We start from the raw sequence: 72,089 nt of genomic DNA on the forward strand, positions 1-72,089 counted from the left end.
CGCAAGCCGGTCTGGCTCCCCACAGGCTGAGACCGGTGCTCCAGATCAACTGGTGTTGGTCGAACAGATGTGTGGCAGTCTTGCGTTTCAGGAGCTGCTACCGACAAACCAGCAAAAAAAAACGAAAAGTGTGTCATCTGTGACACTTGTGAGTTTATCTCAAACACACTCCATCAGTCTTGATGCCGTTGAACAACAAAATGTTTAAAAATGTCGCGAGTTTACCTGGTGATATCCTCATGCGCGACGCGATCGCGAAAACAGCAAACAATTAACACCATGCCGGTGTTGTTCACAGGACAGGAAGAGTAAACGATCGGGGGACTCTTGTCGTCGTTATCGTCCCCCTCGCACGTTTTATTTCTCCGGTTTCAGCGTTTTTGCTTCACAACTAAAGCGAGCAGTTTACTTTGTGTGCACTAACACGGACTCGAGTCAACCAGCGCCACCTGTGCCCAAGTGCCACAGCCTACAGCCAGATCAACTTGTGACACACATCTGCACCACGTTTGAATTCGTTTCATGCACAACACATTTGTACCTTTCAATTGTGTGTTTGTTCGTCATGCAAATAAACCTTTGAAAAGAATGAAATGATAGCATATATTTATTATTGGCCTACATTTGTACAAAATTCCAAATTATATACACAAAGTCATAGAAATCACCACTCCAATTGGTCATCATGATTTTAATATTCTCTTTTTCCATCACAATGAAATACGCCTTGGACAAATATGACACATCAATAGTTCATTAGTGTTGTCACATCACATCCTGTAAGCATCTTCTGTCTGTGTCTTTTCTCTGGAAATGAATATTTCCAGCCAATATAGGCAATCCATCAACATGGCTGGAGAGTTGGTAGTTACAGTCTGTATAAGTGTGGTTAATCTAATGAACATTTGTAAGGAGATGGCAGTTACTGTGAATGTACAGCAGGTGATTAGTAATAAACAGTCAGACAATGACCCTGACAATCTCATTCAGTCTTGCAGACTGAATGCACCTTCTGAAAGTGGTACCACACAGTGTGTGTGGACTTCCCTGTGCAGAAGGCGACTACAAATGTTTCGGTGCTAAATAAACAGAAAAAATTGATCCCTGTTGTCTTTGCTTACTGATTGTTTTTAGTGTTGACAATCCACATTGCTGGGATTGCATCTTTCAACATGTTTGTGGGTAGATTTGGATGTACCAGGGTTAAGTGCAGCCACTCAGCCTCTACTCAATGTGATCATAGCAGCAGGTGCAGATGTGTCACAAGTTAATCTAGTAGTAGGCTATGGTACTTGGCCACAGGTGGCAGCAGTGGACTGACCTCCATTGGAGACCGCTCCAGCTGCTATGTGATAGTGGATCTGCTACAAATTGAAGATCATATGCAAGTTTTGGAAATTAACCCTTGTATTATGTTGAAAAACAAAAAAATGACATTGATTTTGTTGCGGGTCATTTTGACCCGTACTGTGTAAATCCACTCAGAATTGTCAAGAAACTGCAATAAGACAATAGCAACTTTATTTTCCATTAGATAAACATGTAGAACACAGACATACAACAGTTAGACTTTCCATAACTATTTTAGGAACAATTTGGTAAAGGTTTTTCGTTCTTACAAACACATTTCTTTTGAACTTGCCTAACGTTCTCAGTTTTTCAATGTTCAACATTTTCAATTTTGTCCACATGATGGACAGAATGTAACTGTGTGCTTTCTGCAGATGTACTTCTTGCATTTCTCACAAAAAGTGCTTGTTTTAAAACAGGAATCTTCCTAACTTGGATTTAAAACAAGATTTCTACGTCTCCTCCAGACTCAAAAACAGATGACAAACCAATCGACACACCTGAGTCACTGACTTTCTTCAATCCACTCACTCTCACTGGCTCTGTTTATTACTAATCACTGTGTAACTGCTGTAAATTCACAGTAACTGTCATCTCCTTACAAATGTTCATTAGATTAACCACACTTATACAGACTGTATAAAACTACCAACTCTCCATCCATGTTGATGGATTGCCTATATTGGCTGGAAATATTCCTTCCCAGAGAAAAGACACAGGCAGACTCTGCTTACAGGATGTGATGTGACAACACTAATGAACTATTGATGTGTCATATTTGTCCAAGGCGTATTTCATTGTTATGGAAAAAGAGAATATTAAAATCATGATGACCAACTGGAGTGGTGATTTCTATGACTTTGTGTATATAATTTGGAATTTTGTACAAATGTAGGCCACAATAAATATATGATGTCTCTGATAAACAATTAATGACCTCTTACAAAAGTAGAATGAATCAAATTGTGAAATTTACATTAGACATATGGCATACAGTAATAGAAAAACATCAGTTTAAAGAACAATTATTTTTGCTGAGATGGTTTAGACATGATAAAAAATTTATACCGGGACAATTGGACCAAACATTCAAACGGTGGGAGTTAAAAGGGATTACAGCAGTTTGTACGCTAATGAAAAATGGAACACTAATGAGTTTCCAACAATTAGAAAATGAATACAAATTGGAAAATAGAGATTTGTTTAGATATCTGCAAGTTAGACTTTATTTGTTTTATGCAATAATCCCTGACTGGTTTGAAAAATCATTGGGTGTTATTGGAATAGTAAAAAATTGCTATGAACATAAACAATTCAAAGCCATTTCCACTTTCTATAGATCATTAGAAGAAGATAGACAACCTTTTACCTTAAAAAGAAATGGGAAGCTGAACTGGCCATAACTATAACAGAAGGAATGGGTCAATATGTGTGAAATACAACACAGCACAACGAATTCGCCGTTGTGGAGGGAATTTTGTTGGAAAAATTTAACACGTTTTTACATTACACTCAAAATTAAAAGTAAACAGAGCTCAAGTCCACAGAAATGTTGGAGACTGTGTGGAGAAACAGAAGCAGATCATTCACATATATTCTGGAAGTGCATAAAAATTAAAAAGTATTGGGAAGACCTTAAAATGACCATGGATAATATTTTGGGTTATGCACTTCCAAACACCTGCCAAGTGATGTATCTTGGAAACATAAAAGAACAGATACAAAAGGAGGACTTATATCTAGTAAAAATAATTCTAGCCACAACCAAAAAAAGCAATCACAAAAGAAGTGGTTACATCCAGACCCTCCCACTCCACGAGATTGGATTAGTATTGTAGAGGGTATCTCAGAGATGGAAAAAATAACATTCAATATTAGATTGATGGGATGCAAATATGATAGACAATGGAGGAAGTGGAAAGCATTCCGAAGTGGCACCAAAACCACAACATAACAAGAAATTTGCATGTGGCAGATGGAAAAAGAAATGTAAACTCCAGAATGTTTTGTGTGTTTGTTTGTAATTTTCTTTACTTTATTGTATGGTCTTCAATGTTAACTTAAACTAATAAAAATTAAAGTTGGGGAAAAAAAAAAAAAAAAAAAAAAAAAAAAAAAAAGACTGACGGAGTGTGTTTGAGATAACCTCACAAGTGTCACAGATGACACATTTGGCGTTTTTTTGCTGGTTTGTCGGTAGCAGCTCCTGAAACGCAAGACTGCCACACATCTGTTCGACCAACGCCAGTTGATCTAAACGCCAGTTGATCTGGAACACCGGCAACTGAGGCGATTTAAAGTTCCAAGCACGACACTCGGGCAGAGGATCACTTCAGCCCGATCACAGAAGCGTGGGTACTATGGAGGACCACAAGAGCCACGCGCATCGAAATAAAAATTTCTGTGCTTTAATAATGAATTGTAGAATAAATTCTGCAATTGTAAATTCATTTTTGAATTCCAATTTAATAAACTGCATTTCAAAATCCTTTTTCCAATTACATTTCAAAATCCTTTTTGCAATTGCACTTTAATAAACTGCATTTTAAAATCCTTTTTTCAGTTGCAATTTAATAAACTGCAGTTCAAAATCCTTTTTCCACTTGCAATTTAATAAACTGCAGTTCAAAATCCTTTTCCACTTGCAATTTAATAAACTGCAGTTCAAAATCCTTTTTCCACTTGCAATTTAATAAACTGCAGTTCAAAATCCTTTTTCCACTTGCAATTTAATAAACTGCAGTTCAAAATCCTTTTTCCACCTGCAATTTAATAAACTGCAGTTCAAAATCCTTTTTCCACCTGCAATTTAATAAACTGCAGTTCAAAATCCTTTTTCCACTTGCAATTTAATAAACTGCAGTTCAAAATCCATTTTCCACCTGCAATTTAATAAACTGCAGTTCAAAATCCTTTTCCACTTGCAATTTAATAAACTGCAGTTCAAAATCCTTTTCCACCTGCAATTTAATAAACTGCAGTTCAAAATCCATTTTCCACCTGCAATTTAATAAACTGCAGTTCAAAATCCTTTTCCACCTGCAATTTAATAAACTGCAGTTCAAAATCCATTTCCCTTTCCTGTTCGCTCGGGGATTAGCTGCTGGATTAGCTTCTGGATTAGCTGCTGGATTAGCTCTTCGATTAACAACTTGCTGGAGGCTATTCAAATGAGCCACACCGTGGGATGTAAGGAGCTCTCTGATTGGTCAGAGAGCTGCCCGCTTTATTCACTGTTACGCGCACACTTTAGGCGCCACATTGCACAATGCTTTAGAAAATTAACGGTGCTTGTGCTTGTGCCAGGGCGTTTGCCTGGTCCGTCTGTAACCTGAAAATGTCCAGCATATCACGCATATTGAGGGACATTGCCAGTGAGATGGAGCGGAGGGCAGAGACTGTTTAAATCGACAGAAGAACTCTCATCATCATCCGTGCCGTCAAGACACCCTGTTGACGGTAACAAATGTTCCATACAGTCATGTTTATTTAGGCTAATGGTAAAATGCTAATCCATTGTTAAAACTTCACTGAAGTTTGTAAACTTAGGCTTGTGCTGGCTCATTAAAATCTATACTAGAAGCGCTAGCTAGCTATCGATCCAGCAAATATACCAGGTCAGAACTAGTCACGGCACAACTTCAAAATAAACTGTAAAAAGGACAATGTACATGCTATTTCTGCATATATTATAGCTCTTGTCATTTTATTAAAAGTGAGGGGTTAGGGTTAGGGGTTAGGGATTATGACATGTGTTTTGAACACAAGAGTGTCACAGTTGAATTTTATGCCTTTTGTAAAATTATGTCCTAGCGTTTATGGTTAAAGCTACATTTAGTACTGTTGGTGTTCTCTGTTTTAGTATTTAGTTTTGTCTCTTTAGGTTCCTCCCATGTCTGTGTTTCCCCACTACGTTGTCTATAGTGCCATGTCCCTTGTTTTAAGTCTCTGTCACCCTTTGTGTGTTTCATTGATGTCTTTCTCTGCCTTGTTGTTGCTCTAGTTTCTTCTCTGTCAGGTATCTGCTCCTCCTCTGTCCTTCTCTTTCTAGCCTCATTTTGATTACATGCTTCTTGTATCAGTCATGGTTGTTCTCCCTAACCGTCAGGGTCTCTGTGCTTGTTTCTTAGTTATGTCCATGCTCCATCTCCCATTTCAATTTCCCTAATGCCTGTGCTTCATTTTTCATTGTGACAGTCTAGCATCCCATGTTTAGTGTGCTTCCTCCTGTCTTCTTATTATGTTGTTTTGTCCCAGCTATGTACCCTTTGTGTTTTGTTTTCCTCGTCACCCTCATGTGTTTTTAGGTCTGCTGTCATTCATTGTCAGGTTGTCTGTTATGTTCACACCACGTCTCCATGTTTCCACGCATCCATGCCAGGTTTTTATGTTTAAGGTTGTCACATTTATTTTCCTTGTTTCCCAGTTTATGTTTAGCTTTGTGTCAAATTGTTTTCCCTAGCCCTTAGTTTTTTATTCTTCATCAGTTTCTTAAGCTACCTAGACTAGTATTATTGGGGCCTACTGTTTTAACCAATTATTAAACTTGCCAGTCTCAAGATTTAATTTAAACAATTAAAGTACATCATACCATTTTGTCTGTACTTTGTCATATCAATCATTTGTTTTTGATCACAGCAAACAAAAGCAATATTCAGTAACTCTGAAACTTTCATAGGAATTTAAATAATAATTGAAATTACCAAAGAACTTTGCACAGTACATTTGAAATACATTAACATATCTTTTGTTCTTTTTCCAGCTGAAGTGTGCAGAATATTTGCCTCATATGGTAACAGGGTCCCTGGCAACCCTTCCATTGCTGCACGACGTCGATCTACATACACAAGAGCCTATTTCTGTTTGTCCAAGATTGATCAGACTATAGCACCGACTAGAGAAGAAAAAGAATTTCTTAGTGCTGCTGGCCTAGGGGAGCAGAGAATTACTTTTTTTGGTAAGGGTTATATAATATGGAGGACCACAAGAGCCACGCGCATCGAAATAAAAATTTCTGTGCTTTAATAATGAATTGTAGAATAAATTCTGCAATTGTAAATTCATTTTTGAATTCCAATTTAATAAACTGCATTTCAAAATCCTTTTTCCACTTGCATTTCAAAAACTTTTCCAATTGCACTTTAATAAACTGCATTTTAAAATCCTTTTTTCAGTTGCAATTTAATAAACTGCAGTTCAAAATCCTTTTTCCACTTGCAATTTAATAAACTGCAGTTCAAAATCCCTTTTCCACTTGCAATTTAATAAACTGCAGTTCAAAATCCTTTTTCCACTTGCAATTTAATAAACTGCAGTTCAAAATCCTTTTTCCACTTGCAATTTAATAAACTGCAGGTCAAAATCCTTTTTTCCACTTGCAATTTAATAAACTGCAGTTCAAAATCCTTTTTCCACTTGCAATTTAATAAACTGCAGGTCAAAATCCTTTTTCCACCTGCAATTTAATAAACTGCAGTTGAAAATCCATTTCCCTTTCCTGTTCGCTCCTGGATTAGCTGCTGGATTAGCTCCTGGATTAGCTGCTGGATTAGCTCTTCGATTAACAACTTGCTGGAGGCTATTCAAATTAGCCACACCGTGGGATGTAAGGAGCTCTCTGATTGGTTGGTCAGACACAGGCTGTCTGCCAGCCTGGATTTTTCTAGCTCATAGCTTCGCCCTGCTAGGAAGCGTGTGTTCTTGTACAAAGGCCGTTCAGCGTCGGGATTTACACTCGGCTCGACACGGATATGTGAAGAATGAAGGGACCCTGCAGCGAAACGGAGAGCCAACCTCTGACTGAGTGCCTGTCAACACAGTCTGACCACCTGTTGAAGGTAAGGTGCTAACGTGGCTAACGCTAGCATCACCGCACGTAGCCCCGTTATTTTAAGATCATCTTAGCTAATGAAAGTTTTACGTCGCAGCTGTACGAGCTCGCTACGTGTTTTGTAAGCTGCTGTGCTCTTCACAGATAAAGCTGGAAGCAGCTCAGACTGTTAGAACCAGCACTGAGCCCTGTTACATTTATACAGTGTTAGAGCAACGGCTGCAACCTACAGCCTTTAAACTAGCGATTAAAATGCTGACAGTAAACTCGTCAGTCCAGATGTTACCACATTACTCTGTGGTACTTAGAGTTAAAACAACTGAGACAGGCTGATTAAAATAACAGCTGTCATTTCTCTCATTCCTTATATCAAGACTGGAGATCACACTACTGATTTCAGTTCATTTAATATGTGAGTGCACAGATTCATTCTCAACTGGACATAAATGATGATCAAAGGTTGTATACATGATGAATTCATCAAATCCCAGCCTCTAACACAGTGCGCTAAATCTTAGCTTTGAATGTCCAGTATATTCTAATCAGTGCAATGTAAGCATTCACTGAACCTACAGTATCTACACCTGTGTGGTAAAGGTACAGATAATGAAATTTAATTATTAATACAATATACATCATGAAAAATGAAAGCTGAAATTGATTCAGTTTAGTACTTTTCTCTGTATGCTCTGTGATTATAAAGGCCTTAAATTCTGTGATATATACTGTAAATGATGTTCACAGAGGTCTTAAAGTACTTAAATCACTGCTGATAGTCTGGTTGTTTACATTTTCACATGTTTTTGTGTCTGTAGGGCTGTTTGATGACGATTTGGACTCCTCTGGGAGATGAGGACACACCCACATCTGTTCCATACTGCAGCCATGGATGGTGTTACAGCTCTCAGTCAGCTTTGGGCCATCAGACGCACACACTGGAAAACCAGCACCTGGACTTCATGCAGGAGAGACGGCCTTAGTGATGGACTCTGCATCCTCTACTTTACCTCTAATCTCTTTCTCTTTAACACACAATTAAAATCAATCCAAAAGAGTGTAAACTTACTGAGGAAGTCTCTAACTTGTACACATTTGTACTTTTACTTGTTTTATGAGTTATTTTTAAGAAGAGTAAAGTTATTCACATAAAGTTGTTATTGTTCTGTATTTATTCTTTTGTATCATGTACCACAGTCATACTGAACTTTACAGACCTGGTGAATTGGAGAAAAAAAGATCACACACACACACATACATACACACATATATATATATATATATATATATATATATATATACATATATATCATTCAGCTTCAGCAGTATTTCTATTCATCTTATGAATTCCAGTCTAATGTCAATTCACTGAGTTCAGTTTTGGTCTTAAACTCCAGAGAATACCACCTGGTTCAACAATGTTTTTTTTATCTGATTATTGGCAAAATGTTTTCTTCTTTCAGAAGAAAACATTCTTCTGAAAGAAGAAATTGGGCTCAATTTCAGCCTCAGGCAAAATTGAGCCCAAAGAAACAACAACAAAGTTTAGTTCCTCTGGATTTTCCATGGAAAATTTTTTATCACTCATCCAGGTGACTTCTCCAGTGTCACGGATGAGTGATGAATGTATCTCCACTGGAAACCATTGTGTCCAGTTAAAGTCAATCGACTTTTTTTTAAGGAGAGTTGTTAGATGCTGTGCTCATGAGGACAATGGGTTTTAACTTGCAGCACAACACAAAGCTGCCATACTGGATCAACGATCAAAACACTTAATTGAGCAGAATTAAGGCAAAATGTAATATCCTCATATGATGACACATCACACATGATCCAGCATTGTTCTAAGAATGCAAACTTTCTTATTGGAAGTTTCCACAGCTGCCAGAAAGGGACAGATTTCTGTATGGTCTTAATGAGTGGTCGTTGCTCTCTCGTTGTCTCTGGAATTGCTGCACAGAGGATGTAACACCCATGATAAGCACTGAGGTTTGTGTCCTTGTCAGAAATCAGCAATACTCCGCTTCCAGGTAAGGAAAAGTGGAACCAGAAGATATTCAAATGCATCTCTCCACAGCTGCTGATGAATTCTACGAAAAACAAAGTTAGTTAAAACATTTGCAGGTGAATCACCACTGATTTATCAGTGACATCCATTTACTCAAAAATTACTGACAAGTGGATAACTAGGAGATAGAGAGATTATATATATATATATATATATATATATATATATATATATATATATACATACATACATACACACACACATATATACATAATTTCAAAATGTCCTGTACAAAATGGAACTGTATATGACAAATGTGGTGTGGTGCTTGTGGAATTTTTAACAAGGACCCTACAAAACTTTACAGTACTCATGCTGCCAAACTTTTGACAGCTAGGTGTGCAGTAAGGCTGGGTATCGTCACTTATTTCTAGAATCGATTCATTTCCGATTCACAAGGTCCCGATTCAATTCAATTCGATTCAATTCGATTTGAATCTGGGAAATTTTGACAGAAATATAATTAAGATCAGTACATTGACATATTTTTGTATCTATAAAAGGAAGCTGACACACGCAAGACTATCAAAGGTGTGAGCATCACAGCAGATTTCTTTGTGTCAAAGTAGCTGAAGATAAAACAGAAAAACATGAAGGTGGTTTTCCTGGCCTGAGATTTTATAAAAATATGTATCTGCAGTACATCAAAAACGAAAGAAAACCATTAATCAACATATGAACGTTACCTCTGACGTTACAGCGGTTTTATTAGAGACACGGCTAAGCGTTTTGCATTTCGCATAACTTTAAAAGTTTAAATATGTTCAGTATTGAACGGCAGAAATTAGGTTTTCTTTTCGGAAGTATGTAAAACGAAAAAAAAAAAACAGCGGCCGACAGCGCTGTAAACAACAGTAGAGTTGGCGCATAACAAGCAAGCAAATAATGCAGAAAACAGTACAGAGAGAGAGAGAGAGCTGTGCATGAAGTTTGATTTTATCGTGGGTGAAGCAAAACAGTAAAAGTCAGAGGGAATTCATGACGATGTTTATGTGAAGCGTAGTTTGGATCTTCTTTGCTGCTGGTTCGGTCAATATTTTTGGAGAGATAAAACTAACAGCTTTAGAATCAGCGCAAAAGGGCGTGAACACAAAGTGCTACCCGCGAAACATCAGAATCAGCGAGCTGTCGGCTTTCAGCCCCGACCGTGTCCGTGCAGTTGTTGTGCCAGAAAGTGATTGCCGTCGCGCGCAGACGCTTAAAGCTGCAGCGCCCGTCCGGGTGAGAAAGGCGACATCTCACTGATTCTGATCCGCGGGTCGCGCTGTGTGTTTACGCCCCTTGTGCAGAATCCGTGTACCTGCTCTCATTTACTGTCTTAGCTGTTTGGTGGTTGTTGAAATTTTGTGAGGTTTCACCTGAGATTCTGGCGTTTGGCAAAATAAATTTATATTAAAAAATCGATTCAGGATTTTAATGAATCGATTTCACGTTATCCAAGCCAGAATCTATTTTAATCGAGGAATCGATTATTAAAACCCACCCTAGTGTGCAGTTCCTGCTTTAAATGCATTCAAAATCTAAGTGATAAGAGGCCAGAAATGTTTGAACTCGCTTATGAACCTACATCACTGAGGCCGTCTCTCCTGCATGAAGTATAGGCGCTGGTTTTCCAGTGTGTGCGTCTGATGGCCCAAAGCTGACTCAGAGCTGTAACACCATCCATGGCTGCAGTATGGAACAGATGTGGGTGTGTCCTCATCTCCCAGAGGAGTCCAAATCGTCATCAAACAGCCCTACAGACACAAAAAACATGTGAAAATGTAAACAACCAGACTATCAGCAGTGATTTAAGTACTTTAAGACCTCTGTGAACATCATTTACAGTATATATCACAGAATTTAAGGCCTTTATAATCACAGAGCATACAGAGAAAAGTACTAAACTGAATCAATTTCAGCTTTCATTTTCATGATGTATATTGTATTAATAATTAAATTTCATTATCTGTACCTTTACCACACAGGTGTAGATACTGTAGGTTCAGTGAATGCTTACATTGCACTGATTAGAATATACTGGACATCCAAAGCTAAGATTCAGCGCACTGTGTTAGAGGCTGGGATTTGATGAATTCATCATATATACAACCTTTGATCATCATTTATGTCCAGTTGAGAATGAATCTGTGCACTCACATATTAAATGAACTGAAATCAGTAGTGTGATCTCCAGTCTTGATATAAGGAATGAGAGAAATGACAGCTGTTATTTTAATCAGCCTGTCTCAGTTGTTTTTAACTCTAAGTACCACAGAGTAATGTGGTAACATCTGGACTGACGAGTTTACTGTCAGCATTTTAATCGCTAGTTTAAAGGCTGTAGGTTGCAGCCGTTGCTCTAACACTGTATAAATGTAACAGGGCTCAGTGCTGGTTCTAACAGTCTGAGCTGCTTCCAGCTTTATCTGTGAAGAGCACAGCAGCTTACAAAACACGTAGCGAGCTCGCACAGCTGCGACGTAAAACTTTCATTAGCTAAGATGATCTTAAAATAACGGGGCTACGTGCGGTGATGCTAGCGTTAGCCACGTTAGCACCTTACCTTCAACAGGTGGTCAGACTGTGTAGACAGGCACTCAGTCAGAGGTTGGCTCTCCGTTTCGCTGCAGGGTCCCTTCATTCTTCACATATCCGTGTCGAGCCGAGTGTAAATCCCGACGCTGAACGGCCTTTTGTACAAGCACACAGGCTTCCTAGCAGGGCGAAGCTATGAGCTAGAAAAATCCAGGCTGGCAGACAGCCTGTGTCTGACCAACCAATCAGAGAGCTCCTTACATCCCACGGTGTGGCTAATTTGAATAGCCTCCAGCAAGTTGTTAATCGAAGAGCTAATCCAGCAGCTAATCCAGGAGCTAATCCAGCAGCTAATCCAGGAGCGAACAGGAAAGGGAAATGGATTTTCAACTGCAGTTTATTAAATTGCAGGTGGAAAAAGGATTTTGACCTGCAGTTTATTAAATTGCAAGTGGAAAAGGATTTTGAACTGCAGTTTATTAAATTGCAAGTGGAAAAAGGATTTTGACCTGCAGTTTATTAAATTGCAAGTGGAAAAGGATTTTGAACTGCAGTTTATTAAATTGCAAGTGGAAAAAGGATTTTGAACTGCAGTTTATTAAATTGCAAGTGGAAAAGGGATTTTGAACTGCAGTTTATTAAATTGCAAGTGGAAAAAGGATTTTGAACTGCAGTTTATTAAATTGCAACTGAAAAAGGATTTTAAAATGCAGTTTATTAAAGTGCAATTGGAAAAAGTTTTTGAAATGCAAGTGGAAAAGGATTTTGAAATGCAGTTTATTAAATTGGAATTCAAAATGAATTTACAATTGCAGAATTTATTCTACAATTCATTATTAAAGCACAGAAATTTTTATTTCGATGCGCGTGGCTCTTGTGGTCCTCCATAATATAATAGTTGTTGGGTGAGTAGCCACTGTTATATCGCCTCAAAAATAATTGTAATTCCCTCAAAACTGTTTTACAGGTGATGAAGGCAGTGCAGAGGAATTTCAAGTCACATTCTGGTTGCCTACCCAAAACTAAATGGCTGTGGAGGGTTTGAGCTTTTAAAAGTTTCTGGGTTAACAAGGAGCAAAAAGCTCTCTGTGATACCTTGCCCAAGGACAGGGTATACCATAAAGTCTGTCAGGATACATATCAAACACTCCCTCATCTACATCCGTCCGATGCAAAAGAATATCGACACAACTCCTGTAAGTCATAACTTAAACTAAGTTATTGTGTGGAGATGCTGTTATACAGATATCGTTCTTTGTGTTCTGTGTGTATAACAAAGACAAGCAATAACTCACAAAAACTTTTAACAATAGGTAGAACATCAGACTGGCGGTTATGGTCCCAAGGAAAAATGTCTGACGTGTTCAGAAGAATTCTTTTCAGTGAACTGAAGGATCATGTCAAACACTGCAAGTATGCACTATGCCTTATCTGCATTGTACATATTTTTGTAGACTGACTGTCCTGTTTTAATGTGGTCCTCTGTAATGTAAAGTATGTTTTTCTTTTTTATTAATATTTGAAACATTTTGTAAAATCTAAATTCTATGTATCTCTTTTCTAAAGGTCTCCAAATGAGATCGACACAGCATTACCTGAAATTTGCCATCCAGTGAGCCCAGAATTTCCTTTTCCGACTAGTCCAGACAGAGATAACTCATCCTCTGATACAGGAATCATTGACTTAACAGATGACCAAGTTCCGTAAACACATATTTTATTATATGTTATATTTCATTTACTTACCTATTTGTGTGTGTGTGTATGTGTAAAAGAGATTGCTGATAAGTAAAATCTCATCATAGTATACTTGATCGTGTTGAAAACTAAAAGACATAACACTGATTGTTACGGCCCTAGCTGGGCCTCCTGATTCTCCCTTTGTGTGGGCGTGGTGTTTTTCTCCACCTCCTCCTGTCTTGCTCCACCCCTGTCTCTCTCGCTTCTTCTCTCTCCCCAGGACACAGCTGCTGCTCATTGGCATCATTTACCACCTGGGCCCAGTTAGCAATCACCTCTCCTAGGCTATTTAAGCTGGGGATGAGCTGTGAGCAGGAGAGTGACTTTCTCTGGTGTCTCCGCGGTGCGAGTTATGTGTGTGATTGTCCTGCCAAAGGTGTGGAGTGGTAGGTGCAGTGGGAGAGGTTTCTGGTGGTTTTCCTCTGTGCTGGTCAGTGTGTGTTTCCAGCCTAGGTGTGGAAAGGCCTGCTGTGTGTGTGTGTGAGACCAGCCCCACCGTGCGTGGCTCTTTGTGAGTAGCTCTTAACCGAGTAGTGGTTTTGCTTAGGTGACGGCGGCCTCCATTACTTTGTTTGGCCTGCCTGGTTATCGTTAATAGCAGCGTTGCTGTCTTTTTCTGTTGAAGCCTTATAGTTGTTTTCTTTGTTGAAGTGGTCACCATTCTCCTTGTGTTGATCTGAGTTATCATTAAGGCAGCGGTGCTGTCTTTTTACTGTTTATATGAATATCGAGTTAATTGATTATAATAGAGATATATTTTGTGTTAAATACCTCTGCCTGGCGTTCTTTTTCATTTCAACCCGGATCCAACTGTTACTGTCCCCACCCTCTTCGCCGAGCTTTCATGTGGGGACGTAACACTGATGTTTAACATACACAGAAATTTTCTTTTCTTTGTCTTCTTTCTCATCAGGAGTCCTTGGAAGAATGGAGAGCCATGCGTTCCCAGCAGGATCAAGAGTACCAAGACTGCTTGCTTGCAGATCAAGAGAAGGTACACCTCAAAGTCTGAATTTTACTCTTTATTCTACAACAGGGAGACATATTTTTCAGCAACACATATCCAGCTTTGTTTGGTATGGACTGAAATTGTGGTCATAAATGATTGTACATGTAAATTACAGACTTTACAATCCAATCAGAGAACAGATGGGTTTGGCTGATGGTGGGGTGCTTTACTGACCTTCTTTGGTTTCCAAGGTTGCAAAACTCAGTTCACAACTACGCATTTGATTTACAAGGAAACATATTTATGATCATGATTTGAGCCAATATGTTTGTTCTGCATCTGAAGATCTGAAAAGTTTGACTTCTCTTGTTTTTCATTTTTATCACAGTCTGACTTACAGAAAAAGTCGGCTGAAATGGAAGAGAGACGGATAAAGGTAACTGTTTACAAATAACGCTTTTAGAGATGACGAATAAACCAAGGGCATGAGAAGCTCCATCACTACGAGCTGTTCCATCCCATATTACCTCACTGACATTCTCAGAGTTTTTTTATGTTCTACTTTAAGGCCATATCTGAGAGGCAGTTGAGACTGATTGGTGTTCCAGAGCAAGCTCATGGCATACCACTCAGATTTAAATACCCTAGCGGCATTACCAGAACAAGGCGATTTGTCCTAACTGAATCCATTCAGGTTAGTAATTTCTTCACTTCATCAGACACTCCAACTAATTTGAATATGTTTAGGATTAGGAAAGCTGTTCTAATTTTTAAATTTTTGTGCAGATATTGTTTGACTTTGTCGGAGAAGATGAAGATGCCACAGAATATTTTCATATTCAAGATGCTCTCTCAGTAACTAGACTCAACAGCAACATGTCTGGCACCTTTCTGGATAATAACATCATAAGGTCACAAACACTGTATGTCCACTGGATTCAACCTGAGTCTCCAGAGGTGAGAGCTGAGATTGGGTATCGTTTAACATTTGCGGTTACACTACACAGTATGTTTACTTTTGACTTCAAGGAGCAAAGGCAGAAAAATAGAAGATACAATATGAAGTTTTTACTACGACAGGGCCTTCATCCAATCCTCAAAGATTCACAGAAAAGAAGTTTCCTCTCCAACTGGGCAGATTCTGTCATCCGCTATGTAGTATGTTTAACAGAGAAACTTCGAAGTCTTCTCCATGCACGACATCACAGAGCCATCACACAATAAAACCTAATTTCTGCTGTTCAGTAGGCTACTGAACAAATTGAAACTTTTTAAAATTATGCAAAATTGAAAAACGCTTAGCTGTGTCTCTAATAAGACCTCTGTAACTTTGATCTGCTTCACTTCAGCAGCATCAGGTAATGTTCATATATTGATTGATGGTATTTCATTTTTGATGTACTGCAGAATATTTTTATAAAATCCAGGCCAGGAAAATCACCTTCATGGTTTTTCTGTGTTTTATCCTCAGTTACTTTGACACAAAAGCATCTGCTGTGATGCTTACAACTTTGATAGTCTTGCAAGTGTCAGCTTCCTTTTTATATTTAAAAAGATATGTAAATGTACTGATCTGAATTTTAATATTTCTGACTGTTTGAGGCAAAAATTTCCCAGATTCAAATGTAATTGAATTGAATCGTCGATCAAATCGATTCTAGAAATCAGTGACGATACCCAGCCCTAATCCAAAGGACAAAGGTCACTCTTTTCAAGATGTCACTCTTCACCATTTCCACGATTAATTGAAGCAAAAATATCTTTTTTAGTTAAAGTAGTCTGCCAATAGAACAAATGAAAATTTTTAAGTTTCAACACGCACTGTTTTAAAAACAAGTATTTATAGCTCACTGAAATGTTACTCTGTAGCTGAATGTGTCATTTTAAGTGTAATGATATTATTTTGAAAGGAAATAAGACAAATATACTCTGTAAGATTTTGAGTTTTTGAAGTGGGAGACGTGAAACGTCTGCAAGAAAGTTAAAGAAGTCCCGCTGCTTTTCTTTCAAAACTCCTTAGGCAACATTTACAGTGATGTTATTCACAATAACAAGAGGTTAATATCTCCATATGGATTTTAAACTTTTAATGAACCTTTGTAGCACTTTAAAAAATACGAATGTTTTTGGTGTATTTTTTTCAATGGCAAGTCGATTGATTACTATATACTGATTTTTCTATTGTTCCATACCTTTCAAAGCTAATTATACAGGATGCGTCATTCATCCATAAACGCAAGCAGTATTTTGACAATTATATATCTAAATTACCTTTATCTATCTATGATCAGAGAGCAATTTGGGGTTATTATTTTGCCCAAGAAGATTTGGCATATAGACTGGAGCAGCCAGGGATCGAACCAACAACCCTCTGAGTACTGGATGCTTACTTGATTAAAAGGATGAAAGTATGCAGACATTTTCCTGTTTCTAACTGTTTGCAGTTTGTTCCTGCACTTGATTACAACAATCATGAAGTAGCTCCAAGCTTTAACAACATGTCTTGTTCCCCATTGACTGATTCTCCTCCTGCTCATGGGCGATCTTTCTCTCCCAAGAGGTATGTTTGCATTTGTTAGTTGTTAGTCACATTTCTGTACTTAACATGTGTGGTGATACTAACTTTTATAAAAAAAAAAAAAAAAATTTTGCCAGTTTAGAGTCATTACAAAAACAATCTCTGTAGTGTCAGATGTCTTGTGTTAAGTTCATGTCACTAGATTAGAGAATTACTAACAGTGCATGTGCCAGCAAATCTGTCTGTATTATGTCACATTTTGTATCTCTACACAGGGCTGACCTTAAAACCATTCTGAATGGACTTTGGGCGAAGATTGATAACACTTCATGCCCCACGAGTAATCAGATCAACATATGCAGAGACTACACTGGCAATGTCCACAACATAATGAAAAGTACCTTGCAGGCCTTCAGACGTCGACGTTTCAATCCTGCGGCAAGATTGGATGTTGTTTTTGTTGACAGTGAAAAAACATCTGAAGGTGCAGTAGATGGTGGTGGTCCCACAAGAGAGTATTTGAGGTTGCTGATGAAGGCCATTCATCAGTCTAACATATTTGAAGGACCGGAGAAGGACAAGAGATTGACCCTCGACACTCATGGTACACCAATAAATTAATTAATTTATTTTTGTAAATGCATTTTAATTTGACAATTAATTATGCTTTGGTTATGTTTGATAGTGACACCTCACAGGAAAGCTAAAATGATCTTTGAAATGTATTTGATTTCAACTTTTCATTCTGTTACACATTTTGCTCTGTTTCACTTTTGGGAATTGATGAGCAATTTGTATTTCTATGTTCACCTGTTTTACTAAGCATAAATTCAAACATATTTTTGGGGATAAACTGTCATCACCAGATTACCAAAAAAAATCAACTTGCATCTCAATAGGGATAAATACTTTAAATATCTCACCAGACAAGAGAAATTGAATTTTCTGTATGTGATGTCACATTTAAAGTTTGATATTTTATCAATGTTATTCCGTTTACAGCCTTGGAGGGGAAACTGTACACACAGATCGCGCGAATGATATCTGTGTGTGTAATCCATGGCGGCGTGGCACCTAATTTCTTTTCAGACAGATTATTTAATCAAATCTGTGGGAAACCTAGCCTTCCTGCAACCTTGGAAGAAGTGGGTGATTTCACCTTTAAGGAAAAGCTTTTGGAGGTGAGTCCTAAATTATGTGTTCAGTAGTAGGGGTTGTAATTTAAAGTATAACTGCCTCTCTGAAAATTCGGAAATCTATAAAAAAAATGTATCATTTGCAACTAACAAAACAATCAAAGCATTTTTATAATCGGGGGTAGACAACCCTTCTGAAAAGGGGTGCACACAAGTGGTGCGCATTAGCTGTCCAAATAAAAAAATGCGCACCAGATAAGAAGTTGCAATCCGCATTTGCATACATAATATTGTCGGGAGGAGGACAGACATTTGTTTATAAGTTGTAAAGATGTCAAAGAAGCAAGCTCCTTTAAGCAATTACTTTGGTGTTCCTCCACCTCCAAAAAGGTGGTTGCAGGAGGTGAGCTAGCTTTAAAAAAACAAACAAACAAACAAACAAAAAACAAACGCACAGATGTGGTGCAGAATATGCCGCGAAAATCCAACTCTATTGGACAAAAACAGTGCCTTTTATATGTACGCAAACAACTTATCTAGTGCTCGTCTTTTATTTGGACAGCGAATGCGCACTTGTGTGCACCCCTTTTCTTAATTACTAAGCATTTTTTGATTACTGTTAAAGATTAAGAACGCAACAACTGTTGAAGATGCAAAAGCGGCCATAGAGAAGGCAGAGGACAGTCTTGCCATTGTTGGGGCCTGGAGAAACATCACAACACTGCGACAGCGGGATGCCCTGGTGCAGTCCGCTGTTGACTTCTTCGTTGAGGGCAGATTAAATGTGGCTTTGCAACAGTAAGTATTACGGTTTTTCTCAATCACTTTGACATTGTTCCCCACAGCAGGAATGAAAATATATTATTTATACAATCTGTGCAGATAATTAATAGGCCGATAGGCCAGTCACACTAAATACAATTTGGCACACTGTATTTGTTGTTCCTGTTCAGAAGTTGAAAAGGTTGGTTGGAAAGTCTCTTACTTATTTGATAACTGCATTAAGTGTAGTGAAAATTGTATACGGTTTTGTTGTTCAAATTTAGATGATGAGGATGCAAACCTGAGTGGGTAGGGCTAAATAAGTATATACTTCTGCCTACTCCTTTTCAAACAACTGCATGGAAAGATTTTATGAAATGTATATTTTTGAAATAAAAATGAACTGAACTGAAAATACATCTTCTGATGTGGGAATTATGGCAAAGTGATCGAGGAAAAACCAAAAATACATTTTTGGACAGATTGGACTGGTGTAATTTTCTCATGTAAAATTGATGTGTTCAGGTTCACAGAGGGCTTCAACACCCTAGGCCTCCTCCAGGATATTAGGGCACACCTGATTTATTCAGAAATCTGTTTGTGGAGGATGTGGAACCTTTAAAAGCTGCTGACCTCTCAGCAGTATTTCAGGTCAACTTTTCAACACCAGGAACACATAAAGAGAGATCGAAAGCCAGACGATATGCTTCTGGAGAGACTGGCTCATTGATGTAGAAGGTACAATAAATTAGTATAATATGGTCTGTAAGATACTGTACATGAATTTGTGCACCCACAATTGTAGGCCGCAAATTATCATGACTATGATGCTGTCATTGATAGTCAGTTTTAGGAATAGAAGAGAAAAGCCAATACATTGTTTAGTTGTAGTCTGAAAGTCCTTTTTCAAATACCTAACTGTAACAGAACCATGGCAGACCCAACCATGTTTCCATGCTTTTCAGCATCTTTCTTTATTCACTCTTGGTTGCTATCATTTGGCTGCTAATCACTGCTGACACACACACACACACACCCCTACACCTACCTGCAGCTTTCCAGTTTGCAGCTGAACAATTCGCCGCCAACAACAAACGACTGACAGGACCCAGAACACATTTTATTATGGGAAGGGTGATTACAGATGCTGCTCAAACCACGCACCGCCACACTAACACTCAACTGGTCTTCTATTTTAGATGGAGAATGTGCACCTGTGACCTTGGAGAATGTCCTGGAATTTGTTTCTGGATCCTCTTCAATACCCCCAAATGGCTTTCTTATGCAGCCCACAATCGAGATTCTTCCAGAGGATTCTGGCAAGATTTTTCCTGAGGCAAATACATGTAACATTGTTTTGAAATTACCAGTGCACAAAGATTATCAATCATTTAAAGCACAAATGTGCAATGCTATACTTTGGGCACCAACATTTGGCGTGGCATAGATGGACACCATTTACATTGTCCATTTTGAATACTTCACAGTGCAGATTTTGAGTTATTGCTTATAACTATTTTATGTTTCATATAGCACTATTATGAAAGCTATGACTGTAAGATTAAAAGTAATAGTTCAATACTCTTTTGTTGTTGAAGGTTTAAAGTTTTATAGACGGGTATCAACAGAAATTAGGAGTAAAAAAGCACGACCTACATAACCAGCCCTTTTGTAGTCAGGAATGTGTTTTCAGGACAGTGGTTGTCCAGTTAGTATTGAACTGACCTTTTCTGTTTTAGTTTATGAAAGTCAGAACATAACTTGGTGTTTTTAAACTGTCACAGCATCACATGCTGTTTGTGCTTGAATGCACCGTGTCTTTGTATGTTAGTTCTTTATCATGTAAAATATTTAACTCTTTCAAAATGTATTCTCAAAGCCAAAAAGCATTGTTGTTAAAGGTGTATTCCTTTATTGGAAACATCCAATTGCTGTTCAAAAGTGCTAAATTCATCTGATGTAATGAAAACTACTTGAAAATTCCTGTTATGCATCTTGACATAATTCTCAAAAGGTTGTACAAAGCATCACAGTGTTCTCTGATACATTTCAGTGTTATTTGGATAGTTATTTATTGTTCAAACCTATTTTAAATCCATGGAAATAAAACATTTTTGGGATAATTACAACTGTCTTGACTGTCTTTTTTCCACTCCAATAAGTCATCAGGAGTCAGAGCAGGACTTCTATAGACAATTGCATCATGAGGATGATGACGGTCAACAACTGAAGTTATCCAAGTATTACAATTAAAGCTTTTAAAAAAAAAAACAAAAAACTTGTGGATATCTGAAACAGTTGTCATTGTTTGTCATTCTTGAAATTTGCTGCTTATTTTCAGCCTTGGTTCAAATTAAATCAGACTTCTATGAATTTTTAAGACAGTCAAAATCTCAAATTTTAAAGACTGCTCAGACTAAAAGGAGTAGATTACTCAGAAAAATGGAAATGGCATTTAAAGATGGCAAACTGACCTACAGAGGTTCTTAGAGATCAGGGGTCTGTAACTTAAATGACCCGTTAGTCACTGCTTCAGGGACAACTTCAACTAATACAAAATACCCGCAAATATTTACTAAAATCTAAAGAGTATAATAAAATCTTTTCAAATTTTAATTAATGTATAAGAATACAAAACTGCAAACGTGAACTCAGATTATGTTCTGTCAGTCTTAATTAAATGAAGCCTTTAATTGAACTACCAGATAAACAAATTGTTACTCTTTCTGGTAAGCCATGTGGGTGCACTTCTGCTAACATGTTATTAGTATTTAACTAATAAAAATGCAGATATAAGTGTACACTTTAGTTTTGGACTGCTGGTGAAAATACTGATTAATCTACAAAGAACCGTCTCTCACATAAGTAACATAGACAACCCCTAAACATGTTTGTACTCTCTGCTCATATTGTGAGCATATTCATATGAAATCATTGCTTGCTTTGGAACTAACTTATTTTAATGTTGAATTATATTACTTCATGTAAATATACAGACTGCCAATAGGGTGACATGGACTGCAAATGACCCCTGGGCTGCGAGTTTGAAAAACCTGTTGTGAACCATTACTGCCAAAATCATTTTATTTCACTGGCTACATACAAACTGATCATATGAGCCATATACCAGCAATAATACAACAATAGAAAGAAAGGAAGATATTAAACTACAAATTATTTAAGTTTAGGTTCTTGTGAAGGACAACACGTAGATTTAGAAAGCATGTGAGTTTATGTGAAAATGTAATTCAGAATTTGTTTTAGAACACTTAGCAATAGAAGCTTGAAATAAAAAAAGTTAATGTCATTGTAAAAATAAAATATATACAGCATACGTCAAAGACATCTGGCAGAGAAAAATAGATTTTTCCTAAACGAGATGGGGTCTTGCACACAGACAGGAGAACTTGATTTTGATACATAAACTAGCAGATATTTAAAAGTTAGAGACTTTTAGGATTTGCTGAAAAAAAAAAATGCTGTGTGACTGAATTGTTAATATGACCCAACATTTTCAAACACTTATTAGTAAATTTATGATGTTTTCCATATCTTTAATGCAGTAAAACCTCCTTGCTTTGATGCATGTGCTGGTGAATCACCTGTCCATCATTTCTCGGAGAAGGAAACAGTCTCAATGTAAACTTGCAATGTCTCTGTCAGTGGTACATTTGCATTCGGAAGTGTTGCCAGTTCTGCTGCCGATAGGGCACGGGAAGCTCCAACTCTGGGACATAAACTTGACCTGACTCAGGTGGCCTCTCCAGTTGTTTACACAGTCTTGAGCTGCCTGTAAATCCGGCATCATTTAATGTTAATTGTAAAATATATTTTATGGTACCGTCTTAAGGTTACACATTTAAAATAAATCACAGGCACTGTAGTCATTGAAAACCATTACCTGACACAAATGCGCTGTGCTTCCATCTCTTTCTCTGCTCAACCACAGCTGAACAGGAGATTGGTTCCGCGCTGATCTCAGTGAGTGGTTGTTCCATGCTCTCAGAAACTGTTGCAGATGTGACTGGATGTGTGGCATGTAACACCTGTGCAATGCATATAGGTCTGTCTCCTTGTCTGGACTGAGCCATCCCTCAGCTTCAAGGCGAAGAAAAGTAGTGCTGAAGAGATCAAGGACGTTGTGGAATACATCTCTCCATAGTCGCTCAATTCTAAAACCATAAGAACAGTTACTTAAAATCCCTGAAACTACTTATTTAATATAATAAAAGACTTTAAAACTGTGGCTTTACATATAAACTGTGGAGTATTTCTAATTAAGCTTATAACTTCCACATTTCAAGATCCCTATCACGAAGTGGTCAATACAGCTATTCAAAGGCTGTTTTCTTGTATTTGTGTCAGTGTTGATGGTATACTTGTACATTAACAACTACATTGGACACTAATCTGTCACTCCATATTCAATTCAAAAGTCAAAAGGTATGTTGTCAACATAAGTGGACATGTAAAACAGTCTATGAAAATTACATCTTTAAAGTCATGAAGTTTAATTTTTTCAATGCCTAAAGATGAATATAAAGTACTTAAGGCAAGAAATACTGATTGACATTTTCATAATTCATGCATAAAAGGGTTAATGTAAGGTAACATATACATGCATTTGAAAACAAGACCCAAAAAGGCACTTCAATTCAAAGATTTTGTTAATCTTTGGATATATGAAGTTTCTGTGTTAATTGAAAACATGTGTAATGTATGATTTTTATAATGTGTCAAGATTAAAAATATATAATTAATCATTGCATAACATTTTTTTTCAGTGGCTTTATAATATATTACATCAAGTATTCTAACATATAGTCAATCACCTCTGATTGTGGACACTTCTTCCAGCAATGTGGGACCTCCTGTTGAGCCCACAGTGGGCCACCATAAAGCGTGCCACCAGAATGTTTTCCCTCCTTTGTCTGAACGGACTCTAGAGGGATACCATAATGCTGTACTGCAGTCATGAAACTCTCCAGGACAGTTTGGGCTCTGTTGTTGTTTGTAGCAGTGAGGTAAACAATGAGTCTGGAAAATCCATCAATGCCACCATGCACAACAACTCTCCATCTGCAAAAATAAAAATACTGTAACTTGATCAAACCTTACAGAGAGAATGTAATTGAAATGCAAAAATAAACAGAAGTTGCTGAGAATGTCAGCTCTTGTAAATGCCCTATACATCTTAAGGATGCAGAAAACAATACAGATGCAGAAAGGATTCTGAATGATTTCACCAACTGATTAAGTCAATGAAAGAAAATGCTTAATTTTAAATTAATACACATGTCATATCTGCTTGTTGATTATGGGGACCCATGTTTTGTAATAGCAATACCAGTGGCATTTGAACAACTTAGGTTTCACACAGGATAAGAAGTTTACAAACAAGCAGGAGTCCTTAATGGAAAAGCTTGCACTTCATTTTCTGCTCAATTTTTTTTTTTCAGTTCTTCAAAACAGCTAATAACAGAGAAGAAATTCCACATTACATGAACTCCCACTTACTATATACACGTAGATTTTAGGATTTTACTGCTTTTAACATTTTTTTAAGTCTTGAAAATGTTGTACCTTATAAGCTTATGGTTGCCGTCAATATGCCACATGCTGTTTGGAGCAGGAACAAAATGTAACGCCGTCGCCGTGTGGTTTGCAGTGAGAACCTGCGCATCTGTATTCCCTGGGGATCCACACGTCTTAATGATGCCAACACTCTTCTCCCTATGAAGAGAGAGAAACAGTTATAATTCACTTTAAAAGTTAAACAATTAACATAATCTATTTGCATGCTAAAATATAGAATGTTACTACTGTTGATGTTTGACAAAACTATACCAATTCATCATACTTGTAACCAAGATTTTTCTTGATCTTAAGTGACCCAGTATCATCTTATATCCAGTGTTGGGATGGTGGTGATGAATATCAGAGACAATAACATCCAAGTCTTCATCACTGACACTGTTGTCCAAGTCCTTGCGTCTAAGTACACAGAAAATTACATGTTATCAGAACTGCAGCTTTAAATACAGAATATAAAACCAAATAGATACTAAATAGACTGCACAGAGATTATTCTGACTATAGTTTCAGGGACATAACTAAATATGACATAAGTATATAAAAATACAAAGTCAGGCAAACCCCATCTTGTGTAAGGTGTGTATCACCTTACAGTGTAGCTCCTTAAGACTGTGGGACAAACATTTAGCTATAAAATGGTTAAACTGCACTTTGTTACACTTAATCACCAACAGTAATATTGTTTACAAGTGAAACGTGCCACATGAACCAAATCAACAACATACTAATGTATCCAAACCATTATGTGGTCCTCCATAAACCATCCCCTTCCCATCAGTAGAAAACGTAGTTTATAAATGCAAAATGTAGCTTTCAACATTATACTTCGTTAGCTAACTCGAAGTTTCTTACCTCAGTCCCCAACAGGCAATCCTGCGCTGAACAGTTTTTAAAGACACACCCAAATGTTTCGATATATCCTTGTGCGGGATTCCGAGGGAGAGTTGCCTCTGTAACTGTTTTCTTTCTATGTCAAATAGCGGAAGAGTATAACAATTTTCCCGTATTAAATGCTCCACCTCATCAAACTTAGCCCAAACACTGTCCTCAAAGTGGTGGCTCAAGACTTCAGCATTTGCTCTTAGCTGGAGTAGTGTGGTCAAAGCATAGTTAAAATCAACAGAAACAGTGCCTTCTACATAGTCAGCTAATAAAATTAGATCCTCTATTGTACTTCTCCATCGATCGTTTCTACAGGTTTCTTCCGTCATATCTGTTTACACACTACCTTTCTTCTTCTCCACTGTGGCGCCTAAAGTGTGCGCGTAACAGTGAATAAAGCGGGCAGCTCTCTGACCAATCAGAGAGCTCCTTACATCCCACGGTGTGGCTCATTTGAATAGCCTCCAGCAAGTTGTTAATCGAAGAGCTAATCCAGCAGCTAATCCAGAAGCTAATCCAGCAGCTAATCCCCGAGCGAACAGGAAAGGGAAATGGATTTTGAACTGCAGTTTATTAAATTGCAGGTGGAAAAAGGATTTTGAACTGCAGTTTATTAAATTGCAGGTGGAAAATGGATTTTGAACTGCAGTTTATTAAATTGCAGGTGGAAAAAGGATTTTGAACTGCAGTTTATTAAATTGCAAGTGGAAAAAGGATTTTGAACTGCAGTTTATTAAATTGCAGGTGGAAAATGGATTTTGAACTGCAGTTTATTAAATTGCAAGTGGAAAAAGGATTTTGAACTGCAGTTTATTAAATTGCAGGTGGAAAAAGGATTTTGAACTGCAGTTTATTAAATTGCAGGTGGAAAAGGATTTTGAACTGCAGTTTATTAAATTGCAAGTGGAAAAAGGATTTTGAACTGCAGTTTATTAAATTGCAAGTGGAAAAAGGATTTTGAACTGCAGTTTATTAAATTGCAAGTGGAAAAGGATTTTGAACTGCAGTTTATTAAATTGCAAGTGGAAAAGGATTTTGAACTGCAGTTTATTAAATTGCAACTGAAAAAAGGATTTTAAAATGCAGTTTATTAAAGTGCAATTGCAAAAAGGATTTTGAAATGTAATTGGAAAAAGGATTTTGAAATGCAGTTTATTAAATTGGAATTCAAAAATGAATTTACAATTGCAGAATTTATTCTACAATTCATTATTAAAGCACAGAAATTTTTATTTCGATGCGCGTGGCTCTTGTGGTCCTCCATAGGGTACAAGCAACAGTCCAGAATAAAATAGAATAAAACCAGGCGAACCAGAAAAAGGTAGGCCTACTTAATAAAAACAGTTTCACGAAAACAAAACAAGACAAGACAGCAGGCTCCACCGAGGAGGAGCCCTCACAACAGCGGCTAGGCAGGCGTCTTGATTCTCCAATTAAGGTTGGGCGAGTTGCCACGGGGAGGTGAAGGCAGCGATCAAACCCTAAAACAACAGATAAATGTAACCTCAGCCTCTTGTAGCTGTGAATGCTAATAAAAGTAGTTGTAACGGCTTACCCCAGGACCGGAGGCGCTATACTCTCACTGGTGGAGATAACTCGAGCACCTCTCTCCGCAACGCCGGAATAAAACAGAAACTGCCGCGCTACAACAGGCCGCAAAACTATATTACTACGCATTCTAATACTTGGAGGGAATCTGAGGTTAAGCGAGAGCATACCTGTAGCTGTCATATGATCTACTCGCTTGCTGATCAGTCCGTCGCAGTGTGCCAGCATTTACTGCTGCTTTACGCCGAAAGCACGGGAAGAATGATCCAAAAAAAAAAAAAAAAACAAACCACCGGCTTAGCTTTATACGGGCTGACGCCACCCTGCAATCAATATGCAGGTGGGTTCCCAATTAACCGAGTTGAGCAGCCGAGAGCGAGCGCAGGAGAGAGTGAGAGCAGTAGAGCGAGCTAGAGAGAGAGAGAGAAAAGAAAGGCGAGTAGCCCATCCGGCTACACAAGCTTCACATCTTCATTACTCGATATCTTGAAACAAACAGTGTAGAAGCAGGGCAAAATAAACGAAAAAAGAAAAATCTGTACTAAACCAAACACTAAAACAAATCAGAAAAAAGATTGTTTTAAGAAAACAGATTTATTTTTAGAATTTATAGTCTATACATGGCCCTATATGAAAAAGTGATTCCCCCGTGAACCTAATAACTCTTTGGGACACCCTTAGCAGCGCGAAGTGTTTGCGATAACTGGCAGGGAGCTCTCACAGCACTGTGGAGGAATTTTGGCCCACTCATCTTTGCAGAATTGTTGTAATTCAGCCATATTGTTGGGTTTTTTGAGCATGAAACACGTTTTTAAGGCGCCTCAATCGGATTCAAGTCAGGACTTTGATGGGGCCACTCCAAAGTCTTCATTTTGTTTTTCCATGCAGAGGTGGACTTGCTGGTGTGTTTTGGATCAATGTGCTGCTGTAGCTTTGTTTTTTTTTTTATCTTGATGATCTGAAGCATTTAAGTGTGACAGACATACAATTTAAAAAAAGAAATGGAAATCAGGAAACGGGGCAAATCGGAAACAGTGAACAAAAAATGCAGTGGATGTTTTTCACTGTTTTTAACACTTTGTTTCACTTAAGCTCTTTGTATCTTACAAAAACCTGGTGTTTTGATTCATTAATGTGATTATCAGAGATTTTTAACAAGGGTGTATGAACTTTGAGAGATGTCTGAAGTTTAAACATGCACAAAACTGCAGCTATTTTACTTGGAAAAGTCTTGGAAAAGAACAAAAGTGAGTGCAGTGCTGAAGCCTCAAACATAAAACTAATGTCTTTATGTATTTCTTCAGCATCTTTTTGATTATTTCATGGCATCATTTGCTAATCTGTGCTGTAAAGCAAAGGTTTCAGTAAAAGAAACATATATAGAAAAACATATAAAGATATATCGTCAGCACTATGAGCCTGTTTTGCAGATGTTTATTATGAGTTTGTTTCAGGTCCATAAAGAGAAATAAATTTTTTTAAGCATAAAAAACACCGAAACAAATAACTGGACTCTGTGAAGATATTTGACTTACCAAAACTTCTTTACATAATGAAAAGTGTTTGCAGCTCCAAAAAATCAAAACTATTATGATTTGAATTTAATCATTTGAACATAAAAGAGGTGACTAAAGGTTAGTGTTTACTGTGAACCATTTTTATGGCTCTGTCTCTGATTATGATTATAAGACCTATCGGATGCACTGTGGTCTGCAACCACTTCCATTTCACATATGGGCTTGTAATCTATATCTGAATCAGATGTTCCTATAGTGATTTGGCCATGCCTGTCAGTTGTGGCTGCCACAGTGTCACGGTCGTTGGGTTTTTCTGTGTTTATGTATTTTAGACTCTTGGTTTATATATTTGAGATTGGGTCGCTCTCTAGGTTTTATTGTTTACTGATTTATAAGGCCTTGATTACACTAAATTGCAAACACAGAAAGCTGGGGTAGGCATTCCTGTGATACTTCTTTGAAGTCCCCTGCTTGGGGCGCATGCATAATTGTTATAGTTTAATGTGAATTCTCCACAGACTTATCCATGCAGTCAGGACATCTGCATGGACTCCATCCGACCGTCTGATGATGAAATTTACAGGCTCATGGACACGGCTTCAGTTCTTGCTCCTTGTGTTTGGGATTCATGGTTCAGTGAGCCGGACTTCAGCACAAATGAAAGTGTCCCCTTTTGTGGTTTTAGCCTGCATCATGAATTTTGGTCCTCTCCTCCTATGATCCGCAGTATAACACTTTAATACTTCCTGCCTCCTGCTGTGTGCTGGACTGTCTCAGAGTGCTTTTTGCACAGCCTGCAGGTTGGCTCATGTCTGTGGTAGACTTCTACCTGTGACAGCAACATAGTCTGATAGTCCAGTTAACAATTAGCACGGAGAAAATCTCCTACCAAGAAGAAAGATTTGGTTTTTTTTTTAATTAGTTAATTAATTAATTAATTTAATTATTTTATTCATTCAACTTTTCTTCACCATGTGGTCAAACAGACTTATAAAGTTATCATAAAATGGGAGAATTATTTGTTTATTTCATTTGCTGTAGTTCTGGTGTTACAGTAGTGCAGTAGCAGCAATGTCGATGAGGCACCGATGCCTTCATTTTTAACTTAGCTTTACAGCAAGTCAGTGTGTAAATTTAACTCTGGTTGTTTATGTTACGTCAAACACACAACACTGTTTTGATTTTTTTTGTGTTTTCAATATTTAGAAAATACATTTTGTAAATTAATCTGTCCTATTTACCTGTAAACTTTCCTTTTCAAGGCAGCTACAGAACACTCATACATAAACTGTATGCACCAAGAATAATGAAACCTTTGATGAAGTCGTGCGTATTATTTGTGATTTACATACAGCTGATTTGCTCAGCTCCTCCAGCTTTATGTTATTGGCTTCTTGTCAGTGCTGTGCACTTTTAGTTTCTCTTCCTGTATTGGTGCATTTGCACTTGCAGTTCGAAGAGCATTTATGGTGTAAAATTTATTTCACAATGTTAAAGTGTGCACTATGACTTTAGATAAAATAGCAATTAAATCATGTTTCCCTTTGTTAGATAAATTTGTTATTTCCTTGTCTTGGTCTACACAAGATAACTGCAGCATGTTATCTATTGTCAACCACAAACGTATATTCAAGTCATTTTATTTAACTGTCAAATTGATGCTTTCTGTCCTGCAATGGATGATGATGGGCTCACAGGCAGTATTTTGAAATAAAGGAGCTGTGGGTGTTATATGGTGTTACACATTAGTGCTGCAAAATTTCTGTCCACATTCTTAAACTATTCTGAGCTATATGTGTAAGTTGGCATCCATATAGTATTTGCATCATTGTCTTTGAATGACTTCTGGCATGAGGTAAAGAAATGTTTTATGAAGGTTTCTTTTCACTGAAAAAGCTTGATGAATTTTTTAGAAAGCCTCTGCTTGTTGCTAATCAGACTTTTCATCCAAAAGAAAGGCTGATTACTGTGTTTTAGTGTTGTCGTGGAATAATGGTTTGTGGAGAAATCAAAAGTTGCTCTTAACAGTCGATTAGTATTCAGCTTATTGTGCTTCAAAAGTATGCGAAGAAACTGTTTTGCTTCGGGCTTTTTCAAATGTGAAAGAATGTATTGGCATCTCTTAGCTCACTGTTCATCATCTCTGACCACTTCTGCTTTTTTATCTGACAAAACCCTCACCCACTCTCCATCTTCTATTTTTGTTTTTTGTCTTTGTTATCGTGTCAACACACAATCACACATCAAAAGTGGAAGCAGTCATTGTTCCTCTTCCCGCGGAGAAGGATGTTGGTGTTCTTTACTGCCAGAGCGCCTTCCTCAGATACAGTGTGGTGCTGTTTCTCGGGGACTGCCTCCAGGATACGCGCAACTTGCAAAAACTTGAAAATGTATAGATAAAGAGGGTTTTTTGTTTTTTTTCCTGTGTTTGCAAATGCAAGCTAATTAATAGCACCATTAGTATCATTTGAAAAAAAAATAGACTGACTTCTAAAATCAAAAATAAGTGTAAATGAATTCAGAACACCAACAGTTTTCTCATGATTGAAACATGCCGGGAGACCGTGGTTCAGGTAGTTGGGAAGCTCATCTTGTAACCGGTTCGATCCCCTGCTCTGTCTGTCTTCGTTGTTGTGTCCTTGGGCAAGACACTTCACCTACTGCCTACTGCACTGTAAAAAAAAAACTGTCAAATTTACGGTAAAATACCGGCAGCTGTGGTTGCCAGGAATATACCGTGAAAAAAATGTGGAATCTGTAAAAGACAATACGGTATACTGGTTTTGTAACCCTAAATTTTAAGGTAGACAACGTATTATTTTACCAAAATCATGATAGAAAAAACCAAATATATTTGTCAATTATACAGCAATTTAATGTAAAAAATGGAACTTTCCATAGCTTTTTACGGATATTTGCAGTAAAAAAAAAAGTTATAATACAATAATATTTACAGTAATTTGTTGTTAATTTAACAGTAATAGGATAGACCCTATTATTGTAAATAACTGTAAAAATAACAGAAATATGTTAAACCTTATTAAAACTTTTGACAGTAAAAAACACAGTGAAATTGTATAACAAATTACAGCATTTTATTTTGACCAGATACATTTTACGGTAAATTCCTGGCAACCACAGCTGCCGGTATTTTACCGCTAAAAATACAGTACAATATGAGGAACATAAATGGTTTACCGTACATTTTACATTTGCAAACGCTAAATATAGAAAAACCTAAAGATGCTCATATATAACCAAGGTAGTGAATATTACTGATAAACAATGAGAAAATATGACATACCATTTGAAAACAGACTAAACATATCATTTTCTCTATTCCTACAAAACAGCATAGATCTTGAGAATACAGCATATATATATGTCCATATATATGGCTGGTAATCCATGGAGGAATGAATAAACATGAAACAAAATATTACCTGCCCCTGACCTATCAACAGTAATGAGTCACTGGGTCCTGCCTTGGTGAAGGAAAGGACTCAGTGGAGTTTCTAATGCGCATGGTGTCGAAGATACAAGCTCTGCAGGAGTACTTCAATGTCCATCAGGAGTTCACTTTGGACTGGCAGGATCCCTCTGCAGCAAAAATGGACAAAGTTTGATCAGTGCTTGAGCAAAATGCACAGAAATGAACAAAACGTGCTGCCAAAAACAGATCTAATGATAAATGATTTCTTAAGTGTAAAATATACAGTTCTTAAAGGATAGCTATTGTCAAAATGCAACCTGGGCTGTTTTTTTTTTTTTTACTGTAAATGAGACAAACATATATCTAAAAGCATAATTACGACAAACAAGCCGTTTTTGAGATTGACCGTGATTTTGTTTTGTGGTCAATAGCCAGTGAATGGGAATACTAGGGGGCCGGGGCATAAATTTGAGCGCATCAAAATCGATACAGTAAAAAAAAAAACAGCCCAGGTTGCGTTTTGGCAATAGTTATCCTTTAAATCTACTCAGGGCTCTAAACTAACTTTTTGACATGGGCGCACCGGTACGCCTAACTTTAAAAATTTAGGCGTACCGGCACAAAAGTTAGGCGCACTCAAATTTTTGAACCGCATCGCTTATCACTGCAGTTTTACATGTGCACTTTCTTTGGGGGGGAAGTCCATACAGACAATATTCATTTCTAAATTATTAACTAACAATCTTGTGCTTAAAGTGCTTTGTCAATATTGTAGAAAATGTTAAACTTAATCATCATCTTGGCCTCCTCTGATTACCTGTTTGCTGTTGCATGCTGCTGAAAGGCAGTGGGGAGAGGGGACACTTGGGCAGTGCATTTATTGCAGCATATAATGTGTTTTCTGGATACACTGCTGCTTTTTCAGCATTCAAAGATTGATGGCACCATGTCAGAGCTGGCTATGAATTTCAGACGGATCAGTCCTTAACACAAAAGTTATCAATAGTTCTTTTCATCTTTTCTTATTACCCACAGCTACATCCACTTCTGTCGGGCCTAGGCTGCTCACTAGGGCTGGGTATCACCACTGATTTCTATAATCCATTCGATTCCGGTTCTCAAAGTCCTGATTCGATTCAGTTTAGCCTCAGACAGTCAGAAATATTATAATTCTGATCATTTATCAGTACTGATACATGTGAGACTTCATCCGAATTGTGAACATCACAGCAGATGCCTTTGTGTCAAAGTAACAGAATAAAACACAGAAAAACATGAAGGAGATTTTCCTGGTCTGGTTTTTTATAGCAGATAACCTTAAAAATATTCTGCAATTTTGCATAATTTTAAGAAGTTTAAATTTCTTCAGTATTGAACAGCAGAAATTAGGCTTTCTTGTCCGAGGTCATTTAAGTGAAAAAAGAAAAAGACCGCGCTGTAAACAACGGTAGACTGGTGGGTAATAAGCGAATGAATAATGCAGAAAACAGATTTGAGACGGGAAACTGTTCTTGAAGTACAGAGAGAGAGAGAGAGAGAGAGAGCTGTGCATGAAGTGTGATTTTTATCGTGGTGGAAGCAAAACAGCAAAAGTAAGAGGGAATTCATGACGACATTGATCAAATGTGAAGCGTAGTTTGCTGCTTCTTTTCCTGCTGGCTCGGCGAATTTTGGTTGGAGAGAGACAAAACCTGCAGCTCAGAATCAGCGCAAAAAGACGGAAACAGCGCGGACCCGACGCATCAGAATCGCTAAGCTCCGACAGCGTGTCCGTGTTCGGGCCGTGGGGTGAGAAAGCCGAGAAAGACAAAGCTGATTCTGATGCGTCGGGTCCGCTCTGTGTTTACGTCTTTGTGTGGAATCCGTTAATGAATTGATATCGCTTTATTCAAGCTACTCACCTCTCTCTTCCACCTGCACTTTCAACTGGACCACGGCCAATCAGAGAGGTCTCGCCCCTGACTATCTCTGACTGGTTTAGTCCGCGATAGGGGCATAATGTGTGTCTGTTGATGACCACATGGAGAGTTGCAGGGATTTCTTTTTTTTTTTTGTTACCTGAAAATATTTTTTTTTAGTCGCACCACTGAAAAATTTGGTCGCACTCTAGAGCCCTGCTACTTATGTAAAAGTGATACATAGACAACGCAGCCCTAATCACAATCATAATTTGTTGGAAAACGTATTTAAGTTTCCTATTGATTTATCATAGAACTTGAAGTTAATGGCTGAATGCATGGTGATGAGACCTATCATTCAATCTACATTTTATAGCGTATGAAACTGCTCACCTGGACATGAACCTGAGCTCGGCTGATTAAGATTAGTGTCTCCTGTCCATCTTTCTTTAGCAAAACTTGAATAATACCACTGCTTACCTCTTATTGAATCTTTGGGTGCAGACTTAATTGAAGAGCCTCGTATAAACAGGCAGGGTGTGATGTTTAGAGAAACCAAAGAATACAGGTGCCATCATTTCTGCCAGAAGACTCATGGGGTGCAACGAAGCTTTCATTGTGGACTGGCTAGATACCTTCTGCATTCAGAAAGAAAACAAGAAGGGCATACACCACACTGTAAAATCTAATTAGTTCCCAGAACTCAAAAAAATTATGGAAACTCGTTGCCTCAAAAAAATTGAGTAAAGCTTAGCTAAAAATGACTAAGTTAGGACAACTTATTTACTTTGAGTACTCTGTACAAGCTCATTTGTTCCCAGAACTCAAAAAAATTGGATCAAGTTTACGTAAGATGACCAAGTTAGGGCAACTTACTCATTTTGAGTACACTGTACAGCTTTGTTAGTTCCCAGAACTCAAAAATTATGGAAACTCGTTGCCTCAAAAAAAAACTAAGTAAAAACTTACTTAAGATGACTGTTAGGACAACTAATGTATAAGTTGTCCTAACAGTCATCTTAAGTAAGCTTTACTTAGTTTTTTTGAGGCAACAAGTTTCATATATTTTACTACTAATACTGCAAGTCTGCAGTATTAACAATAACTTGATATTTCTGACTGTACAATACTAATTGTTTACCTACTGACAAACATGTTAAGTTCAACTAAATGAAAAAACAATTTGTGGTACCATGAATATTTTTAAAAATAATTAACAACAATTTTTGTAATGATGTTAAAATCAGCCCAACTTTTATTTTCAAACACAACAAAGTATAACAGCCAACATACTGGACACTGTTCTGCTGAACAACAAACAATTATATTGCCATCACTGTTATAATCTTACAATGAAACAAAGTCTCAGATTTAATTATTCTGAAAATAAGTTTTAAGTTTGTTTTGTACTTACATTACTTATATAATCAAAATAAAATATTTGTTGTTCTGTCACAAGTGCAGTCTCTAATTTAAACAACACATTTGTTTTCCATTCCAACACAGGAGCTGGAATGTTGTATTATTTTAAGGATGCTTGTTTCCAGTCCAGGCATTACTGCCTGAATGACTGTCATGGATCGAGGTGATCCAAATGTAGGTGCAGAAGAAAGTCTTTAACTTCCCTTAAGTACACTGGCAGTGGATGTGGGTTGGAGATGCAATGAGCTTGAACCTGCAGGCGACCATCTTCACTGACCACACCATCTGTGACGGAGGACTCATCTCTCCTGGTGTCCTGCAAGCAAACAATCATATTTTTTGGAACATGAACTTAATTGCTTTCTTAAAACATTTTTTTCTGCATTTGGTATAAAACAGACTCCAATTTAGACGATCTCAGGCTCCCTCCCCACCGGAGAGGTGACATTCAATGTCCCAAATTGTCAGTCTGGATAACCCTGACCACCACCCAACACACAATAATGTCATGAAAGCATCATTTTAAAAAAGGGCTATGCAAACATGGCCTCCCCTCTGTCAGTGCGCCCCAGGGTGGCTGTGGCTACAACGTAGCTTGCCATCACCAGTGTGTGAATGTGTGTATGAATGGGTGAATGACTGGATATGTAAAAGCGCTTTGGGGTCCTTAGGGACCAGAAAAGCGCTATATAAATCTGAGCCATTTACCAATAACTTTCATTCTAATGATGTGCAAAATGATTTTGGGCACAAAACAGATTTTGCTGTTAGAAAACTTGCAGACTTCACTATATACAGTGTAGACCCTCTAAACTAAGTTTGGGGGATGTGATCTTTCAAGAAATGCAGACCAAACTGTTGTTGTTTGTTCACTTACACAGCATGTCTTGTAGAATTAACTGTGGTCACCAGCAACAGCATAGTGCAGTCATATCTCAAGTCTAATAACAGAAGACAGGAAAAGATCAGTAAAGAAACAACTTCCCCAAACCAAACCACAAATAAAACAACAAGTAAAACAGGCTGATCTAAAGTATGATTAAAGTTCAGCCTGATTAATATAAATGTCACTGACAGTTGCTAATATATTGGAAAACCAAAATACTTACCACTGAGTTGATGTCTTTCTGTCCAACAACAGGAGTGCTGGTCCCGAGCCTCAAAGACAGTAAGAAGCAAGCAGAGGGAGAAAAACAGAACATTTTCAGAAACTGATTTGATCCTTAATGGCTGTGCAATCATTGTAACATAGAGTTTGCTTATGTTGTTAAATAAAGGCTAGATTTGACATTAATAGATGCCACAGATGTTGTAAAGCTGCCACAAAGCATGAAAAAAAAAAATAGACATCTCCGAAAACGTCGAGACATTTTTGCAAATATGTGATGTCTTGATAAATCGAGCAGATATTTGAGCATTACATAGCTACATTGTCGCCTGAAAATATCTTAAAAGTTTATTTTGTGACCCAGAAAAAGTAATAAGTTTTTCAGCAGCGCTCCTCCGCCATTGCCGCGCTTACAAGTACGCACAGGCTCCGACAACCGTGGCGATCGATCCTCCTTTTCCCCAGACTACCCTTTCTGGGTCACAAAATAACCTTTTAAGATATTTTCAGGCGACAATGTAGCTATGTAATGCTCAAATATCTACTTAATTTATCAAAATATCACATATTTGCAAAAGTCTTCCACGTTTTCGGAGAGCTCTGTTATCCACCCCCACACCCCACACCTACCCACCCCTAACGGCTGCACCTCCCGAAGAATTTTGTCTGGGCTCTTATCTCACTTATTTATTTCAAACAATCAACAGAAAATTTCACCACATAGTTTTATGTAAGGTTTTTAAGGCTGTGGTGTTAATTTTTAAAGTAAGACGAGCCCAGCGGCAGCAGCAACGCTAGGCTAACACTAACTAGCTAGCAAGATTTTAAACCTGGTGCTAAACTAAGAGAAGCCACAAAATCAGTTTGAATAAGAGTAAACATTTACTCACCAAGTCAGTGTATCAGGTAAAGATCCACAGCAATGACAACAATAATATCTTGAGCTGGCGCTTCTCCAGGTTTGCTCAACATAGTCCATAAAAATGCACCGTGAACATGCGGACTGATCCGAGAGGGAGGAGGACGGTAGTCACGTGGCATTTTCAAAACACATCTTTCATCCTTCCGCACTGAGAAGCAAAACTTCCAGCTTACTTAGTTTTTCTAAGTTAAGACAAATCAAATAAATGGAGTTTATCAGCGTTTTTGCATAAAAAGTACTGGTAACTTATTTAAATTGAGTTCTAATAACAAATTGATAAAAATTGAGTTCAGCCTATTTAATATTTTTAATTAAACACAATATTACATTTTACAGTGCATAAACAATAATAACTGACAAAAATAATGAGACAAGAAATTAAAGTAACAAAATAAGTGCAAATCAAGTTTCCCTGTGTTGCAGTGTAGCTGAATGTTTTTCAACAATTTGATTCTGATAAAACACATACCAAATATTTCCAGCCAAGGTTTGTTTCAATCTTCAGCATGTTTTTCCTGCCATTGTCTTGAAACTGTTTCATCTGTCCCTCTCATTTGATGCTGTTTACAAAAACAAAACAGCAATATTGTAAAGGGAAAAAGGAAAATGAATTTAATGGAAAAAAAAGAAAAAAAGATTATGACCTGAAATCTCACCATTTCCTGAGAGTCACAGGTCCTTTGAGTATCCTTATGGTTTCTGCTCAAATTCAGTGTCTGAAAAGGGCAGGAACAAAACAAACCTTTTTAATCATAATAAAGACAAAATAAGATTTAGAGAAGGACAACAAAGAAATGTGTAAAATATCTTCTTGAATCTGTTTACTTTACTAACCTTGAAAGAGACTCTTGGGTCTTAGCTGTGCCACCACCCTTAAACCTTAAAACACATGCATCAGAAAACCACTGCAACAAAATTTCATTTGTCCTTCACTGACATTTTTATTGTCTTGAACATATTTTGCCCTCCACACACTTGCTGCTAGTCAAATATATTGCTTTAAACAAATAAAGGCAAAACAAGCATCTAAAGCTTCTCCTGGCATTATGAAAAAGGAAAGCCAAAACTGCTTAAGCTCTACACTTAAAGTCAACTAACAAACGCTAACTAAATTCACAACCTCACTCATAAAAAACGAACTGCTAAAATTATCTATAAACGCTGGGCTGGTGGATTTTTATAACAGAGATAACTTGAAGTTGCATGTACTCACCTCACCTCGAACTAATTGTAAGCTGCCAGGATGTCTACAAATTCCGAAGATGCTGTGGTCCAAGCAGCAATAAATGGCGCTAATATACGAGTTCAAAACTGTGTCCGTTAGCGAAGCCAACTTGAGTCTCCTGCATGAAAAAAAGAGCGGTTGGCACACAGCTCAGCAGCGTGCCGCGCTATTGGTCATTTTCAGGTGACGTCATCCCGCAATGTAATGTCGCTCTTTGTTTCTTTAGGAGGAGGTTCGAATTTGATCAGAAGTCACGTCTGCAGACCGCTGCAGGCACGTCTTGCCTTGCTTCCCCTTTTTTTGGTGAAATGGTTCGCTCATACTGCACAATGTTGCTACCAGAATTTTTTTTTCTGTACACAGTTTACCAGCAGTTTAGCTACCAATCAACAGCGATCACACAAACTCAAAATTTAAGGTGGTCTGATAATATGGCGTGAAACACAACAACATCAAGTTGTTTAAAAATAATAATTAAAAAAGATTATTGAAATCAATTTTATTCACAACCATGAACTTTATTTTTAACATCTTCTTTTGCTGTTGATTTTTTTAATCAGAAGGTTAACAATGATATACTGCAGGCCTAACTTTTAATCTGTATATCAGTATCTGAATTTTAAAATGAAAAAAAAATACTATCAATTTTATTGTCTTTCACTGCTGATATTTGCTTTTTTTTTTTTTTTTTAAATGGTATTTACTGGTTGTATTATTACGGTGGACCCTATTTTTTTAACATCTTGCTTCTGTGAAAATGAATGCTTTTGTTTGCTTAAAAATCTACAGCTTTATACTGTGAATTCCAATGTGCACAACCCCAAAAGATGTAGTTTTACTCAAATAATACCGTAAAATCTAAGTTTTTCAGACATTTTCAACATTACAATATTTAATTGTAAAATGTATGCATGTTTATTTGTTTTCACAGACAATATTTATAATTTCAACATTTTTTTACAGTAAAAAACAAAGTTTTATCCAGTCTCACAATTAACGGTTATTCAATCTATTTAATACAGTAAAAGGAAGTTTTTGGTTTTACGCTCCATTACCGTTGGAATTTGACGGTGTTTTGCTGTATATTTTACTGACATTTTTTACAGTGTGGTGTTGGCCAGAGGGGCCGATGGCGTGATATGGGAGCCTCGCTTCTTCTGTCAGTCTGCCCCAGGGCAGCTGTGGCTACAACTGTAGCTTGCCTCCACCAGTGTGTGAATATAAGAGGGAATGAATAGTGCAGTGAGGGTCTTGAAAAGTGCTATATAAATGCAATCCATTATCATTATTATTATTATTATTATTATTATTATTATTATTATTATGCCATACCAGACGGTGCTCGGCATTTCTGAGAATTTATACCACCGCAGGGGGGATCATCTTTTCTGTTTCTATCTCTCATTAGTTATCAGTTTTAAGCTACAAAATATTCCAGCTCTCCCTCTGAAATACAAAAGTTACAACTGCCCTGAACCCTGCTGACATCCAGGGATTGTGTTGCAAGAGATGCAGTTCATTTTATATTCAATGTGATGGTACATGAAGAGCAGGTGTGGTGCAGTTTGTGCAAAAGGAACAAAAAAAACATTACAAGAAATAAGTAAATAAGTTACGTAACTTAATTGGCCTCAAACAGCCACATTACAATCCTCTTAAGGACTTAAATCAGTCTAATTTTGTTCTACAAGACTGATATACGACAATTCTTAAATGTGTCACAAGATGGTGCTCCAACACAAGGGATGAAAGTATTTTTGTGCAGGCAGCTGGTCAGTTGTCAGACCTCCGTGAGCCTGCACAACCAGTTCAAGTATAAACAACCTATCTGAAACCACATCTTGAACCATTATGCATAATAATAATAAACACACCTTACATTCAACCATATTTTAAAGACAGCCTCACGAGTTCATGATGACGTTTTTCAGTTCCAAACAGATATATACAATAAGACAGCCAACTTCCATGGTCTGAAATAGGCCCATGAGATTCATCAGTGTCCTCCTGATGCTGCTATAATACATGCAGATTCTCTAAGCTGCTTTTATCCGAATAATTAACATTTTCTTTGCCAAACTGTACGACTTCATTGTTGGTAGAATTCAGCTGAGAGGGCCCACTGACCTTTTTGAATGAGCATGCATCACCAGTGCCTGTCCATAATGCAGAGACTGCATCCACACAAAAAGTTGCATTAAAAGGTGAAGGGAACACCTGAATAATGAGGCCATACAGGTCATCACTAACTAGTGCATAAACTAAATGTAGCTACAACAAATTTGTATCAAAGTGGCAAAAAAGCAGCTTCTTAAACATAATGCAGTTAAACTCTCGCTCATGTGATGTTATCCACAACCATATTTACCTCACTCAACCTGTCATGAAAGGGATGCACCGTACTGTATGAAATAAATAACTGTACTACCACAAAAGCCACAAGTAAGACTTAAAAAATTGGCGAATGATGTTGCTCTTACCTAGCAACCCAGGTTTGACCAAATCAACGAGGTTTGAAATATGAAAATCTTCATTTGTTTTTCTGCAGCAACACACTTTATGCATTGTTATGAACTCCACTGGGCCTGACTTGTGACTAAACTTTAAAAAGTGACCAGCAGATGGCAACAAACATTAAAACCATATGCATAGATTTATGCTTTTAATGACTGAACTATCATCAGTACATGTTACACTGTCAGTGTCAAAATACCCCTTGAACTCTGTCACCACAATCCTGAAAAAATAAACAGAAATATGGCATAGACAATTTCACAGTTTAAGATTCTCTGAAAGTTTTCCTTGATATGATCCACACTGGTCAATACAAAATCTATGTCAGTTGATATTTCTCAGATTTGACCAAAACAGCCTCAGTATGTATAAATAAATAAATAATAATAAATAGTATAAAAAATTATACTTAATTAATAAAAATTAATAAAAATTTATAAAAACATGTTTCTGTATTTTGGGTCTCTTTGAGAAAAGTCATCAAATTTCAGGCCAAAATTAATAAAATTTGGCGTATTTGACCTAAATTTGAGCTGAATAGAAGGTAAAGGTTAAACCATTAGCATGCTGTGTTAAAAATTAGTTTAGCAACAAATGTTCATAAAGGGTTTTTGGAGGTTTTTTTGTATTTGTTATTCTGAATTTTTAAGATGTGGAGGCTTCCCATGGAAAACACGTCATTTACAAAAAAGTTGGACAGACTGTGGAGCTTTCGTCAGGCTTACCAACTGAAGGTGTGACTGCAGCAACATGGAAATATGGAAGAATAACGGTTGTAAACCGGGTGTTTCTAAACAGTTTCCATTTAAGGACAGATCAGAGCTGAACCCTGAAGATTTTACTTTAAAGGGAACCCCGGCTATTAAGACATGTTTGCGCTAAAATATGTACTGTGCTTTCAAAAACATATATGTGGTATTAAAATATGACAAATGTTTTCCTTTTAAGCACATTTTATATAAAACCATTTACCAGTAGGCCGCCATTGTTATTTACTAGACACCAGTAGTTTTCCCTCACTTTTGCGTCCTCATGTGACAGATTGTTTTCACCTTCATCTAAACTAAGCACTGTTTGACTATTTTCATTCTCTCTCTTGGATTGCTCTGGTTCAAACTGGAAAGGTTGAACAGAAGCCATTTCCAGTGCGCTGCTAACTGTGAACCCGATGCGGTGCAGCCGTATGACGTCACTACCCAGAGTGCATTGAGAAGTAAATAACAATGGCGACCTACTGGTAAATCGGTTTTATATAAAATGTGGTTAAAAGGAAAACATTTGTCATATTTTAATACCACATGTGTGTTATTGAAAGCACAGTGCATATTTTAGCGCAAACATGTGTTAATAGCCGGGGTTCCCTTTAACAGTAAGAAAACTGACTCTTCCAAGATTCTGGTGATTTCATTTTTGTCTCAGAGGTGAATGACAAGCAAAGGCCTTCAGTCACCATCACTCTGCAAGTTCAGGGTAAGACACAGGGTAAGGTCATTAAACAAACATCCTGATAACATTAAGTGAGTGATGTCTGTGAAGGTTCTCAGTCATCCAGGTCATCGTAGTCAAGGAGTTTGCAAAGAAAAGCGTCTGGACTTCTTTAAGTTGCTTGAAGACTTCAAGCAACTTAAAAGAAGTCCAGACGCTTTTCTTTGCAAACTCCTTTGACTTAAGTGAGTGATCAATAAATGATAACCTACAAGCTTATGAGGTTGGCTTTTTGGTTTGTGTTTTCTGAAAATCCTCATTAATTTTATAAATATACCCTGATATAATACACAGATTAAAAAGATATCAATGTGATATTTTATATTTTGATCTCTGACCTCATCACTGCTTACTGCAAATAAATGTTATTTTTTGAAATATTGTGTGTTCTTTTTATTTACTAAACTTGACCTGACTGTAAAACTCTTGTCCTCTTTCTCTTCCTATCTTAGAGCCCATAACTAAGCAGGCTCAAATGAAAATCCTAAATTTCACCCAGGAGGCCTCAAACAAATTTTGCATAGTTCTGCTGGAGTGTAGCTCAGCTGGCAGTGTCACCTTCAACTGGACTGTAGGGAGTCAAACACAAACTGGACCCAGGCTGCATCACATTATGAAGGAGGATGGAGAAACAACTTTCACATGCTCAGTTTCCAATTACGTCAGTGAGAAGTCTGCATTTGAAACCATGACATGCAGCAAAGATAATGGTATGTGCAGCATGATTATAGTTTTGAATCCTTGCATCTTTTTTTTTTTTTTTACTTTTAATCATATTTTTAATGATCAGAACTGACAATGATGGGAGGAGACGTAACAAGCAACTGCAATTCCAAGAAAGTCGGGATCCTGTTTAAAATTTAAGTTAAAACAAATTCGGCAATTTTAAAAATTCATAAACCCATATTCTATTAATAACAGAACATAGAAGCATGTCAAAAGATTCAATTGAGAGATATTAATATTTTATTAGAAATATTAGTTTAACAAAAGGCTGGAAGAGTGAGTGATACTAAAAAAAAACTGGAGGAGCATTGCAACTTCTTTCTTTTCTTTTAGGGGTGACGACAGCCGATCATCTTCCTCCATCTCACCCCGTTTCGGCTCACCTAATTTAGCTAATTTGTGAACAGTTCAATAACATTGTTATGTTTAACATAAAGTACAAGTTTTAGAGCAACATATGCTCCCACACAGGCAAAAAGTGCAGCTGCTGGTCTCCTCAGTTCCCAGATGTTAATGGACTGTTGTTAAAAGAAGAGGGGATGCTACACAGTGGTAAACATGGAATTAGGGTTTTTCTATTTATTTAATATATTATCACTATTTATGATTAGAGTCCAGCTCTTCTTCTCCTGTCACTGTCATTGTTGGGCTGTTTACTGGAGTTTTGATCACTCTACTGCTGATATTTCTGTTTTGCTACACGAAGTCAAAGGGTAACATGTCTCTTTTTAGCAAATTAAAAACCTGATTTTTCATTTAAGTTGAAAGTTTTAAAAGTTACCTAAAGACATATAACAACACTTTCCCCCCCTTTTTTTCCAGACTTTTTTTTTTTGCAAAAGGTTGGTGAAACCCTCAAGCACAGGCCTATACATAAGATGTTCTTTATCTATTCTGTAGGTTTACTCTACGTTTAAATGATTTCAGGGTCACAGGATCTGAAAGGATCAACCAGGATGAAAAGTAAGAGCACTGTGTACTCCTCCCTTTCCCACAGTCAGTCTTCAGTTTACCACTGTTTGTTTAACTCCTCTTTGGTGTCAGATTCAGTTCTTTATTTTTTTAATTAGTCAATGCTGGAACTTTTAAAAATTATGTGAGTAATTAATAATTAATACAATCTCAATTATTATTAACTTGTAGGCAATGCTTGTGTTTATGAGACAGTGAGAAGCTCTGGAGATGCTAAACCAGGTATAGTATGAGACTGTTGATCTGTAAAAGCTTTTGCACACATGTGGATAACATTTTTATTTTAGTTGAACTATCAACTAAATGCAATAACATCAGTTAGATTAAAGCTCTTGTCAAGAAACAGAGTCGAAAAAAGATTCTGACATGTAAAAATAAAGGTTGGATAGCACTTTGAGAATGTTCTGATGCTTCAGGTAGTACGTAGGATGTCCTTTGGCAGTAATATGTGACACATAGTGTGTAATAGCATTAGTAGCCAACAGCAATTGTGCAGCACTGCTATTCTTGCCTTCCTTCATTGCCTAACAGTGAAACTTAGAATTCTTTTTCAAAATGTACGAAGTAGTTACAAAGCACAAAATGTCTTTCTAATGCTTTTAAATCAGAACAACCTTCCTCAACAGTGACCCTCTCCAATCATCTGATCAAATCGAGTGACAAACAGGATTTTGAGGTTGTAGCACATAAACCAGGAAATAGCCTTCAGTTGAACAAAAATCTGTTAAATATTAACCTTGTGCTAAAAACTAATTTATACTTTGATGGTTCACATGTCCTTATATATTGTCTACTTGTTTTAGTTACCCTGGTCACATAGCCTTTAATTTCCACCATAGTTTTACAGTTATGTGTTAAAGAACGTGGTGTGACTTTGGATGTGTACACGTGATATGTGGATTTTAATGCTTCTGTTTGCTATGGAAAGGAAATCAGGTGAACACCCACCACCCACAATTTACAAAAAATTCTACAAATTCCTTTAAGGGTTGTAGGGCTGGGTATCGTCACTGATTCCTATTGCTGATTCAATTCTGATTCACAAGGTCTCAATTTGATTCAATTCAGTTTTGACTCAGTCAGAAATACTATAATTATGAACATTTATCAGGACATATCCTTATTTTTATATCTATGTAGGCTATAAAAACAAAGCTGACACTTGTGAGACTTCATCAGAGGTGTAAGTATCACAGCAAATGCCTTCGTCACTGAGGATAAAACACAGAAAAACATGAGGGAGATTTTCCTCGCCTGGCTTTTTATATAACTGCCTTAAAAATATTCTGCAGTAGATCAACAATGGAAGAAAACCATGAATCGACATATGAAAATTCCCCGATTCTGCTGAAGTGAAGCAGAGCAAAGTTACAGAGGTTTTATTAGAGACACAGCTAAGTGTTTTGCAATTTGGCATCATTTGTAAAAACTGAATTTTCACTGTACACAACGGTAAAATTCATGACGATGTTTATCAAACCCTAACTGAGAAAAAAAGCACAAAAAGTATGACATATGCCACAGGATTAGAAGGTTATTGGTCTATCTTCATCTTCCATGATGTGTCAACAGCTTAAACTTTGATTGTAAACACATCTTTGTAAGAGGAACAGCAGGAGAAGTTGTGATCAGTGATACTGACTGACAGTGTCTTGGTGCTGTAGTGCTTTCTTTGCTTTGCTGTTTTTTAATACATTGAACAATACATGACTAAATATTTCAAATTAAATTTTAAGATTTAAGACTATAATTACAAACAACTCATGAAATTGAAATCATAACTTTGTTTTGAAAGATAAAGTATTTATTGTGATATATATTTATATATTTATAGTTTATATATTTATTCTGACTTGTAGGTAATGACTGTAGTGATGATTATGAACCCATGTGAGGCCCTGAGCAATGCTGGACTAGGTATAGTATGAGATTACATTATATTAAAAATTAAATAAACATCCATCCATTCTCTGCTGCTTATCCTTATTAAATAAACATTAAATATTAAATTTAAAAATATTTCATTTCAGGTGGACCATTGATGGGGAGAATTAGATCTTCAATCTTGTTATTGAAGAAAGACAACAAAAGGAAAATATCTAAGAAAAAAAAAGGAAATAAAAAAAAAATCTCCGGTGCAGTTTGTGAAAATGGTTGTATTATCATTAGCCTCATGTTTTTTCATATAATAGTGAAAAATAAATATTATAACAATGCTAACATGTTAAATTATGGTGGTCTATATGGCCCCAAATACTAATGTGTAAAAGTGTATAAGTAATGCTACTGTAGGAACATGTCTCTGCAAGAGGAACTATGAGTTAGAACTATTGTCTCTGCATGAGTCATGCCCACTAATATTGCTTTGTTTTATTAACAGTCCATAAATGTCTGGGAACTATGGAGACCAGTTTCTGGACTTTTGAGAGAGGGATGTTGTCCCATTTTTGTTTACTATCATTTAATAGTGTCAAAACTGCTCAATAGTTTTGTTTGTTATAGTTTTCTTTTTATCTTGTGAGAAATATTTTCAGTTGGTGAAAAGTGGCATGCTGTTTTCATAGATGTTATATGTAGTTTTAGCATTGATTTACTGAGAAAAAGCATCTAAATGGGAGCATATATTGCCCTAAAACCATCATATCCCTTTTAGTGTTGATGGTACTTTTCCAGATTTGCAAGCTGTCAAATCCATGCAACACTATACCAGCAAAGATGCAATTTTTGGAGCTGGAAGAGGTTCTGAGCCAATGCACTGGTTTCCATGACAGAATTGTGCCTGTTGTTAATCCAGTGCCACCTAAACTCCCTAAGATCATGGGTATGCTGTATGGCTTTATGAGATTTACTAATCATTACATTTAGTTTTTATTTGCATTTTACACATCATGCCAATATTTTCAGAGTTATGGTTCTATCACAGTATTACTCAGTGTCTTTGTTTTGTATGACCTTGAATCATATTTGACTTGTAGGTGATGGTGGATGACTGTAACTGTATCTGTTGGGTAGATAGCTTGGACTGGGAGGACTGTACGGTGCTAGTTCAGATTTGCAGCTACCACTCCCCGGAGTGTCGGCCAGAACATCGCTCAAGGCCCTGGAGCGGTGTGAAGACACCGAGGATAGTGCAAACTCTTGTATTGATCTCACACAGGTGGGAGTGACAGTGGTATTGTCATAGGAACAGGTATGTATACAGATTTAGGTGTGTGTGTGTGTGCGTGTGTGTGTGTATGTGTGTGTGTGGTCGCTGAAAAGAACGGAAAGAAAATACTACATTACTTATGTGTTCACATCAATAACTCAAGAATACATCAACATAAACACAGGTGGGAAATAAACTAACATCCCCTTTAATAGTATAGGCCGTATTACCCACGCCTCACGTATAGAGTCCCTGAGAAAACTAACACAGTACACGATTATACCCAACCACATGACAGGAGAGTTAGCTTAGCTTAGTTTAGCACCCATTAGCTGCACAGGCAGAAACATAGTCATTTCCCCACTAAACTCAGGCACAGTCCCAAAAACATCTTATTATCACTTATACTCACACATCACAAACTTACTTTGCTCATTAACGCACACTTCTCAAGGAATGACCAACTCCCTGCAGGTAATCTGGAGCAGAAAAGCTCAAGTGCCTTGACTGAGGTCCTCCCTGCCCATTGTCTCTCTCATAGAAAGCAGTTGGGTGACCGCGAATCTCCGCAAAGACCCTCTTTGGCCCTGGATGACGCAGGCGACTGTCGATGTCCTGGACAAGCAGGCGGGTGACTGTGTCCTGTATTGGTTCTGTTTCTTGACTCACTGTTCAGTCATACTTTATCAGTGCTGTATCACTTCCTGTCTTCTGGAGTGTACTTAAAAATGTCTGTCTTTTGTTCTGTGTCTTTAAAGCTTGGCCGGTCAGCATGGCGTCACTAGGATTGCATGATTTCTTTTGAAACGTCACCAAATATGTTGCTGTGATGTCTCAGGGTTTCATGACATGTGTTTTCCTGAAAGGCCTGAATGAGCATCCAAACAGCTCAGTTGATTCTGCTGAATGATGAGTGTTCATGGTATGAGCAGAAAGAAATGGTGTCATTCTTTCCACTTCCTCATATTTCAGAAAAAAAAGTTTCATAATATTTCAAAAATGCCAAGCCAAAGAACATTTAACTGTGTTCATAATCTTAGTTTATGTTGCTTGTTTGTTGAAGTAAAATTGACTTCATTTCCAAAGTCAGTTTGTCCTGTGACACAAATGGATTCGTGTGTGATATTTCAGAGCTATTCAACAATCAGCAGTTTAGTGAGATAGAAATAAAAAACTAAAATCTTAAACCTAAACATCATGATGAGGACTCTTCTTCAGGCTGATGATGAAAAGTCCCCTCATGATACTACTATTGGCACTTATAGTTAGGACTGTGGTGCTATGGTCTAAAATCTATTATAATAGATTAATCATATTAGTCTTAAAAAGATATGTAAAAATATGTAATGTTAGCAAACAAATTAGCATAAGTTTTTACACACAGGAGTTCCTGCATTTGAAATTTAAATGTTGTCCATTAAGCTGTATGTACTTGGCTCAGTAGGTCAGCACAGTCACACATCCTCTTCCTCAGATGTCAGAAATAAGAATTTAGCATAATTTTTTGTATAGTATCCAGAGCTATGAAGAAGGAGCACGAAAAAACTGTTAACAGATTTGACAATGCACTGGACAAAGTTTCACCAGTATTGCTAGACCAAAACCATTTCCTTTAAAAACAGGATTGCTCATGGGCTGCTCTTTTCAGGTTAAAAAACCCCTCAACAAACTTGTCTGTCCATCTCAGTATTTCTGTGAATTATATGCAGACAGAGTGGTGACTGTGGTGGGAGCAACTTTATTCACCACAAACATGTCAGCTGTATCCGGTGCCTGATGATCCCTCTTGAATGACGAAGTTGGTAATTTTTAAAATGTTTAAGTCAAGTTCAAACCAATAAGCACCTTCTCTTGAACATTTAGGCAACTTTTTGTAAGTGAAGCTAACAATGTTTTAGAAATCCTCTTAAATATCTTTTATTTAACTTTTACTTTAATGTCTTATATTTGAATTCTTAAGTGTGCGATTGCTTTGATCTGTGTACATAAGGCCTGATTATGACCGCTTCTTCTGCTTCTATTTTGATGGTATCCTCCCCCACTCTTTTTTTGTTGTTGTTCCTGGCGCTTACTGTTGAAGACGCAGTTTGAAGGATAAGAAGAGGAAACAGAGGTTGTTTCTCTCCCCACAGAGATGGTTGGTGGACGATGTTATGGTAGCTTCATGCACAGCATTGTGCTGCTGCTCTGGGTCTGTCTCCACTGTAAGTAAACCTTTTGCTTCCAGATGTTTGTGACATGTGTTGTATTTGTTGCCTCATGAACTCTGGTACATGAGTGAGTTCAGAACACAGAAGATAGCTGCAGCTTTGCCATTTCAGAGTATTGTTGTGCTAAAGTATTTATTATTGTTCTAACTGCTACTAATCAACAATTACCTTTAACAGACATTTTGTAGTCAGAAGTTGAATTAGCTTATCTGAGAAACAGCTTCTGACATTTTATTTCTTTTTTAATCATTTGCTATTATGAAAATTACAAAATTATGAATTCATGTTTGTCTACAGAAAAACATCAACCCAAAAACATTTAATGGAGCCATAATGTAAATATTTTTGCTTTGTTTAGACTTTTGTTGTGGCAAGTCAGTCTATCAGAGATGTCACTTATGTATAATGATGTTCTCATTCTGTAAAGAGATTTTTCTTTGTCTGATTTGGTTGTTTTTGCGTTAACTATCACTCACATGTTAAACTTTGACTTTCATTAGGATTATAATCAGTTGTTTGTATGTTTTTCAGATGTGGAGGCTTCCAGTGGAAAACACATCATTCATAGAAAAGTTGGAGATACTGTGGAGCTTTCGCCAGGTTTACCAACTGAATGTGTGACTGCAGCAACGTGGAAATATGGAGGAATAACAGTTGCAGGGAAAGATGTGGGTGTTTCTAAAAAATCTCCATTTAAGGACAGATCAGAGCTGAACCTCACAGACTTTACTTTAACAGTTAGAAAACTGACTCTTCAAGATTCTGGTGATTTCATTTTTGTCTCAGATGTGAATTATGAGCACAGGCCTGCAGTCACCATCACTCTGCAAGTTCATGGTAAGAGACTTTGTTTTTTTCTTTTAAACAAGGTTCCTGATTACTGTTCATGAAAAGAAACCCTGTGATCCACTTTCTCCTTTGGAAAATGAGAAGTAATCTTAAAAGCAGCTTTACTGCTAACTTACAGAATAAACTTCACCAAAGGCAGGAGCTAATAAACTGACAAATAGTAACTTACAAGAGAAGCACACAGGAGGACAGACTCATAACTGGAGGAAGAACACAACAAAGTGGAAGAAAATCAGTATAGACAATATATACACACAGTATAATGAGGGGAAAGGAAACAGGTGGGAGCACATCCAGGGTTAATTATAGATGACGAAACAGAGGAAGTAGAACTAGACACAAGACACACTAAAATAAAACAGGAAGAAACAGAAACACCAGAAACGAGAGAAAGGCAAAGAAACTTGGAAAGAGGACACATCAGAAACATCAGACAGGCATGATAAATATAACAAAACCAAGATCCCTGGACTCACCTAGAATTTAACCAGAGAAAAAAAACTAACTGGTCCCAGGCAACAATACATCATCAGGGAGCAGGATGGAGAGACCAATGTCACCTGCACAGTTTCCAATCATGTCAGTGAGAAGTCTGCATTTCAAACAGTGAAGTGCAGCAAAGATCATTCACACAGAAAAGAAACACATATGGGGAGAGTGACTGTAGTTCTGAATACAATGTAACTGCTCTGTTTATATCATTTATTAGTGCTGTTTGTGATTTCAGAGGACAGCTTATCTTCTTCTCTTCTCATGTTCATTGCTGGGCTGTTTACTGGAGTATTGATCACTGTACTGTTCCTCTTTCTGCTTTACTGCATAAAGTCAAAGGGTAAGAGCTTTTGCTACTACTATTAAAAATGTTCTCTTAATTTCCTAATCTCATAATACTTTCTCTTCTTTTTCTACAGGTCTATGTCGCAAAAGGTGAGTGAAATTCATAAGAAGCAGTAATATATAAAAATACTTTTATTCTGGTAGTAATAACATATTCAAATTATTTCAGACTCAAACAGTCTGAAACAATCAACCAGGAAGAAAATCAACAACATGTGTACTCGGCTCTTTCCCACGGTCAGGTCTAACACTGTTTACATGCTATCATCAGTCATATTGTACTGTTTAAAAATTATCAAATGTTAGATCATTTATCAATGCAAATTATTGTAAGTGAACCTCATTGTTATTAACTTGCAGGTGATCTTTGTGTTTATGAGACAATGAGACCTGTGAAGATGCTGGACCAGGTACAGTGTGACAATGATGAGCCATGAAAGGGGATTTCAAGTAAATCAATTCATTTAAAATGTTTTTAATTTCAGGTAGATCACAAACACAGTAACATCAAATCAGATATGAGGTGCTGCAGTACTGCACTTCATTGTTACTTTAGCATCCTTGATCGCTTTGGTGCAAGTCTGACATCAGAAAAGTCATAAGGCAGTTCTCAAATCAGTAATACATTTTCCACACCTACATTAGACTTTCCCATTGTTTTTGTGCAAAGAGCTGTTGTTTCTGCACTTACTTCATTGGTAAAGGTATCTGTTATCATGCTGAATTCTCATCTAAATCTCACACCTCATCAAAATATTCCGTCCTTTTGTCAGTCACAACTCACTTTCCTGACTACTATCCAGTTTTGCATCAATGTTTTCAATCAAATTACTTCATACTTTTTTAAAAAATATGCATAAAAGAGTAAATACAATAACACCCTGTTACATTTAACAAATAGAAATACAAATTTGTGTCACAGCTGCAGTCTGCCTGGAGATTTTCATCAACATAAAAAATAAATATGCCATGCTGTGTCATCAGACTGCCCCATTTTAACATTCAAAAGTTAAACAATGCGGCACATATTCTGCTAGGCTGTTGATTTTCCAGGAGAGTTATTTTATTATTTTTCATCATATACACAGAGACAACAGCTTCGTTGCTTTCTTAAATTTTATCGTTTTTGTTTATAAGTTTGTTTTTTCTAATTCACAGAAATTGAAGCCAAAACTACTCACAGAAAGCAAAAAGCAGAACCATGACAGCAGGACATAGAAGATGATGAATCACGGCAATCTGTTTGTCTAAAGGAGCCACGTACAGCAGGAAAGGATAAAGGGGAAAATTTAGCCATGTTGGACAGTGATTCAAACTGTTATTTGTTTTATTTTGTTTTGTTTTTAATTCAAAAAAAAAAAAAATCTTGGATTTTCCAAAATTTGATGTGTAACTACTTTTCAGATCTGTTTTTGAAACAAAAAGTGTAAAATAACCTTTGTTGATTAATTCTATGGTTTGCCACTTTTTTCTTTCAAAATGCTGCAACTTAGGCAATCACAAAGACTGTTGTCCCTACGTACTCTACAGAGAGGAATTCTCTTTGATATCAGGCCACTGCTGTGTCGCTTTGAACATGTACACTGCAGAAACTCAAAATCTTGTACCAATCTTATCATCTTGAACCAAGTATATTTGTCATATTTGTAGTCAAAATACTTTTTTCACCTATTCCAAGCAAAAATATCACATATTAAGTGAAAAAAATCTGCCAATGGAACAAGTGAAAATTCTCTAGTTTCAAGATGCACTGTCTAAAAACAAGTTCCTATATCTCACTGAAATGTTACTCTTTAGCTGATTGTGTCTTATTTTAAGTGTGATGAGATTATTTTGACTAGAAATAAGACAAAAATACTTATTAATTACAAGATTGGTAGAAGATGTAGCGTTTTTGCAGTGTATTTGGGGGGTTAAAATTGTTCTTTATTTGTTTAATAAATAATTTTGATCAATAAACTTTCCTTGTTCAAACATGCATCATGGAATGGTCATTCTTTACTTGTGACTTCTTTATGTTGGTAAATACAATAAGTGAAAAATACATAAAATATACATATTTCATGTGAGGTCCTGTCTCCATGTATTTATGCAATTAATCACTGGACAGCTGGACAGGTATGTTTATAAATAATATGATTATAGTCCATTTTTCTTATACATATTTTTGACCTGGGGGTAGAATTTATTGTGAACTGAAAGAGAAAGTGCTTATGAACTTGCAAATTAAAAACATGATGCATTTATGGTAACTCTTTTTCATTTTTATTTAAGAGGAGAATTTGTTTCACTGTACGATGTCAGAGTCTGTTTCTTTTCTTGGAGATAATTTCTCCTGCCTTAAAGAAAATCCTCTCACATGGAACAGACGATGCTGGAGTGCACAGAAACTGGTAGAGATGCAGGATTACAGTCTTTCTGAGTCCCACAGACGATCACCTAAAAAGAATAAACAAATCAAATTGCTGCACATTTTGCAGAATAACATTTTAAGATTATTTTAAATTGTAAAAGTCAAATGGAAGTGTTTCTAAAGTGATATAACGATATTTATGTTATCAAAAGCAGATTTTTGACATTTGTAGTTTTTTGCATTTTCAGATAAAATAAACACACAAAACAAAAACAAACAACAAGAACTGAAAGCTGGCAAACTCACTGGATTGACCAAAATCAACTCAAAATACAACACGACAAAATTCTGTGCACATGACAGAATCTCCTCTCTAACTTCATGGCTCCATATCTCTCAACAGAATGATCAGTGGTTTGCTATCTCTCACCATCAAAACACTTCACAGATTCCGTAAATGATTCACTTCCTTATAAACCATTGAATCACTTACGTTCTAAATGAAGCTTCGGAAGTGAATGATCATATGACTCTGGCCAAACGAATCAAGCCTTGAAACAGTGCTTTTGAACCAGTTTGTTGATTTTTTTGACACACCGGAGCGTCAGCTTCAAGCGGGCCATCACTAGTTTTTAGTATGATGTCCTTCATCCTGTCCCCTGTAGCTCCATGTGATTGTATTCCTTTCCTCCCTCCTCCTGTGTTGGATTTCTGTTTCAGTGAGTTGGGTTTTGGTTTTAGTCTAAATAAAAACATCATATTTTGTTATTTTAGTCTGCATCCTGCATGTGGCTGCTTACCCTATGATGCAAATATAATCTAGATTAAGACACTCAACTTGCATCTTTCATCCCTCTACTTTATGCTGTACTGTTTCAGGTGTAACTTTTCACAGGCCACATGTAGAAGCCATCTGCCAGTATCTACTAGAAATGCTGTCCAAACTAACATGAGGAAGTGGTCTCAGGTAGGGAACAGAACATGTGTGTTTCTCAGCATCATGTGCAACATGTCTTTAAAAATATAAGGAAATGGGACAAGTTGAGAATAAAGAAGTGGCAGGACTAAAAGAACTATGAAGCAGACAAACTTTCACTTTATTTCTAAAGCATTTTAAAATAACATAACAGCTGACCAAAGTGCTGTACAAAAAGAAAAATAAGTCAAAATTGATGGGATTATTAATGCAGAAAAGTGTGGTCAAACCACCCTAAAAAAAAGAAAAATCAAAGCAAAACAAGAAAAAATGTAGTAAAAGGATAGAAAAATACACAAGAGCAGCACCGAAGTATCTCAACCATCCAAAGAAGAGCTTTGAATTTCATTCAAGAGGTGTGGAGAGCTTTTCCTGCAGACTACTGAAATGACTAAAGGTTTGCACAAGGATTCAGTCTGTGTACTGAGGCTGGAGGTAACTGTACAATGCCTAAACTTAACTCCTGGAGACCCTTGTTTCTGTATTTTATCGCAAAAATCTCTCTGTCTCTTCTATGTTCATTACAATCCAACATCACATGCTGCACATTTAAACTTTCTTGTCATTATCTCTTTTAAGTTTTTCAGTAGTTTAATTTTAAGATTAATGGTTGAATTTAAATCACAAACTATTCCTAGCCTAGACTCCTTTTCTATTTTTACCAACTGCCTGATCTGTTAACCAAACATTTCCAACCATAAAACCGCTGCTAGCATCACTAACCCAAAATACTGTTACATTTTTCTCATTGCTCACTAGTCACAATGATGTTAGTCTGCTGTGTGAGCATCACACAGCTATCTGATTGACACATAGCATCATGACTTTTGTTTAATGCTTGTGTGTTTACAGATAAACCCTTTGAATAGAATAGAATAGCCTTTATTGTCATTGTACAGGGTACAACGAGATTGGAGTGCCACTCCCTTGGTGCAAAATACAATAATAAATATAAATGTAAAATATAAAAGGTACAATAAAACAAACAATAGTAAGTACGACATATGCAGGATAGCAGCATTAATATAATGACAGTATGAATAGCAGCATAATATAATGACAGTGACAGTATGGTATAGCTAAGCAGGTTCAGTTGTTTTTGTGCTTATTTACTATGGTGATAGCTCTGGGAAAGAAGCTATCCCTGAATCTGTTTGTCCTGGTTTTATGTGACCTGTACCGTCAGCCTGATGGTAATAGTTCAAACAGATGATTGCTGGGGTGAGAGTAGTCCTTGATGATATTGCCAGCTCTGCTGAGGTACCGAGAGTTTGCAATGACCTCCAGGCTGGGCAGAGAGCAGCCAGTGATCTTCTGGGCTGTGTTGATGACCCTCTGCAGTACTTTCCTGTCTGCAGCTGAGCACCCTGCATACCATGTTGTTATGCCGTACGTTAGGATGCTCTCCGACTTTCATGAGAAATAAAGGTGTAGCTAACCACAGATGACTGGGACAGACAGAGATTACTTTTTTCAAGGAAAGTAAGGGATTACTATTGCAAAAAAGGTAATTAGATTACCCATACTTTTCCGTAAGCACGCTGCGTTACTGTGTTACTAAACGGTGATTTCGTTTGCGAGAGTGTCTCATGACAATGACGTAAGCGAGTGTGACGTTCATGGCAACAGCTGTGTGCAGATCAACAATGGATAATATAACGAGTGCGGGAGAGCATATAACCGTGCAAGGTTTAAAGCGTGGAAGTGCTGACCTTACTTTGAGTTTGATTCCGTAAAAAGTGACAAAAACATTAGCGTCCGCTGTTCACTGCATTGGGAAGAAAACTTCTTTTTCAGCGAAAAAACCCCGTAACTTCCGAGCAAGCAATGAGTATGCTGCCACGGTAATGTGAAATTCACAGAGAAACTCCCAGATCCTTCCTGACATGACAGCTGCAACACACCTGCACCAGGGCAAACCTCCATACGCCCCACTCCTGCTAAACAGGTGAAAATAGAGCAACAGGACCGCTGAGTCTTTGATTTGATTTACTTTCTGCTGTGTTTTACTTGCATTTATTTGTGAAAGAGTGAGTGTAAACAAAAAAAAATAAAAAATTATTTTATGTGCTGGAATGTGCAGAAAATAGGTTTAAATGTTAAACAACTTTCTTCCAGTCAGAGAATGTTGCATATAATTAAATTTTTGCTTGATGCATAAAGTTAAAAGATTAAAACTAATAAAACAATTTTTAAAAAGAGACTTTTCCATTTGATTACATTTTGTATGATGGATTTTGCAGAAAAAGTAGAATTGGGCTGAAAGATCTATCGCTTTATTACCTATTCAGGTTGTAAATCATGTTTAAAGAAAGTAACTAAGTAACTAATTACATTTGAAAATAAGTAATCAGTAAAGTAATGGGATTACTTTTGGGGGAAGTAATCAGTAATTAGTTACTGATTACTTTTTTCAAGTAACTTGACCAACACTGGTGACAGAAACACCACACTAAGAGCTATTTACATAGTATGCAGAGCTATGAAGAAGCAGCGCTTACAAAGCTGTTAACACATTTGACAATGCACTAGACAAAGTTTCACCCGTATCGCTCTAGACTGAAACTATTTCCTTTTAAAACAGAATTGAGAGAAGGAATAGGTATGTGAAGAGTGTCTGTAGTCGTAAACACAATGTAACTGCTCTGTTTATTTAATTCATTATTACTATTTGCGATTTCAGAGGGCAGCACGGTGGTTAGCACTGTTGCTGCACAGCAAGAAGGTCCTAAGTTCAATTCCACCATCAGGTCAGGGTCTTTCTCTGTGGAGTCTGCATGTTCTCCCCGTGTTTGCGTGGACTCTCCCCAGGTACTCCGGCTTCCTCCGACAGTCCAAAGACATGCAGTTAGTGTGGATAGGTTAATTGAAAAATATAAATTGCCCATAGGTGTGAATGTGAGTGTGAATGGTTCTTTTTCTTTGTATGTTAGCACTGCGACAGACTGGCAACCTGTCCAGGATGTACCCTCTCGCCCTATGACAGCTGTGATAGGCTCTAGCACCCCCGTGACCCTGAGAAGGATAAGCAGAAGCGAATGGATGGCTGGTGATTTCAGAGTACAGCTCTTCTTCTCTTGCCATGTTCATTGCTGGGCTGTTTACTGCAGTATTGATCACTCTACTGTGCTTTTTCTGTTTTACTGCATAAAGTCAAGGGGTAAGTTCTTTTGTTGCTATGATTAAAAATCTTCTCTTAATGTCCTAATCTCATAATCCTTTCTTTTTTTTCTACAGGTCTATATCCCAAAAGGTCAGTGAAACTCAGCAGCAGCAGTAACACTTTAATTGTATGGATAATAACATCTTTTACTTGTTTCAAACTCACACAGCCTGAAAAAATCAACCAGGAAGAAAATCAACAGCATGTGTACTCGGCTCTTTCCCACGGTCAGGTCTAACACTGTTTACGTGCTCTGATCGGTCAAATTACACTGTTAAAGAATAATTAAATGTTCGATCATTTGGAGATGTTAATTATTGTGACTTTGGTTCAACTGTTACTAACTTGCAGGCGATCGTTGTGTTTATGAGACAGTTAGAGGCTCTGCAGATGCTGGACCAGGTACAGTATGACAATGATGAGCCATCAAAGTAACAAATGGAAACTCTGGGATTTCATGAATTTCATTTGTGACATTCTTAAACTATTCTTACTGTGTTTCAGGTGGATCACAAATACAGTGCATCAAATCAGACTAGAGGAGCTGCAGTTCTGCATGTCTGTGGTATTTTTTTGATGTCTTAAGTTAAATGTGATTATTATGTCAAACCCTATTTTTTAAGAACAGGATGATTTAAGAGCATAATTACAAACAACTGATTGTTACACACTGTTTTTAATGTATAAAGTGGTATGAAAGACTGTCTGTTTCATGTGACCTGGTTTGGATTTTCTTTTGAATCTTCGAGAGGAAACACTTCTCTCACATCTGTCTGCTCATTTAGTTCAAATCCACTGTCAACAAGTTAAAACTATAGTAGATGTTTTAAAGGTTCATTATTTAATTGAAGTGGTTCAAGGATAATTTTTTTCACATTATATCTATTCAAATCTTTATTTTGTGTATGCTATGGTAGGCTCAATTATTTGATTGGTGAGCTTGTTGTAAACTAACCAGATCATGTGCTTTGGTTAAAGAGAATCTTCTAAAGTAGGTTTCCATAGTTCACACAAATTAGACTTTTATTAGCCCCTGAAAACAAAGTTTTTATATTTTCAACTTTTCACACATATCCTCATAAGTCCAAGCAATTATTTTTCTCCACTTTTTGGGATAGCAGTCTGCATCCACTACATCAAGCACCATTCATGCGATCTATGACTCCTGCTGTGCTGTCAAGGGGACATCCTGGGCTCTCTATTGATGCCACATTTGTGGGGGCGGGGCTAACAGAGCACAAGATGATTGAAATTGCAGACATTTTTCCTCTTCAAAATCAAAACTTGATGACACCGTCCGTAATAAGAATTGTTTAATGCAGGGCTCTGAAGTGTTTTGTCATTATGATATCTAGAAGGGGAAATAAGAACATTTTCAGTTGACTACACACACACACACACACACACACACACACACACACACACACACACACACACACACACACACACACACACACAGAGCAGCTTCGAGGTTAAAGGTTCTTCTCTTATCTTGTGATTTGTAGTTAATAATATACAGCTGCTAAAAGTGCATTAAACTGTACATTTCCCATCTTTATCAATTCAGTTTTAACTTTGAATTGAAATTGTTTTTTAGCATGAAACATGAAAGCAGGATAATGCTGTTTAAAACCATCAAACAGAAAATAGGCAACCATGTTTTAGAAATAAATAAATCAGCTAACTAACAAGAGTGAACTGGACATCTGAAGCTGGCATTAAAACTTAAAAACAATCTGGAAGTGAAACATTGTTCAGCATATATTTGGCCACCACATGATTCAGAAACCTAAGATCTGAATTTACTGGTTTCTGGTTTTAGCTGATTCAACAAGTTAAGACAGATTATTTGAGATTAGGCAGTCCATTAAAGTAACAAACAATCGGGATGTCTCTGATAAGAAGGGAAAGAATAAAGCCATCTGGAAAGTGAGAACACTTTAAACAGAATGCAACAAGACATTTACGATGTCCAAGATCTTGTTTTGAAATGTATCTTTTTCAGGATTGTAATTTATGTACTTTATACTAAGTGCCTATATTATGCTTTAGAAAATCTTAGTATTTTTAAAAATTATTATTCAAAAAACGATTTAATATGAAGGCAATAGGCCAGGGGTCGGAAACCTATGGCTCACGAGCCAGATGTGGCTCTTTTGATGGCTGCACCTGGCTCGCAGACAAATCTTTAATAAAAAAAAAAAATAATAATAACATCAAAAATATAAAACATTCTCATGTATTTTAATCCAGTAATGTCCTATGGCTCATGTTCATGGTTGGAGGTGGCTGAAGCCAATCACAGCTGTCCTCCAGGACAACACCAAATTTTTATTGGATAATCCTAACGTACACTGGTCGTTGTGAGGTCAGAAAGTAAACTCCCTGCCTTTTAATCAAGTAGTCAGCTAGCTAATTGCAGAATTATTGTTGCCCGAACTTAAATGATCGCCAATTTAAAACACTGCTGGATGAAATTGGAAATAATTATCCTGGTTTTCTTCTGCACAGCAGTGTGCGTTGGTTGTCAATGGGAGGGTGCTTAGCTGTTTCGCGGCTTGTCTGAGCGAAATCTGGACTTTTCTTGAAATGAAAAACGTCAAGCATCCTGAGTTAGCTAACACTGAGTGGCTGCTGAAGTTCTACTATCTCGTGGACATGACTGAACATCTGAACAAGCTCAATGTGAAAATGCAAGGCGTTGGAAATACAGTCTTATCCCTTCAACAAGCAGTGTTTGCCTTTGAAACAAGCTTGAACTCTTCGTCACCGACATTGAAACAGGTTGTTTACTACACTTTGAAAAACTGGGAGAGTTTAAAGATGCATGCACAGCAAGTGACCCTGCTCAACATCTTGATCTTAAGCAGCTAGCAAGCTTCACATTCAATCTCCTGCAGTCATTCAATGCGCGCTTTGGAGAATTTCATGAGCGCACTCGTCTTTTTAATTTCATTAATGCGCCAGAAGTCGCATTAATGCTAAGAAGTACTTTATTCATCTTTTCAACCTTTTTGGCTGAGAGAGCCATGAACGCCACATATTTTAAAATGTAATTCCGTGAGAGCCATACAATATGCTTAAAACTGAACACAAGTAAGAGATTTTATGCAAGACCAACACTTTTAAAGTACAGTAAGTCTCTGAATTCTTTAATAACGTTGTTATGCTGTTGCTAACCAAAGATGAATAAAGTACTTCTTACCATTAATGTGACTTCCGGCACTGCATGGTTTTACTGATGGGTTTGTAGTCTGGTTGATACGTGATACGTGGCTTTCTGCCAAAACCAAAACCACAGCAAAGGCTTTATCTGCTACAAAACGGTTGATGTAGCAGTTATGCATCTGATATGACTGATCCAGAAAGTTTGAGATAAAATAATAACCAGTTTCAACCTCTGCCTAAATAATGTGCCCACCCTCTCACCACCACCACACACACACTGACACACTTGACTTTTAGTGCTGTATAAGTCACTAACCACCACATAAAAAACTATTGTTAACTAAATAAAAGAACTTAACTAAATTCAGAAGGTCATACTCTGTACTAAGGATTATTCTTTATTTAAATTATAATAGGCCGTAATTTAACTCCTCAACAGAAGCTTTTTATCTCATCTGCATCATATATTTGTACTACATAAAAATAATAAGCTGATTTTCCAGTCCACCAACATGCATCTCAGGTTATCTGGTGATCTCAGAATTGCTGTTAAATTTAAAATACTTATATTGTACAGAATAAACTGCTTTTTAAATGTGGCAGTTTTAACTTTTAATAGTCATTAAAACTAGAAAAGTGTTGCATAAATCCCACTCTGTGGTATCTCTTGTGATTTTTTTTTTTAATGAAATTAAAGCTTCTGTCTCTTTAAGGGTTTCCAGAAGCCAGAAAAGAAAAACACCCACTGCCAGTGAGTTGTGCTGTTTGTATTAAGTGGGCACGCTCCGTGTGTAGCAGATGCCCATTTAAAAATAAATATAAATAAAAATACAGATGAAATAAAAAAAAAAACAGATGTAACTGCGGGTGAAGCAACATTTTGTTTCTACCTTATAATTTTCATCCTCTTCTTCTGTAAAGTATGAAGTACAAAGTGTGAAACTTTGGCACACATTATTTGGGCACAAAATGTCAAGTTTAGCATGCCACACTTACACCTCTGTCACATTTTTAAAGTTTATTTAATTTCAAAACCATTACCCATGAGCCTCAGCAACTCAGCCCAGCTGACATCACCATAAATACAGCAGCACTTTTACAGTCATAGAGATACAATAAGAGAGAGGGGGGAGGACTTCCTCTTGCCTCATGCCCACTTCTGTTTAGCTTGAGCTTACTCACGTCATGTGAGTGAATTTATTTCCAAACCACAATTCCATGTTAGAAGAGTCTACATTAGTGTAATGAAATACTTTAAATGAGTCAAGCATCTCTGTTTATAGGCATCAGTTAAAACTTTATTACTCTTTAATATCTATTTTTTTAATTGTTTATAAAATTCTGGTTCTCTGTTAGGTTAAAGCCTATCAGCTGTTTTAGGATGAGAGGTGGGATACACCCTGGACAGATGAAAATTGAAATAAATATAAAAGAGCATAACCACGTCATGCTGTGGTCAGACTTTGGTAAGGTGTGTTCTTTCTCTGAAAAAGGAAGGAAGCAGAGAGAAGAAGTATAAAAAAGTCTTTGTTTCCGTCACAGTTCTTTGGTATCTGCTGTGCTGCTGCTTCACTCTCTCTCTTTACAGAAAGTTGTAGAAGTTTTCAGACGTGTCACTGCTGGATGTGAGGATGGGAGCCACTTTGCTCTGTGAGCTGGGCCTATTCTGTGAGTACATCACTGACTTCTATTGTTTGATTCATACTGATCCATAAACATGTTTTAGTAAGAAGAACAGAGCATCAGTCATTTGTACCTTTTCAGGTCATGTGATCAGAGGACTCTCATGTTTGTTACCAACATGGTTGTTTGTAGACTGGATTAGATTTTAGTGCACTGACTCAGATCAGAGTGGAGCTGGTTTAGTTTATCTAAGAAAGGTTTGTTTCTTCATCAGTGATAGTGTCGATAAACCATAGTAGACACTGGTACAACCACAAGTGTTTTATTTATGAGATAGTTGAGTATCTACGGAGCTTGGACAGAAAGTGACTTGGCTTCTTTAAGTTTTGTGAAGACGCTTCTCCTCTCATCCAACAAATTTCTATAGTTCTAAAACCAAAAGATGGAGAATACAGGTATTTAAACCCTTGTGGTGGTGTCATTTACTATCTGCCACCTGCAATGCACTTTTGAGATCCCTGACGAAGAGCCTCAATCCCTACTCCCATCTTGCATCAGTAACCACAATTGGCCACATGATGGGGTAAAGAAAGGTCTTAAAATAATTTTGATACCTCTCAGGTCTCTGGTACTCTTGAGGGCTACAAATGGCCCAGTTTCCCAGATCCATTTCTGTCTGCCTGTTATTGCGGCTTCCCAACCTCATTATCAAGTACATTTTGTGACTAAGACACATACACACTGAGAATCACACACACACCACAAGATTGTTTATTAGTGTATCTGTGGATTATCATATTTTTGTGTTCCAGGTGTTGTATACTATATATAATGTTATATCTGAAATAACACAAATAGATATAAAGAAATAAACAGATGAACATATGAACCAGAGGAGCCTGTAGAAAATTTATAGCTGACCTTGGAAAAGCAAAATGTGTTTGACACAACAATTTATTCAGATTGTATTTCTGATTGTAAAGACTTTCAGACAGGACAGGATTAAAAAAAAGGAAAACCTCTGGTGATAATGACCCACACTGTTGTTCACACCTTGGCTCATGTGATGAGGCAAATTATCTATATTGAGTTAACAGCCTTCTTAAGGGATTCCACCAATAGGGTTTAAATGCATGGGATTCTCCACCATTTGGTTTTAGAACTGAAGAAGCTTCTCGGAAGAGACATGAAGCATCTTCAGGAAACCTAAAGAAGTCCAGTCACTTTCTCACCAAGCTCCTTAGACACTCAAGTATGGCATAAACACAATACCATGATCTGTATGATTGATAACCTACACACACATATTTGAGTGTATTTTATATCATAATGGCTGAAGTTTTTTTTTCTTTATTGTAGTGCTCTGTACGCTCCTCTGCACTGGACACACCCAAGGTGACTGAACAGTTTTACTTTTTTTTGTTTCTTTCTTTTTTATTTAATCAGTAAAGATTCATCTTAACTGCTGTATCAGTCTTAAGCACTTCACATTTTTGTTTTTATTTCATTTACCATCAATATATTTATAATTTTCACAGATAAAAATCACAAAGTGCTTCACAATAAAACCGGAAATATAAATAAAATAATATAGATCAATGAAAAAAAATAATTAAAAGCTTGCTTGTATAAAAATGTCTTCAGCTGCATTTTAAAAGAGTCAATGGAGTCTAGACAGCATAAAGAGAGTTCCGCAGGCTGGGGGTCAGTGCCTGAAAGCCCGATCCCAACGAGTTTTGAACCTAGTACGTGGGACCAACAGTAACCTCTGACCTGAAGACCTAGGTGCTCAGGAAGAAGCATGAGGTTTCAACAGGTCAGAGATATACTGGGGACTTTCACCATGGAGAGCCACAAAAGTTACACCTAAAATTTCAAAATGAAACCTAAAAATTTACTGGCAAACCAATGAAGAGAAGCCAAAACTGAAGTAATGTGCGACCTCTTGTTTGTGCCATTTAAAGTCTTGCTGCAGCATTCTGTGCAGTGTGAAGGCGATCCAGAGCTGATTTGTTGAGACAAGTAAAAAGCCCAATACAATAATCCAAAATGAGAAGAAATAAAAGCATGAATAATCATCTCAAGTTCTGTCTTTGACACCAGTAGTCTGAGTTTAGAAATGTTTCTTAAATGATAAAAACAGTTCCGGACAAGTTGTTTGGAGTGTTTCTCAAGAGACATTGAACTGTCAAATATAACACCTAAGTTTCTGAGACTCGACTGAAATGAAGGGTCTAAAAACTGATATGCTGCTTAATTTCTGAGAACATGTGATCAGGAGCTGATCAAAGTTTCTCTTTTATCTGATGAACAATATACGAACAGTGTATGAACATACTGTCAAAAACTGTGTTGTGCATAAAAGTGTTTCAGATTGTTAACTTTGTGGTTGTGTTGGATTCTAGATGCTGTGCTAACTATTGAACCCAGCTGGTCCAGTTTTTTCATTGGAGAGTTTGTTACCTTCAAATGTGACATGAATGAAGAAAAAGGCACTGACTGGTATTACGAAATCAACAAGGATGGTCAAGAATTTGTGCCCTACGACACAAACAAAGACTACAAATTACAAATTATGGCTACACATGACAGTGGTGAATATCAGTGCTCTGGTAGCTGGTTGAGCTCACATCATATAAAGAACAGTAATACTGTCTCTATAACTGTATTAGGTAAGTCTTCAGTGACCGACAGCATAAATGTATGATCCCTGTTCAATTATCAACTGAATTATAAAATATAGTACATTTAATTATATTTGTCATTGAAACTTGAAATTTAACCAGGACAACTGTACCTGTTACTTTGTTCACAGTAAAGTCAGTGCTACAATACTCACAGACTCTGATATTTGTCATTAGTATTTGTGTGAACTTTAACAACAGTGTCAATCGTGGATAAAGTTTAATTTAATTTTACATTTCTAAAGGAAAAGACAAAACATCAAAGGTTTCATGATGTGTAAAGTGATGATGTTTCTGTTATCTAAACCAAAAAAATAGGAAGAGACCTCCTAACCCATCATTGTGTTTCCTTCAACAGTGAACTGCATTAATTTAAATTAACTGTGACATCTTCAGGCCAGAGAATGGACAAACATTTATGATGTTTTTATTTAGATATCTACAAACATAAAGATAAATATAAACTGTATTGTTTTTTAATGTTCTTATGTCGTTAAAACGAATCACACATATTTATTTTTCTTCCTCTATCATAACAGCATATAGACCCAGGGCCACACTGACAGCAGGAACAACAATCATACCAGTAGGGGGCAGTGTAACACTGACCTGCTCTGTGCAGAGCTCTGATGGATGGAAATATGAGTGGTTCAGACGAACCCAAAGAACCTCTGAAGTTCCAATCAGAGATCAACAAAACAGAGATATCAGAGTATCTCAAGGAGGAATCTACCGCTGCAGAGGAACAAGAGGAAACCCAGTTTACTACACTGATATAAGTGATGATGTCACCATTGAGATAACCTGTGAGTTCAGTCATTTAGTTTGAAATATGTATTCAATCTTGATTCTCAATATATTTTCTTACATTGTCTCTGCTGATTTCATGTTTCTATTTGTAGCTATTATGACAAGTCTTTCGTCTTCTTGTGAATCTGTTGTGGTGGGAGCAAGGAGACATCACACAAAATAATGGAAAGGAGTAATTTATAATTAAAATATAGAATCATAATGAAATGGAGCAAAAAATGCATGCCCTGAAATGATAATATTCATTATGGACCTGTGTAAGAGGAAAGAGTGGAGGAAATACATAATACATCAGTATTAACACAGCTTGGACCCTTTTACCATCCTGTGATTATTGGAACGAAGGATGTTCTCTTACCATGGCAGTTTGGTCTTATTGCTACTTATGTGTTGTTGGAAACCTAAAAAGAGGTATACTGATGTTGAATGCTCACAACATCATGACATCCTATGGTGACCACACTGTTGTAAAACCCTTGCTTTACACTAGCCGTGGAAGGTGTTGTGGCAATCTTCAGTCCTTCTTTGCCTCTTCTGCAGGACTTAAAGTTTCTGACTCGTGCTTTTCTTACATCACTGTGCCTTTTGGTAACAAAAAACGAGGCAAATGTAAAAAAGAAAAAAAAACTTTACTCCACACAAACTCTGGCAGGAGCTCCATTTACATTTCCATGAGATTATATCTGCTTACTTGCCTCACCTTTCATCACCACATGGCGGCCCACTACACACCGCCTTAACCACACCAACGCTTTACAACACACGAAAACAGGACAAATTTATGGAGCATAGTATATTACATTACAACATAAAATAATCCAGATTATAACTACAAACCACGCAAATCATATATATATTGTTCAGAACAACAAACGAAACTTTCAAAAGAAATATAAGTATGCTAACTACTAGAACTGCCCTTATGGCAGGTTAATGTCCTTATTTTACTCTGTTACAGCAAGAACCTTCAATCTGGTATGTATCCTCATGGATGCGTGTGCTGGGGAGAGGAGGGGATGGAGTCAGAGGTTCAAGCAGATGACTCACCGTTGGAGACCAGACTCTACCGCTGTCTCTAAAGTGGGGTGAAAAAGAGGGGCTACATATCACATTCTAGCAGCATGCAAAGCTTTGCCACAGGTAGTAGAAGAATGCTTTTGCTGGTTTTCACCTTGGCCTGGCAAACCCGACCTTTGGCATCCTCAACTGTCTGAATCACTCGACCCATCACCCACTAATTTCTTGAGAAGGAATCATTCACAACAAGGACGATATCACCATGACTGATATTTTTTTTTTGTGGATGGGACCACTTTTGTCTCCTTTGCAAGTCTGGCAGATACTCCTTAATCCAGCGTCTCCAAAACAAGTCCAGCAAGCATTGGACTTGACGCCATCTACGTCTGGAGTACACCCAGACGCGGACTGTCACCCCTGCTGAAATGTCACCCCTGCTTAATACCCCTGCTGTAGTGGAGTTTTGGCCTTCATCAGAAGGAAATGGTTTTGGCGTCAAGGCCTCCAGGTCATTCGGATCAGTAGAGACTCTTGAGATATGGTGGGTATTGTTAATCGCTTCTACCTCACACAGCAACGTATGCAGATCGTCCTCATCAAGGATGTGCTGCTTCACAACCTAGAGTTGAGCACTTTGCCTACCGTTCCCAAACTCCTCCAAAATATGAGGCAGCTGGGGGGTTATATATCCATGTGATACCTTTAACTGCCAAGGTTTCTTGAATCTTTGTATTATCCAAAGCACGTACTGCTTCCTGCAGCTCCCTCTCTGCACTTACAAAGTTCGACTGCATCGACTGAACCTGCCCCCTCCTCGCAATGAACTTTCACAATGCATGAATACAAGAGTCCAAGTCCAATGAATTTGCCAGCTCAATATGCACAACCCTCCGTGTCAAACAGGTAAAAGCTATGCCATACTTTTTGATCATGGACCTACCCCTTTTGACTTTGAAGGGACCGAAATAGTCCACACCGAAGCTTATGAACGATGGCTCATCAGGCGTGAGCCTTTCACTAGGAAGATCTGCCATGATCTCACTTGCTGCTTTTCCATGATGACGCCTGCAGGCAACACACTGGGACAAAATCTTCCAGATAGCAGCATGGGATTTTAATATCCAGTAATTCTGCTGTACCTTTGATAGGACGTGATTCCTGTTGCAATGCCCAAGTTTCTCATGAGTAAATCTGAGAGTGGCAATATGTTGATCCTTAGCCAACATTCAAGGGTGTTTTATATCCTCTCACATGCTTGATCTGCTCAATCTGCCACCCACTCTCAGAATGCCATCTTGTACAACTGGCGACAACGGACAGAGAGGGCTATCCTTTGACACTATCTTTCCTTGTTCCAGCTTTGCAATCTCTTCGCCAAACCACTGCCCTTGACTGAAGCGCACCATCTCCGCTTCTGCCTCGGCCATGTCACTCACAGAAAGGGGCACGATGGGAAGATTAGCTTTGAAGTGTCTCATTTGCTTCTCCTGCTCCAGCCTTTGACTTTCCACATCCGACTTTCCATCCTTGAGAAACGCTTTCAGTTCCTTCCTTTTTTGAGCAAGGAGCTTCAGCACAGCTTTTAATCTCAGGACCCATGCAACAGCTCTTTTACCCGATTCCAGCTTGAGTAATGATGAATGTGCCGAAAGGTGGCGTCTGCACCTTTTCCAACCATAAGTGCGTATACTGATGTTTCTTTGGCATCACAGATTGGCATTCATACAATGTCTGGCATTTCTGGCCACTCTGGTTTTGTGATGAAATCTGGACCCATGATCCATGTCTTTGCCTTGAGAAAGGCACCAACGTTGAGCCCTCTGGAAGCAAAGTCCGCAGGGCTGGCCACGGTGTTCACATATCTCCACTGAGAGACAGTTGATCTATCCTTAATGGCAGCAACTCAATCGGCAACAAATATATGGAACCTTGCTGTTTCATTGTTGAGGTACTTAATCACTCCTCCAGCTCCAACTCCAATTCAGCTCTTATCATCCTGTCCATCTTTGCTGCCACCACTGTGGCAGTAAGCTCAAGTCGTGGTATAGTAACTGGCTTCAATGGTCTGACCCTGGCTTTATCAGTAATGAAAGCACTATGTGGCTGGTTCTGATTGTTTTTTGAAACCAGGTATGTGGCTATGCCATACCCTTTTTCACTTGTGTCAGCAAAGTGGTGAAGTTGAGCTTAAGTGATCTCGCCAAGGTTGACTGGTCTCACACATTTGTTTACCTCAAAACCAGCTAAGCAATGGAAACTGGCAAATGGTAAATGGACTGATTCTTATATAGCGCTTTTCTACTCTCCCGGAGTGCTCAAAGCGCTCTATACAACATGTCTCATTCACCCATTCACACCCACTCATACAAGCACTTCAAAACTCAAGTGCAAACTAAACTACATTCACACTCCAATGAATGTGTGTGAATGTAGTTTGTTGGAGGGCAACTTGGGGTTAGTATTTTGCCCAAGGATATTTGGCATGCAGACTGGGGAAGCCAAGGATCGAACCACCAACCTTCCGATCAGTAGCTGATCTGCTCTACCACCTGGCTGTGGCTCAGGTGGCTGGTGACCCACTGTTGCCGCTGCAGAGACAGAGCTTCTTGCATGATATCATCCCATGCATGCTTTGTTCTGCTTAGCTCTTGCAGGACGTGCCTCACTGGCAAGATGAGAAGGGATAAAATCCCAAGTGGGTAGTATATAGTGCAGGGGTGGGCAAACATTTTGGCTCAGGGGCCACACTGAAGCATAAATTTAAAAAATGGGCCAGGCAACACCAGATGCATACATAGCAAACAAAAACATTACGAAGGCATTATAGTGTTAATACTTACATTGACTTTTAGTGGGAACAGTGTTGTTGATCACCTTTTTTTGTCAGTGCGTCGTAATCTGGTGTTAGATTTGTTGTGGCAATTCTCAGAACAGATCTGAGTTGCTCATCACTCAACTGGGACCTGTGGGATGCTTTGTTGTTGATCATCACAGTGAAAGTCTGTTCACATAGGCTTGCTGGCCTTTGCTAATTTGAATCCCAGGAAGTAACTTGCCTTCGTGCTTGATTCTTGGATGGTAGTTTGTCGGATAAAGGTGTTTTGCTGAGCCTGCAAACTAGCTGCTAATCTTTGAGCGGTAGTCGTCCGTTCTTGAGTCGACAAGTTGTTAGCATAATTTCCATGCTTAGTGGAAAAGTGACGGCTGATGTTTTATTCCTTAAAAACCATAACGGTTTCTTGGCAAATAAGACATACAGCCTTTGACCGAACTTCTGTGAAAAAGTATTTAGTTGTCCATTTCTTGTTAAACACTCGGCACTCACTGTCGACTTTTCTTTTCTTTGGCCCACTCATTGTTGCAGAAAGGTTAAGAGAAGTAGCAGAGTAACAACAGAGACTAGCCCGTGTTTGTACAGTTTTCAGTTTTCACGACACAAATGTGTATGTGGTGAGGCGTGGCTTGGGGTGCTGTGCAGGAAAGGTGGACACACCCGCACGGCATTTGGCTGCTTGAGCTGGGAGCGGCGGTGGCGATGGAGAAGCCACGAAAGGAGCTGCTCCAGCCGGGTGCGGCGGAGGTGAAGGAGGAGCCGTGCGAGGAGACAGAGGTCCCCGTGCCAGGGGAGCCTTTCTGATTGGAGCTGGCGAGCGAGGCGTGCGCCAAGCTTGTGATCGGCATTTTCACCAGACCGGCCTCACCCCACCAGAGGCCGGTGCACGCCGGACATCTGCCCAGCCTCCAGTGAGCTGGGGCTCACGGGCCGGCACGTCTACCTGCCACACGGCCGACCTCCGGACGAGCTTAGCAGGCGCTGCTTAATTCGCGGGCGGCCACCTGAACTCACATATCCCCGTCACTTGACCAGGGCCCAGTGGCTGCTAACAGTCTGGGCTAATTCCCTCTCCCGCTTGCAGTAGGGGAGTAGGTTCGGCCAGATGGCTCCCGGCCTCCGTCGGGCGATGGGGGTATGTGGTGGGGCGTGGAAGCTGCAGCTCTGTGTGTCCGAATAAAGAGATGTTTAAAAACATGAATGTGTCATCGGGTCTGCTGTGGGCATTCACAGCGTACTTAATTAGAGTAACTTCACACTGAGTGCCCCACCCCGACTTCATGACTTGAGACATGGATGAGACACACCAATCTTCTGCGGGCTGGAATAAAGAGCCCAATGGGCCTGAGGTGGCCCGCGGGCCATAGTTTGCCCACCCGATTTAGTGCTTACCACTGAAAACAGTCCTCCCTTTGTGAGTGGTTTGCTTTGAAAAAGAGCTCTGAATTTCAGCGTGCCAGACTCCACACACTTAAATCTTTTTCAATAGGGAGGCAGTACTTTTCTAAATCAAGCTCCTTGATTTCTTTGGCACTGTCATCCTCACGTATAGATGTGAGCACCGCTCTGCTGTTGGAAATCCACTTAGTGAGTTTGAAACAACCATCATCCACATAAAAGTTCTTTAAAACAGTGTTTTTCGCAATATGGTTGAACCCACTGTTCCCACTTTTCCCACGCGTACGCAATAATGTTAACATACTACACAGGTCATGACCAAGATTTTTTACATTTTCATTGTAAGTGGGCTAAATCACTTACTTAAAAGTATTCTAACAGAAATGTAAATGCTGTAATTTGACTATTTAAAAAAAACATGAAACTTGGGTGGATGCGATGCTGGCATGACCACAATGGACACATCTGATGTTGCTCACTGTAGTTCAAGGGGCCGCGCAGGAAGTTTGTGTGTTTGCTCAGACACATAAAAAATTTGAGGGAACATTAGTTGCATCATGCCTGGTTGTCCTCAGCATGTTTTCGCAGTGCATAGCATGCACAGCTTGGCAAAGAAGTTGCACCAAACAACTGAACTACCATTCTGTGTTCCTTGACCCCTTGACTAAGATCTCTCTGTGGCCATCACAAAAATCTCAACCTTTTTGGCAGGAACCGTAACCTGGTGAAACATGCCTTCAATGTCAGACGTGAAGGCAACTGGCTCCTGTCTGAACCTTATTAACACACCTATGAGGGAATTGGTCAGGTCTGGCCCCTGCAACAGCTGTGAGCTCAGGGACTGCCTTGATATGCCTTGATATGTAGCTGCACAGTCAAATACCACCCACAACTTGTGTTTGGTTG

The 72,089-nt window shown here is 37.7% G+C and overlaps 1 protein-coding gene and 3 long non-coding RNA genes across 8 annotated transcripts; 1 reads left to right on the top strand and 3 right to left on the bottom strand.

Moving 5' to 3' along the window:
• Nucleotides 1–13,519: 13,519 nt before the first annotated feature.
• LOC120439138 (G2/M phase-specific E3 ubiquitin-protein ligase-like) lies at nt 13,520–20,993 on the top strand. Of its 3 annotated transcripts, none has more exons than XM_039609865.1 (10): nt 13,520–13,878; nt 14,416–14,496; nt 14,840–14,887; nt 15,020–15,145; nt 15,238–15,408; nt 16,896–17,011; nt 17,245–17,573; nt 17,972–18,150; nt 18,731–18,903; nt 20,067–20,993. In XM_039609865.1, the coding sequence occupies exons 1-10, from the start codon at nt 13,855–13,857 to the stop codon at nt 20,200–20,202; spliced, it is 1,383 nt and encodes a 460-aa protein (XP_039465799.1). In that variant the 5' UTR covers nt 13,520–13,854; the 3' UTR covers nt 20,203–20,993. The 3 variants fall into 3 exon arrangements, with proteins under 3 accessions (XP_039465799.1, XP_039465801.1, XP_039465800.1); XM_039609867.1 differs by having other exon boundaries at nt 13,521–14,013; XM_039609866.1 differs by having other exon boundaries at nt 13,816–13,888.
• A 1,635-nt stretch (nt 20,994–22,628) lies between these two features.
• On the bottom strand, nt 22,629–23,789 carry LOC120439161. Its single transcript, XR_005612428.1, has 3 exons — nt 23,700–23,789; nt 22,769–23,039; nt 22,629–22,657 (listed from the first exon to the last, which is right to left on the bottom strand). It is a non-coding gene; the product is annotated as an uncharacterized LOC120439161 (long non-coding RNA).
• Nucleotides 23,790–26,595: 2,806 nt separating this feature from the next.
• Nucleotides 26,596–27,147, bottom strand: LOC120439168. Its single transcript, XR_005612435.1, has 3 exons — nt 27,063–27,147; nt 26,900–26,987; nt 26,596–26,825 (listed from the first exon to the last, which is right to left on the bottom strand). It is a non-coding gene; the product is annotated as an uncharacterized LOC120439168 (long non-coding RNA).
• A 6,845-nt stretch (nt 27,148–33,992) lies between these two features.
• Nucleotides 33,993–38,661, bottom strand: LOC120439147. 3 transcript variants are annotated; one of them, XR_005612408.1, is made up of 5 exons: nt 38,406–38,661; nt 38,027–38,071; nt 37,849–37,908; nt 37,662–37,752; nt 33,993–34,378 (listed from the first exon to the last, which is right to left on the bottom strand). It is a non-coding gene; the product is annotated as an uncharacterized LOC120439147 (long non-coding RNA). The 3 variants fall into 3 exon arrangements; XR_005612409.1 differs by lacking the exon at nt 38,027–38,071 and having other exon boundaries at nt 33,994–34,378; nt 38,411–38,657; XR_005612407.1 differs by lacking the exon at nt 38,027–38,071 and having other exon boundaries at nt 33,995–34,378; nt 38,406–38,656.
• Nucleotides 38,662–72,089: the final 33,428 nt, after the last annotated feature.

The sequence above is a fragment of the Oreochromis aureus genome, linkage group 3 (assembly GCF_013358895.1).
Source record: "Oreochromis aureus strain Israel breed Guangdong linkage group 3, ZZ_aureus, whole genome shotgun sequence".
Lineage (NCBI taxonomy): Eukaryota > Metazoa > Chordata > Actinopteri > Cichliformes > Cichlidae > Oreochromis > Oreochromis aureus.

Excerpts from the sequence above, each read along its gene's own strand:
- LOC120439138 (XM_039609865.1), top strand. The coding sequence starts at position 13,855 with ATGTGTGTGATTGTCCTGCCAAAG. Across the intron at positions 13,879-14,415 it reads GTGTGATTGTCCTGCCAAAG|GAGTCCTTGGAAGAATGGAG; the intron begins GTGTGGAGTGGT and ends CTTTCTCATCAG. Across the intron at positions 17,012-17,244 it reads CGATCTTTCTCTCCCAAGAG|GGCTGACCTTAAAACCATTC; the intron begins GTATGTTTGCAT and ends ATCTCTACACAG.